Genomic DNA, 72089 nt, shown 5'->3' on the forward strand with positions numbered 1-72089 from the left:
GTGTTACATTATTTCCTGCGCCCATGTAAAAAGGTCAATATAGTTTTTCTGTAATCAACATTTTGAATGTTTTGGTACATCCTTTCTTTGTTCAAACATCTGAGGAGAGGCCGTTTTCACCGTTGGAGCCCTGTTTGCTTATTGCAAACGACGCGAAATTTTATTTGGGCCTCGGGATAGACTGAGGAAGTGCCCTTTGTGGGCAGCCCAACAACTATTAGACAAAAATGAAGGTAGAATATGCGTGGTTCTACAGTGTGTGTATCATTCGCTAGAGCTAGTCTCACCTACCTAGAGCTAGTGCACTGGCTGCCTTGCATGTGATTCTTGTGCAAGAGTTTTTGTGTGCGAAACATTCAAATGCATCACACATTCGTCAAAAGGGCAGCAAGATAAGGGGACAATATCCCTCATAATAATTCAGGACATAGCCTGAGGCGATGGTGGCCCATCTTGTGATTGCCATCTTGTCGGAAAGACACCTACCAGCCCCTGTGTGACACGATAGATTAGTATTGCAACTGCCTTGCGTTGAATCATGAATCACTGAGCTGCACTGAAGGCCAACTCTGAAGCAATGAAAAGTAGAGAACGCTGCATATTAAGCGCAATGCACAGTGATCAGCAAAATTTTCTTTTTTTCCACTTATCGATAAATATTAGTGAATGAACAAGTTCCTTCAGTATGAGGCCCTGGCCCCTGTCGGGCAAAAGGAGAAATTCAAGTCTATTTTTGAAAAATTTAATGTGAAGAATTTTATTGGCTCTACTTACACAGGAAAACGAAGCGGAATGGGAGCAGCACATACATATTACATTTAACTGCATAGCAATTCTTTTTCTTGACAGCCTCTAAACGTCTTCGCTAAGCTTCTCTAACAAACGTTTTTTATTGCATAGGCACCACAACTTTATTTTAGTGTGCAATAAAAGCGCTAAAGAGGTTACCTGTTAGCCTAAAGCTTCGGAGCGACCTGTGCCTTCTTGAAACAAAAAGCGCAAAGTATTCGGCGAATTTTGTCCGTCACTCACTCAGTGCTTGTAAACTACACATTTAATTTATGCAATAGAATCCGAATGTTGCCAGCTATAAATGAAATTCGATTATCTGGCATAGGCTACCCGGTTCAAAATTAAATCTGGGTAAGCGTGAGAAATGTAAAAAATGTTGCCGGCAAGCTGACCTTCCTACTGATGTATGAGCTGGCACTCTTTGTTGTCGCTCACATATGAAACGCAGCCGTCGAACGAGTGTCGAGCTAGGTTTGTGTCACTAAAACGGGCCTGAGGAATAAAGTGTCTAACTAGATTTTACAAGCGCTCCTTCACGTGAAGTTTGGCCTGGCCAGGAATGAAGGCGGCTACAAGGATTTTAAACTGGTCAAGAATTTTTTGTCCCGTTTCAGCTATAACATTTCGTATGGGCCTAGCAGTTCCACTTCAAGATCAGCTCATGATGCCTGAGATCTTTCTCTAGCCTACTTTGTTCTGTCTGTTGTGCTAGATTTTGGCAACTCTGGATACAATTCGCGCTAACAGACTCTTCACCTCTCACTAGGTGCGCTGAAATGCTCAGCACACTGGCATGCAACTGTTATCTTCGCTGTCACTTGATTCAGTACGCAAAGCACGGGCATGCAGCAGCCTCGGATACACCTGTGCGCAGAAATGCGGTGAGCCCCCCCCCCCCCCCCCCCCCCTCGAGAGGATGAGAGAAAGAGAAAACAAGCTAAAACACAGACAACGACATCGAAACTCCAGTACTTCATGTGTGCACACATGTCACACTTGTAGAAAGCCCAGTAAACGCGCTTACACGACAGGCATGCGGCTTTAGAGTTATCCGGTGGAAATGGAAAACGCAAGAATGCAAACTTAAATGTAGGCATGACAAAAACTTACCATATTTCTCACCAGCTATGCAAATCTGCTAAGCTGGCGCTGCCGAGTAGGAGCAGCAGCCAGAAACTTCATCCTCGAAGTGACTCGCATTTCGTAGTTCCTGTGCTGCCCTGCTCGTCCTTGCGTCATGAGCCTTCCCTGACTTCTTCCTACGCACTGCGCAGCGTGCACTTCTTGGAGTTATTCGCGGCTCGTACTGCACACCCCACGTATAGTCATAGAGATCCTGAATAATTTGCTCCTTTTCTGTGCACTGCTCTCTGGTTACATTGACTAAACGGTAATAATTCTAGAAGAGATGCATCTTTCCATTTTCTTAATAATAATAATTAGTTTTTTTAGGGAAGGAAATGGCGCAGTATCTGTCTCACATATCGTTGGACACCTGAACCGCGCCGTAAGGGAAGGGATAAAGGAGGAAGTGAAAGAAGAAAGGAAGAAAGAGGTGCCGTAGTGGGAGGCTCCGGAATAATTTCGACCACCTGGGGATCTTTAACGTGCACTGACATCGCACAGCATACGGGCGCCTTAGCGTTTCGCCTCCATGGAAACGCAGCCGCCGCGGTCGGGTTCCAACCCGGGAACTTCGGATCAGTAGCCGAGCGCCTAACCACTGAGCCACCTCAGCCGGGCGCCAGAAAATGCACGTCACGTAAACATGCGCCCCGCAGCGCAGTATGTGCAGAGACAACAAACAAAAACACACTCACTTTTTGAGATTCTTCGCATCTTGCCGCCTCCAGTAGCCGATGAGAAGATCTACGCGATCTTTTATCCCGCGAAGCGTTAGCTCTCGGCCTGCCGCCCGGTTGCGTATTTCCGTTTGCTAGCCGCTGCAGACAAGCCCAATGTTGCCCATGCCAACGCGCGCGCGGAGCAGCTGTTGCCATGACAACTTTGCACATGCCATGGTTGCCTACACCAACGCGCACGCGGAGCAGGTGTTCCCACGGCAAAATGTGGAAAATAGACGCGACGCCGGTAATTGCAAATGGCGGCGCCCTGCCGCCTCTGGGTGTTCGTGCTTTTCGATGACAGCAACGATGACTACCGCTTGCGGCGACTATCAGACTATGTGAGTGCCGTTTCGACAAGCTTAATTCAAGGTGGGTATTTTGTTCGCTTTCATTCTTTGCATCGACGTCGGTGAGGCGGTGAAGCAACGATGTCTGCCGTAGGGGTGGTATGGGATAAGTTTAATGAAGGTCAGTAATTTATCTGGGACAACTGTGCTGTCCCAGTTTTTTTTTTGGGGGGGGGGGGGGTGGGGGGTTGCGTAAGAGACTACATGAATACATGGCGTAAAAGAGTGCCGTGTGGCCAATTTATCTCGGACATTGGGCTGTCCCAGTTTCTTTTTTTTAGTGCGTAAGAGACTGCATGAATACATGGCGTAAAAGAGTGCCGTTTGGGCAAGCTTAATTCAATGTATGTGCAAATGGCTGCGTTCCACGACCACAGAACAGTTTACCCTGTGGACCTTCTTCTTAGAGCGGAACAGAAAGAAGTTGCGAAGAACAAGGTACCGTGAATGGTACAGGTAAATATTCTAGGTAATGCTTTCTTTATTAGAAATTTTCCACAACATGGGCTATTTTCACCTTGTTCAATCATGCGAATGTTTTAGAACCTCCTGGTATTTTCAGGCTTTAAAAGCCGTGAATGGTACAGGTAAATGTTCTAGGTAATGGTTTTCTTTTGTTAGAAATTTGCCACAACTTGGGCTATTTTCATCTTGTTCAATCATACAAATGTTTTAGAACCTCCCGGTATTTTCTGGCTTTTTTTGGATATGCCCAAAATTTGGTGCCTACGCACGCACGCAGTTTACTTGCAAAATCAGCTGGTGATGACAACACCTGCAGTTCACCTTTTGGTGTTTTCTGTCTTATTAAAGCTCAGTTTTCGGTGACAGCAGTTCCTTTGACATTAGAATATCATAGTCTGTCGAGTAGCAGGTCAACTTTAATTTATCCTCAATGTTCTTTTAAGTTTTGTTTGATTTGTTCCCAGTCATAACTGAAGCTTATATTGTGTGTAGTTATGCAGCATTCATTTGGGGGCTGAAATTTTTCAGAGCACTTTAAAATTACTCTCAAAAGTGCACTTCATCCTTAAATTATTTAGTTAACATGAGGTTCACGATTGCTATGCACTGAGAGAGCAATAAAACCTGCTCATAACTATGTTGTACAAAGATTGCTTTTAGATATCGAGTCTAAAACTGTGTAAGTGAGGTTGTAGGTTGTATAATGACTAATAATAAGCTAGTCCATCTACAAACAGATCTTTCATATGCGCAATTTCATATTCCAGAGAGCTGTGGCGTACAAACTTTCTGAACGGCAAACACTGAAATATACACCTCATTAGTGTTGCACCCAGCTTCAGTGTATGTTGACTCAAGATAGATTGCTCGAAATGTAGGTGCATGAAACTATATCTCAAGGAAATTTAGTGAGGAAATCACTTCCAGTTCTCAACATTTGAAAGGGTCATAATCATAGTGTCATTTAGTGAGGAAATCACTTCAGTTCTCAACATTTGAAAGGGTCATACACATAATGTAACACTGAACAAACTTGTTAAGGCTTAGTCCTGTTTTCGAGCTGTGCTAATTTCTCTTGCAATTCAACATGTATGACATTATATGCATTTAAAAAAAAGATGAGGTCAGGCATGGTGTCAGTGAGGTCATTAATTTTTAAATTCTTGCTGAGATGGCCGCTCGTGCTGCTAGGCTAAGCTTTCTCCAACCGTTACAAATTGCAAACATGCTCATCACAGAAGAAGAAAGTTGGCACATTTTGTAGGTGCCAGTCAGAGTTCTTTCATACATTGCACAAGTAGTGTGCTTTATTACATATATAAGCTGCATGCAATTACTATAATCTGAACTGCATGAAAAGGTTGATGTATTGTGAACATGGTTAAACAAGAACAAAGGGAGGCCACAGTAAATGTCATACTGTCACTCACTTTTGAAAATGACACCTAATTTTAGTTACATCTTGTCTTCTCTGTAGTGAAGCATATAAGATATTAGAATACATGGATCACCACAGGGTATTTAGCTAGGCTTGCTATGTGATTTAAAATTCAATTTATTTTCTCATGCTGTTTCGGTTTAGACAGCCGGACAATGGCTATGACATCAAAGGCCAGTATAGGTCACTGCTTCTTCATTTGTAGTCATTCTCACTCTTGAGACAGGCTGGTTTTAGCTTTGCAGTCAATGAAAACAAAGAAGGAGCAGTTATATTGAAGTTTATTTTATGCCGCATGTGGCGCACACCGACCTTTGATGTCACAACTATCTCCTAGCTGCTGGAATCAAAACAGCATCAAGAGGAAATTCGATTGTAAATTATTTAGCGACTGATGTGTATGGGGTGATCCATATATACTAATGTCTAACGAATCATTTTAAAAAAGAAAACACGCAAGCAAAGATTTGGCGGGTATAGTCCTGTACAAAAAACTGAAAAAGCAAGAAAGAAAGGAGGAGAAATGAGAACTACACACACACACACAGAATTTGAAGAGCAATGAAGAGAGGAAGCAAGTGTGTTCCTTGCCTTACCTGCATTATGTTTCTCACATCAAGAAAGCTGCTGGCAGGTAACGAGTAAGCCTATGTTTTTGGTGCCATTTATGCGAGGAGCTCCAAATTTTTGTGGACTTTGGCAATACATTTTGCTGCATGAATGTTCTGTCTTGTCAAGCTTAGAGTGGCGTTCCTATGTCGTTTTAGAGGCATAACTGCTTCATGGTGCTTTTCCAAATACACATACTGACTACAAATATGAGAAAAATGTGGAGATGGTGCAAGGAGAACGGCGACAATCTTGAAAGAACAAAAGTGAACAAGGATACTGCACCATTTTCACTATCAGCTCAGGCCCACTTTTGATTTGTTGAATTCCAACAGCATTTTGTGAATAAAGATTCATCTAGGGCCACTGTTTATTTCCAGAAATGAGACCACTGCCACTCGGAACAGTGAATTGCAAAAGCTACAAAGGAATAATTTCAAAGCATATTAGGAATAATAAATCTGTCACAAAAAGAAACACACTGATATCAATGGCAAATATGTTGAGAGATGTTTGAATAAATAGACTCTTTTGGTACAACCTTTGTCTTTTGTTCCATCAATTAACAGCCACAAATTTTAGACCTCCTCTCGTAAGCTTTCCAAGGTGTACCCAAGGTTGAGCAAAAGATTAAGAGCTGAAAGAGTTAACAAAAAAAGACATAACCAAACACAATGCGCCTCAAGGCCATCAACACGGCCCTTTATTCCAACTTGCGGCTCATTCAAAAACATCCCATTCGGTAATAATCTCTCGGGGGCTAAGTTGGTGCATTGTTTTGAAAACAGACACGCAACGCACACAATGCTGGGGGAAGACAGACGAAACAAGTGCAACTGTTTATTCACCTATTGAAGCAAGTGAATATATAGACAAAAAGGCAAGAGCAGAGAGGGACCTACACATGCGCACAAGCAGAAACAATAAGAAACAAATGGCTATACAAAAAAATGTGTCTCAGCACATATCTAAAAAGACACTTTCTTTTCTGTCAATTGTAAGCGAGGGTGTGCTTACATAATCTCTTCTGCCTTTTTTGATGTGGAACCCCTCTATAAGATCACGGGCTGTAGTATCTTTGCCCCTGCTTAGAATTTTTGTTTCCTTCAGCTTCGCCTGGCATTTTTTCTTCTTTTTCCCTGCAGGCTTTACAGTGATGTGGTAAGAAAGAACCCGTGCCGTTCTTTAATGCGTGATTATAATCAACAAGGCTATCATTAATACATCAGCCCGTTTGGTCAATGTAAGATTTCCCGCACGTCAGCGGTATCTGATAAACTACGCCCACTGCACATTTCACAAACAGCGTCACATGCTTTTTCTGGCATTCTGCTTTTTTCGGTTTGTTTGAATCCATTTTGCCACACAAGGAGAACAGCTTCTTAGTGGTGGAAAAACTACACGAACTTTAAACTTTGCCTTAACATATTTCAGATTGTGTGTCATCTTATGAATATAAGGAATTATCACAGGTTTATTTTTCTGTTTGGCAACATCGTTTTTTGCTCTTTTATTACACTTTTCTTTTTTTAACCTTTTTCAGTAACACTTTGGTAACTGAGCAGAGTAGGATAGCCAGCTTGTTGAAGCCTGGTCTAGCCTTTTTGCTGATCTATTCACTCGCTTTCCAAGTGCATACACAGTTGCAGAGTTGCACTCGTTTCGTCTGTCTTTCTCCTGTGTTGTTTCTTTTGCGCAGTCTTTTTTCAAAATTCCATTCGGTGACACCTGACTGCCCCAAATGGCGGAAGTGCTTCTGGCATTTTGGCCAATTAGGTGTCACTGAAAGGGATGTTTTCAACAGGGACACAAATTGGAACACAGGCCGAGATTCGCCTACCGTGTGGGAGTATGCCCATTTGGCAATGCACTGTAGTAAATGCAAGAAACATGGCTGCTGCCCTGCCCTTGAAAACACAGTGTTCTTTGCAAAGGCAAGAGGTAAAGCTGGAAGGAAGGTAACTGAGGCTTTCATATCGCTAAGAATGCCGACAAAAGTATATGAGCACGCCATCTATCTTCATCATTATCATCATCAGCATGACTGCGCCCACTGGAGGGCAAAAGCCTCTCCCATGTCCCTACCATTAACCCTGTCCTTTGCCAGCTGCAGCCACCGTATCCCCGTAAACTTCCTAATCTCATCCGCCCACTTAACTTTCTGCCGTCCCCTGCTACTGTTGCCTTCTCTTGGAATCCACTCCGTTACCCCTAAGGACCAATGGTTGTTTTGCCTTCGCATTACATGCCCTGCCCAAGCCCATTTCTTCCTCTTAATTTCGACTAGGATGCCATTAACCCGTGTTTGTTCCCTCACCCACTCTGCCCACTTCCGGTCTCATAACGTTAAACCTAACATTTTTCTTTCCATGGCTCGCTGTGTCGTCCTTAACTTAAGCTGAACCCTTTTCATTAGCCTCTACGTTTCTGCCCCTTGGCGAGTACCGGCAAGATGCAGCTGTTGTACACTTTTCTGTTGAGGGATATTGGTAAACTGCTATTCATGATCTGAGAGAACCTGCCATATGCGCTAGACCCTTCTTATCCTTCTAGTTATATCCCTCTCATGATCGGATCAACAGTCTCTGCGTGCCCTAAGTAGACATATTCCCTTACCACTTCCAGCATCTCGCTTCCAATTGTGAACTGCTTTTCCCTTGCTAGGCTATTGAACATTACTTTGGCTTTCTGCATGTTAATTTTTAGACCCACCGTTCTGCTCTGCCTGTCTAAATCATTGATCATTCTTTGCAATTCATCTCGTGAGTGACTCAGCAACGCAATGTCATCAGCAAATCACAAATTATTTAGGTATTCTCCATTAACTCTTATCCCCAGCTGTTCCCAATTCAGGCCACATGATGTTATATCCCTTTTTTGCTGTAGCATTCAGTCTCCCTTCATATTTTGTGCGTATACAAGCTGTCCGACTTAATTCAATACAAATGGTTTATTAAACATTGCATTTGCTGTACACCACAGCTTTGGAAGTTGAATAATCGGTGAGGCTGATGCCTCAGTCAAGTGCAATGCAAATAATAAATGCTTATACATCTAACACTTTCAGATTGGCTTTTTAAATCCTGCGTTTAGGTCATATCTATGGGGAATAACATGGCACATCCTGTATATCATGAGTATTCCGCCCAAACATATTCTTTAAGAATAAATGAAAACATTGAAATGGCTCCGTTGCGCCATCTTCTCACAATATGTCCAATGCTAATGGCAATTGCTAGAGTTTAGGAAGGCCGGAAATAAAAGCAGCGTTTTACCGGACGGACCATAACAGGTGCTGGCACCACATCGCTGGAACTCCTTTATAAAAATTTATTTCTCGCTAACAAAAAATATTTTTCTAGTTTTTTTTAATATGCGAAACTAAATGGGTTGACCATTTGGCTGATTTTTTTGTCTAGCACCGTTGCCCACAAAGCGTTTTCTGGTCCCCAATGTGGCCGTTTCCGCAGAAATCTATGTACTTTATTTAAATTACAGAACAACGCAAGGTTCAAGTTTAATTCAAACAGTGCTAGATCAAGGTTTCAGGCAAAACTCCAAAAAAGTTTGCTTAAATTTAGACTCCAAGTTTAGCTTAAAAAATGCGGAAATCTTCAAATTTTTCTCCTGTTAACCACTTAAATTTTAAACCAAAATGGCATCGTCCACAGTTTATTTTTTAAGGCATGACAGGGCATCTCAATACCTGAACACATGCGGAGATAAACATTGCCAACAAGGACCGGTTCCTGAACAATAATTCTTGCAAAATGCCCAGATGAAGGTGATGTCTTACACTTTGGAGCATGATATACGGAGAAAATTTTTTTTTCTTTGAAAGAAGGTCTCTACACTTCTGTTGGGACTGGTCTTCCATGAATTTTCTCAGCAAAATCTAAAATACCAAGAATTTGGTGCATCTCCTTTCGCGTGGACTGACTCTGCTGTCCCCAAATTTAATTCGTGAAATCGACTGGGAAGTGCTGTAAAAAAAATTGTTTCATGAACCTCGGCGGCTGTGAATAGCGACGAAACATTCAAGAAACGGGCAATTTTCTCTCTTAAGGTTTTCTGCCTAGATACATGCCTTACGCAGCATACTTGTCCCCAACAGTTTTATGTTTTCTGGACCACTTGTTTCGTTGCACTCCTAGGACCGCAGCCCAGGTCTAGACAACTGCTTTTTTTTCAAATTTATGAATTTTAAATTTCTTGTATGAAATTGTCTTCTCACTTTAATATGTCAACAAACACTGAATCTCAAAAATTCAAAACAAAAATTTGAGTTTTGCAAAACAAAAAGAATTACAAGAATGACTTCACACTGCAAGAACAATGAATGTTGAACTAGCCTTCTGCCATATTTTCTTAGCTTTGTATGTTTCAAGAAAAATATATATCGGTAAATAATGTTGTGCACATAAAACAGTGACATTTGGTGAGAGCAGTCTTAAATTATTTTTAAATTGCTCAAAAAATTTCATCTATATACAGCTAGAAATAAACTAAATGTTGTTGAAAGTTGCATCCCTTCTGAGATGGAGGTGTGGGACAGAATGCCGGACATATCATGCTTACTTGAAATCCTATTGTTTACATCGAGTGCCGTATTGCTTGCTGCATTGCCTTTCTGACTGGTTCTCGCATTTCCTTGTCAAGTGCGAGTGAACTTTGAAAATGGGCAAGGTGCCACCTCTTTTTGACACAGAGTGGCACATGACCACAAATGTTGTTTGAAGTAATGGCCATTTGGCAATCACTAAGTGCCAGCAGACTGGTTGGAAATATGCAGAAATCACTTGCTTGACACTTCAGCAGCCGACCATGATGCAGGAATACTTTACTGTGAGACTGTTTATTGCCATGGGTGCACTCCAGAAACTCCACATTGTAGCACTCTGTATGTAGCCACTGTCTGCAAGTTAGCCCATCTGTTCTTCCATGGCCAAGATAAGGGTGACCCCCTGCCATCATTTGTATCCAAAGAGTCTCCCTATGCATCACTCCCACTATAGTGGCAGTGTTTATCATGCTGTTCGTCCTTTGATACAGCCACATTAGAAGATGCATGCAAAGTTAATGGGCTTCCTCGTAACAGGAACATTGAAAGGACTCTCAAAATAAACACTGAAGCTTGTTTGGCTGGCTGCTGTTTACTTCAGAAAGTTTTGCATAATACCTTTTCTGTGTGCTGAACTTACTGCCCTACCATTTATGTATTTTTTTCTCATAGCAGGGATGAGGGGCGTTCTTTAGGAAGGCCATGCATATTATGCGAAACCAGGTGGTGTTTTTCGAATACTGCATGGTTATAGAGGCATGCCTCGTTAATATGGTACTTTCGTCCCCCGTCAAAACTGTCCATAACAAATTTGGAAGCAAAATAAAAAGAACACATTAATTCAGATATATACATTGGGATTACAGTATGCTTTTCTGCATAACAACAAGCAGTGAATTGCAAATTATAATCTTAGAAACTTGAACATTTTCCCGGTCGCAAAAGTTGTACTGCGGTGCGAAGTGCCTCACAGGCCATGAGAGACATGATGGCAAGATTCGCACTGGGTGTCCGATTCTGTGTTTGCTGTTGTATCCACAGTGGCCCTGTAGACGACTTGCTTGTTCACCAGTTGTTCCATCACATGTTGGTCTACTGCATCAGCTGCAGGCATTCCTGAAGACTAACGAGGAGGATGTCATTGATGCGCACATTCATTTGCCTGTGACCTCCCTGAGAGGAATGCGGCTTCTTGGCTGCTCTGTATCAATGATGGTGAGCCAATGCATATGTGGGCTTTGTTGGCTATGCAGAATCCTTCCAGGTTTCTGTCTGCGTTTGCACCTTTTGCACTGGAGTTATAGGTTCCCCGGTTCACCTATCTGTTTGCATATGTTTCTGTGTTCATGTTAGCATCATTTGCATGTTCCCTAACGAAATTCCAATTCTTGTGCAGGATGTCTGCACAATGACAGACTCTGCACTGCTGAGTTGAGCCATTCCCGAATCTGGCAGTATTAATGCTAGAGTCTGCGTCAAAGCTGAGGTCAAGTGTTGGACCAGTCTAACTCCGAAAGTTTAATTTCGGTTTCATTCCTCACTGGTCGGACTAAATTAAATTGTTCTTGCTGCTTATACTTGTAAATTTAGAACTTTGAACAGCTGTTAAGCTCAGTTCCTCTGCACTCAACCGCAGTCATATCTCAAGACCAAATACCTCTTAATTTTAACTGCAACTGTTTTTCTTGTGTGCTTTTTTTTCCCGAGTGGTCATCACAATGCAAGTGAACAGCTTTGTTTTCATTATTTTTTGAGTGGCTTTGTTCTCTTTGCAGGCGCAGGTTGGTGCAACAAAGGTTGACGAAGCTTCCATTATTTTCTTTACAATGTTGAAATGCTCATGGAGGTGGTCATTTGAAAATTTATTTTCACATCCTGCAGCCTCAGGTGAAACTGGCGTGAGGAGCGGAAAAAATATGTACCCTCGTGTGCCCTTCGGAACACCTGCCCGATGACAGCAGGGTCTAATACACTGAATATTGTGCAGTGGAATTTCTTCCTTAGATATTTATTTGTACACTTTTTTCCCAGAAGTGGTTGCCCTCATCCTACAAAGTAATGCAGCTAGTGCTGTGCAGAAAAAAAATACTGACATTAGTTTGCTGCCTGATTTTCAAGCTATGCAACAGCTGAAATGCGCTGGAGACTGTACCCCAACACCCGCCACGGTGGCTCAGTGGTTATGGCGCTCGGCTGCTGGCCCGAAAGACGCGGGTTCAATCCCGGCCGTGGCGGCCGAGTTTCTAGTGCACAGGATTCATTGTACATTGGATCCCGATGTGTTAGGTACGGTTTCTTTGACGGCAGACTGGGGTACATTTAAATGATTGTTTTCACGAGCATTGTAAAAATGTAGAAGTCAGAGAAAGGCGGTATCCTCAGCTTTTATTGCAGAGTATGCAGATGCCAACATATCTTTGACATATTGTAACGGGAAGAAGCATATCTGATAACCTGAGAAATTGTCTGAACAGAAATAATTCATAGTCTGAAAAGAGAAAACTGCACATCTACTCCGGCCGACATTTTACTGCAGAAACATGCCGTCATGATGATGATACTTATTCATTCACAGTGCCAGCACTCTTTACTGCATAAGTCTGTGCAAGAGTGCGAACAGTAAATGGCAAGCAGCAGCAGCAGTGCATCATCATTTCCTCTGTATTCATTGTCTGTGTACTTAACCAAAATTAAAGATTACGATTACTGACGCTGCAAGACCAGGCCCCTTCTCATCAAACAAGCCATTTCCTACAATGTACTTCGCACCAAGGCACTGCGAGTTTTCTGTTCGAAACATAAGTTAAGGAGCTGCACACCAGAGTTCACACAACTTTCTGCACAGTGCAGATGTCAGACGAGTGATGTATTCCTTCCAGTCCTCATAAATTGGCAGTCAAACCACACCTTCGGTCACATGCAGCGTCACACTGATGTGGATGTTAGTTTTCTGTACAGTATGGTACACTGGTAAAGTGAACATGCGGTCACGTGAAGTTGACTTTCCGCGAGGCGCTGCTGAGGAAAGCCGGAAAGAATGCCAACCTGATTATGGTCCGGAGTTTTTTTCGGCATTCTTTCCCCATGCATAGATCTCATTTTTCACACCCGCAACACATCGATTACCTCTTCTCGCTGCTGAATTGGCTTTTTCCATTCTGTGGTCGCGCTTCTTGCGAAATAAGCAACATTTTCTGCGGACTAGATTATCCATGTGTGAGTGACTTGGTTCATATGCCACTTAACGCGTACAGTACACGTTTCTAAACAGTAATAAACATGCTCTTCTTATTGACAGATTCATGCACTAACACTGCGCCTTGGTTAAAAGATTTTTGCTAGCCCCGGCATCTGCCATCGATACTGAAGCACCTGAACTGGGGCAGCGGAAATAAAGGATAGCAGACAGAAGGGAGAAATGAAACGAAAGAGGTGAGGGGACAGGAAGAGAGGATAGGGGGATAAGTAATATATACAAACTATTTACACAATAACAAATGTGCTATTTGGTTCTTGAAGATTGGTTTTTGAGGAAAGGAAATGACGCAGTAACTGTCTCGCCTATCTCGGTGGACACCCGAACCGCACAGTAAGGGAATAGATGAAGGGAGTGAAAGAAGAAAGGAACAAAGAGGCGGCGTTGTGGAGGGCTCTGGAATAATTTCGACCAACTGGGGATCTTCAAAGTGCACTGATATTGCACAGCACATGGGTGCCTTTTGCGTTTCACCTCCATAGAACCGCAGTGGCTGCGGTTCAGTGCCAACGCGGGTACTCCAGCTCAGTAGACAAGCACCTTAAACACTGGGCCATCGCACGGTGTGGTCAAATTTTGTCGAGCCACTGCGATGAGGGTAATCGCGTTTTCGAAATTCTAAAAGCTTATACGGATATTAGTAACCAAGAACTACACATCTCAAATTGCAACTAGGCGCCTAACTTAGAGGTCAAAAGTTAACTTCAGAATTAGTAAACCAGCTTACTATCGGTTACCTACCGGTTAACTACTGAGTAACTAACTGTTAACTACCGGAGCGATTTCGCCGTCGCTTCACGTTTGACCTTGAACGTCTTTGCAGCGCTGCTGCCACAGCAAGGCATCACGTGACTTCGCCGCGCCGCCAAGCCTAGTCTTTGCCGTCGTTGCACAGGGGCTCCGCAGCTGCGGAGCGGCTGCTTCCGGACCACGTGATCTAGCCGAGCTTCAGCTGGATAAACAAAAAATTAGTTGTGGTTCAACTACTGCTGAACATTGTTAGAGAGCGAGAGCTGTGACGTATTGTGCAAGTAAATGCTGCTTGGCGTCCGTAGCATTGATTGCGTTCCGCACACTGGATAGGCAGCGCGCCCACCCTGGCAGGTGGCAGGTAAATTAATGGTTGATCGCGAGAGGTTGGTCGCCCAATGAACGCTGTGGCCCATTGCTGCAGTGCCGCGTGTCTCCCGCAACGTTGTGAGCGCTAATGCATGCGGCCCACATCTCTCGCCACCACCACGTGGTGGTACCTCAAAGGGCGATTGAGGCGTCCACTGATCCAGGTGGCCAGTTATATGCGCCCTTCCTTTCCACAAAATCATCAGAGTCTAGAACGTTGTCAGCGCCAACGCTAATGAACACAATGAACGCCGACAGCTTTCGCTTTGTTAGTTTATAAGAGAGCCCAGTAAAATGCAAAACTTTTTGTTTTGCCTTTGTTTATTCATGTTTGAAATAATGTCGCTAGATAAAATATATATAAGCTGCGGGGAACACACATTTTAAAGTCGTCTTGATCAGGTTTTCTTTAGGTTTTTTTAGGTTTTCATTGACGAACATGTATCACAGAAATTAGTGGTTTGGTAAATTTGGACAGTAGGAGGTCCAAAACGCAGCAGTCAGGGACACTTCCTATAACAAAATGCCTCCGTAACTATTTGTATACCGCCAGTTTTGAGTACTCGATTTCCAAACTTAGCGATGATTCCAAAGACAACGCATTTTTCATAAATGTATTTTTTCACGCTGAGCGGGCAGTCTGAGTTAGGTAGATAGCGCGCGGTCAAGATTTTGAGCAAAGCCTCCCAGTAACTGAAGAAGGCACACATTTCGTCACAAATGGATATGTTACATTTGCATAAATTATCGTTCAATTTCATTGCCTCTCATTTCGTAGCGACATGTCTTTGTCTTTTCTTTGGTTCACTTGTGCTTCGCTTTTTCGTTCCTCTGAGTGTGCGAGTTTTCTTGCGCTAAGTGTTTCAACATGCCATATTTGGCTTCTTTTTTACAGAACAAGGGATACCTTCTTAAACGGAAAGAATATTCCTAGTGGCATTGCTCCGTTGAACCAAGAAAAAATCTGAACGGCGCCTGTCTCCGGGAATTTAAGCACCCAAGCAAGTCATCACCACAACGACTGGAAGCTGCTGCTGAGGAAGTCATTTACGCTGTGCAAAAGAAACTTTCCAACAGCCGTCGGTCCAGCGGGCTTGTCAAGGTGAACATATACCTGGACATCTTTAGATGGGTTTTCAGTAGGAAAGGAAGACGGCTAGAAAGGGTTTGGATTCTTTGCAGTGATCATGATCGAGGCAGACTTATCGAAGCTGAATTTTCCCTTTGGGTGGCATACTCGAGAAACGAAACTTGCAGTGCAGTGGCGATTGAGTTTCCAGTGCGGGTGAAGGCTACTGTGACACGACAGAAAGCTTGCAATCACTTTCCAAACGGCAATCCTGTAAAAAGTCTGCAAATGTTCCTTGTGTCGAAGGTTGCTGCAGGCAGAACCTAACCCACAGAAATGTGTCCTGATTTATGTTTTAGCGAGTCCTCCGCCTTTCAAATCTTTGTTTCCAGCGCATACGTTTTGCAACTTTGTTTTTGTTTTTTTATATAGTATTGATTCTTGCATTTCAATTTGTGTTGTTTAGAATTTCTTTAAAAAATGAGCTCGGGAGCTTTGCGCTTAGAAATTTCTGAATGTGGCATTTCATTTACATTGACAAATCAAACAGTTCTGAAAATCTCTAGCAACAAAACGCTTTTGGAGAAATCGTATTTTGAGACAATAAACTCTTTGATTGCACATGGCATGCCCAGCTCAGAGAGTTTTAAGGTTTGTTGAGACAAGATCTAGAAGCTTCTGCACCTCGGTAGACACTCAGCACCGAAATATTAAAGGCAGAGCAAAAGAGGGGCTCCTTAAAAAAAAGAGCCATTTAAACATTCCTTTTGATAAGGAAAGTTCTGTTCAGAATCCAAATAACAATATCAAGGACACCATTAGTCAAGCTTTGCAATAAGAAATGAAACTAATGGGGGGTGTATCAGAGCGGTCTCTTTCTGAGCTGTATAAGTCCATTCAAGATTTTGAAGAAAAATGCTTTCAGCTGCAAGAAGAAAATAAAAGCCTGTCATCACAGGCAAAAACTGCCGCTTGCTCAACAACCGCCGGAAAAGGGTCGGGGAAGGTTCGAAAAGCACCGATAAAAGAAAGCTGCATTCTGCAGGAAGTGTGATAGTTCAAGTGCTAGAAGAAATTTTAGAAAGCTATGGGTTGAACTTATGCCTGTTGGTTGTAGAAGACCTTCAAGGGCTACTGCACAAAATTAATTTTTCTGACATTGACAGCATCTGTGTAGCGCGAAATATCAAAAAGAATACCGCAGTAATGGTAAAACTGACCATCGGGACCTACCTTCCCCCGAGAAGAAAAGCGTCCGTGCAATCACCGCGCTCTGATACAACCACTTTGTAAGCAATGTTTTTTGGGAAAAAATGTCTTCAACTGTCCCTAATTTACCCTCGCTCCGTGTCATCAACTCGCACATGCAAAAACTAGACGAAAGCACTGCTGTGTAAATTTAAAACCCCAGGAGAGGTAACTGGCGCTCAGGTGTCTTCTGTGCACGAACTGGAAATCCGTTGGGGAGCACGCAGTCAAAAGAGGTACGACAGGAGAAGAGCTCAGGTCGCAGTCAATTTTGGTTAAAATAGAAGGAGATGGCTGTGTTGTCAGCAAACGAACAAGCTGGACAACTCTTTTCTCCTGATTGACAGCAGCAGGCTGCTGTCAATCATGCTCAATCATCAATCAATCATGCAGCCATACTTTTCAACGCCTGCTCGCAGTCATCGAAGTTTCTGACAACTATTTTCAGATTACAGAAAGTCTGAAGGATTTGAATGACGAAGTTAGCAGTGTTGTGAAAAGGGGCAGTGTCAGCTTGGAGGGACAGGAAGTTCCTGCCATAGTCTGTCTGGGCTCCAATCTAAAATTCTTTCTCGTAGTTCAAGGAATGCAGTCAGCGTCTTCTAGGCACCCATGTCCTTTCTATCGTGCAAATTTAAAGGAACGAAGCAGAGCTGGGGCGAACACAGAGCTTAATAAGCCGCCGAGAGAGGACGGCCTTGCTGAAGAACACGGAATGAAAGTAGTTCCCTTATTCAACATTGAACCTGCGTTTGTGGTTCCAGATATTTTACACATGCGCATTAGAGTCATTAATCGCCTGGTTGATGGATTGATTGTTGAAACAATGGACAAAGACAACCGCGATAAAGTTACGAACTTAAACACCAAGGGCACTCACGTAGAAGCGATTGTGCAGGCAATTAACAGCTGTGGTATAAAGTTTGAACTGTGGTAGGACGAAAGAAAAGGAAAAAAAAATTGCCTGTATTCAAGGAGACTCCTGCGAGCGCCTCCTCGAAATGCTGCCAGAGAGGCTCCTTGGAAAACTCAGCCCGGAAACAGAAAACAAAGTCATCTCACTTTGGAAAATGCTCAGTCGCATTTTTGATCATATTGAGCATAACACGAGCGGCGAAAGCATCGAGCAAGAAACGACAAAATTTCATAAAACGTACTTAGAACTTGGAGAACTAGGACATACGCGTTACGGGGCTGAGAGAATGACGCCATATATGCATATTCTTTCCTGTCATGCCTCAAAGAAGCATAAAGAATTCAAGTGTTTGGGGTGGCTTTCCAGCGAAGGCATTGAGAAAAAGAATGATATTCTGAAACAATTGCATCATGCAAAATCCAATAAATGGAATGCTGCTGCCGCCGATGCGCTGAAGCTGGCAAAATGCCTTGAGAATAGCGCACACGTAACAATAAGTCGCACGTACAAAAAAACACGATCGTTTATACTGGGTTGAAGGTATGATTTTAAGAGTCGCACAAATAGGGCTCGAAGCGCTCCCGAAACGGAGCACGAGGATACACCTCCCGCTTGCATCGAGGATATGGACGCGGTTGAACTGCGGACCTAACTGAAAGCCGCTGGCATTTCAACGAAACTAAAATCAGTTCCCAAACTGCGTGAGATGCTTCGCAAAGAAAGAGAAAAGCGATGTGTTCAGCAGCCGACTTGACTTCTAATGGAAAAAAGTTCTCTTGCCTGTTCGCGACGTTCCACAAGTCTGTATGCCTGTTTTCACTTTTTTAAGGAAATATTGACCAAAAATTTTTGTACTGCAGTATGTGCACACTTGCAGCTTGTTACGGTTTACTACGTCTCTTCACTCAGTGCTAAAACTCGCAGTATCGCTTGCACGACTAAGCGGATGTGAAATTCTTTGTTTATGCTTATATATAGTAACTTATATGTGCACTAAATGTTCTTCGTTCTTCGCCATATTTGTGATAATCTGTCTCGATGTGCAATATATACCCGCTGTATGTGTATTGATGTATGAGATGTTTATACTTTTTTCTATAGTGTCACGCTGTGCTGATTTGTATTCTTGGTGTTTCATGAAAATTAGGCCACGTGTGTTTTATAATTTTTGCAGTGCACGTTTGAAATGCCATCGCAGTGCACATATGGCTGCCCATGTTCCCTCCTAAACAGCGCGCTTCATGTGGCTGACCTGATTGTAGCGCGGCTATTGCACCTCTCCTTTCCTCACAACCAACTATAGTGATGTGTGGCAGTTGCAAGTGGTACACGTCTATGTAAAAAGTGTAAAGTTTTGTCATACTTAATATTTACTTCTGACACTTTCAGAAGCTGGTTCAGTGCATGAGTGATATTGTGTATTTCTAGGAAACTGTCGAAATGTATCATTTAGACTTTTTCTGCGCCATGATGTGATGCGATAATAAATGTATTCTGTTATGTCAAGTAAAGTTCCCTTTTGAAATTTTTGGACTAGTTTTTGTAGCGATAGCTACATTACGGTGGCATTTCGTCCCTTCAGCGTGGCGGCGCAGCCACAGGGTGTCGGCGCCGCCATGCTCTCACGTGGTTGGACACGTGGTGCGGACAGCTGCCGGCGGCGCGGCGCCGTGGCTTATCACGTGGTTCGTCACGTGGTTGGTCACGTGACCAAGTTTCACTCGGCCAGCTGTAGAGCTATAGCTAGAGCTGTAGCTATCGCGTCACTCCAGGTTTAAGCAAAGCTAAAGCACCGCCAATATTTTTCTTGCTACTAGCTGCCACAAAAGGACGGGAACAGAGAATTGAGCAAAACGCTAAACAGGTTAGGAAATTTCGTAGGCTGTAGAGCCACGTTTAGGGTGCTGTTGCTAGTGCAGGGAACATGAATAAGTGCCATACGCATTGGTACATTTAATTTTCGCTATTTTCAACTTCTCTCCGCAACTTAATGTGGCCCCCTTTTGGAGAATCTCATTTGCGACCATGTTCTATTTGAGAGCCTGTATCCGCAAATGGGTGCCGTCGATCGCACCGACGACGCAAGGAAAGCCGGCGAAAGCGTTGAAGCCGCCTTGGACTTCCCGCAGTTGGCTAGGCGACGGCCAGCTGGAAAGAAAACGGGGGTGGTCATCTTCCGTTTCACGCCGATGTCATGCGCGGGCTTGCACACACTCGATCGCACGCGCATATATTAAGGGAGTCACATTTATAATGATATTAATCTCGCCTGACTATCACACAGCCTCGCACGGTGTCGACTCGAAAGAACAGAATCAAGAAATATGCGCTTGAACACCAAAACATTCACGGCCAGCGATAACTATACACACTGCTTGCGATCCTTTCGCGTGAAAAAGAACGCATTTGAGACGTCGGACGTGCGGCAGCTGATGTTCAAGCCGCGCAACTGGTTAAAATGCATGCGAGAATACGCAGAGCCAAAGACAGCAAGCGGCAGTAACAACATAGAGGGAAAGGTAGAAGGCTGGAGACAGGCTTACCAGATCCAATCTTTGCTGCGGCGGACGAGGGCGACAGCAACTCGGCGTACTGTGCGGCTTGCTGTAGATCCGTGGGCGCCGATCACACCTCCGGCAGTAATCCGGGAAACAGCCGGAGGCAAAAAACTTCAGTGCCGGCATCAGCTAAAAAAAAAAACTTCAGTGCCGGCATCAGCTGTTTATGGAGGAAAAACGCTAAGGCGCCCGTGTGCTGTGCGATGTCAGTGGACGTTAAAGATCCCCAGGTTGTCGAAATTATTCCGGAGCCCTCCACTACGGACCTATTCGTTCCTATCTTCTTTCACTCCCTCCTTTATCCCTTCCCTTACGGCGCGGTTCAGGTGTCCAACGATATATGAGACAGATACTGCGCCATTTCCATTCCACCAAAAACCAATTGTTATTATTATCATCAGCTGCAGCTGGGTGCACAAAGCGCCGCTCCGAAGGCTCCGACGCGTCGAGGGCTCGATCTTGGAGCGAAGAAGCTTGGCTTGGCTCGGCGAGAAATGCCTTCACGCCAGAGCCGTATGCGGCGCTGCAGCTGGAGGGATAGATAGATTAGGCTTCAAGTATAGTAAGGGAAAATCTGCAGTCATGATATTTAATGAAGAGGGCGGCGAGCATAGAATACAGGAGTTTGTGCTAAATGTAGTGAATGAGTACAAGTATCTTGGGGTGTGGATAAATAACAGTGTTGAGTATCTGACAGAGCATGAAAAATATGTAATGAATAAAGCTAGTAGGAATGCAGCTGTCATGAAAAATAGTGCACTGTGGAATTACAATAGGTATGAGGTGGTAAGAGGGATCTGGAAAGGGGTGATGGTCCCTAGCCTGACCTTCGGGAATGCGGTCCTGTGTATGAGGCCAGATGTTCAAGCAAGGCTGGAAATTAGGCAACGGGGAGTAGGGAGGTTAGCTTTGGAAGCACATGGCAATACACCAAATCAGGGGATACCGGGTGATATGGGATGGGCGTCTTTCGAGAGCAGAGAGGCTAGCAGTAAGATAGCATTTGAGGAACGATTGTGAAGTATGGAGGAAAAGTGGTGGGCTAGGAAAGTTTTCAGATACCTGTATATAAAGATTGTTGACACGAAATGGAGAAAGCGAACTAGAAAATTGACAGGCAAATATCTGGACAGCAGTAAGGGGGCAAATCAGCAATTATCGGTTAAGAAAAAGGTTAAAGGAGCAGAGAGAGCTTTGTGGAAAACAGGGATGCTGATGAAATCCGCACTGGAAACATACCGGACCTTTAAACAGGAAATTGTCAAAGAAAATATGATAAATGTAGGGGAAGTTCTTTGTTGTTTGACGCCAGGACTGGAGTTTTGCGGACTAAGACGTATAGAGTCAGGTACCAGGAGATAGACACTTTGTGCATTGCGTGCGGAGAGGAGGAGGAAACAGCTGAACACTTCATACTTTTCTGTAAAGGGCTTCACCCTACAGTAGAAGGCAGCGGGGCTGACTTACCCAAGGCATTGGGGTTTAGGGATAGTGAAGGGAAAGTGGATTTTAAGAGGTTAGAAGTAACCAAGCGAAGGTTATCTGATTGGTGGCTAAAAGCAAGACAGGAGTAAGAAGAAGAAAGGGAATTTTAATGAAAGAAAGGCGGAGAGGTCGGCCGGTAACAGGGCCCTGGCCTGCTACTCCACACAGGGGAAAGGGAAGAGGAGGAAAAGGAAAGTGTGAATGAAGGCTGATGATGGCATAATACAATGAGTTTCACGGGTGATGTCTATGCACACGCACACACACACACACAACACTGGCTGGCGCTCGCATCGCGGTTACTGGACACACATAAAACTCAAAACTGGTGTCTGCAACACAACACCGACACATGTCATTAACCATGTAGGTTGTGCACAGGCGGTCACAAACGAGTATCCAGGCCTGTTTCAAAAAGTTGAGCAGGGCTTTTGTCACACGCCACCAATCAGAACGTCTCGTCCTTGCGCCCAGAAGAGTTTCCTCAGAGAGAGGGCGAGAGTCCAGGTTTTTCACGGTCGCCTCCAATGTTGTTCTTTCAGAAGTATACTTCGGGCACGTGCAAAGAAGGTGTCCAATAGTCTCTGGTGTGTTGAACTGTGCGCAATTTGGGCTACTTTCGATGCCGATCTTGTGAAGATAGTGTTTGGTGTAGGCAACGCCAAGCCGTAGCCGGTGGAGTAAAGTCCCATGACGTCGCACCACCACAGATGGGAAATGTAATCGTGAGCCAGCGTCAAGCTTACACACGCGGTCCTGTTGATGACTCGGATCATGCCAGTGCGACTGCATTGCCGCCTGCATTAAATGCGCCAACAAGGCTCCAATGTCTGATCTTGAAAAGGCTATCTCAATGAAAGCACCATCACTATGTGCCATCCGAGCCTCGGCGTCAGCACGCTCGTTTCCCGCTATGCCGCAATGGCTCGGTATCCATTGAAACTTTATGATATGGCCGCGGTGGAAAGCCTCGGCTAACAAAAGCACAATCTGTTGAACCAGCTGCTCGCATGCTCTTGGTTTTAGATAAGTTTGTACGACCTGTAATGCCGATCTCGAGTCGCAGAATATAGTCCATTGCTGCGCTGGCTGGTCACCAATATAAAGGACGGCTTCTCGTATGGCTGCCAATTCGGTTGCCGTAGAGGACGTTTTGCGCATGAGCCTGAAACGGTGACATGAGGCATTTCCTGGCACTATCACCGCTGCAGCTGAAGAAGTGGTCGTAACGAATCCGTCCACGAAAACATGCTGGGTGTTAGTATACATAGATGTAATGTATGACAGCGCCAGCTGTTTCAGTCCGACTGTTGGAATGTGCGTTTTCTTTAAGACAGGAGCCACCTAGCCATGTCTTGTGAAATTTTAAGACAGGAGTAAAATTTCACAAGACATGGCTAGGTGGCTTGAGCCACCGCCCGATGTAAAGGGTTCAGCCGTATCCATCCATCCATCCATCCATCCATCCATCCACCCATCCATCCATCCATCCATCCATCCATCCATCCATCCATCCATCCATCCATCCATCCATCCATCCATCCATCCATCCATCCATCCATCCATCCATCCATCCATCCATCCATCCATCCATCCATCCATCCATCCATCCATCCATCCATCCATCCATCCATCCATCCATCCATCCATCCATCCATCCATCCATCCATCCATCCATCCATCCATCCATCCATCCATCCATCCATCCATCCATCCATCCATCCATCCATCCATCCATCCATCCATCCATCCATCCATCCATCCATCCATCCATCCATCCATCCATCCATCCATCCATCCATCCATCCATCCATCCATCCATCCATCCATCCATCCATCCATCCATCCATCCATCCATCCATCCATCCATCCATCCATCCATCCATCCATCCATCCATCCATCCATCCATCCATCCATCCATCCATCCATCCATCCATCCATCCATCCATCCATCCATCCATCCATCCATCCATCCATCCATCCATCCATCCATCCATCCATCCATCCATCCATCCATCCATCCATCCATCCATCCATCCATCCTGAATGTGTCAAGCCGATCTGTCCCGTCACTAAATACGCGTTCGCGGTGTAACAGCCGATCGGCGAGCAACTCGAGGCGGATCAACCGCACGGCAGCCATGTTGGAGAAGACTGGCAATATTTTTCGTTGAGCCTGCCCGAAGCAGGCTAGGTTTCCTGCCTATTGAAAGCTTCACTTCCCGCCTTGTTGCAGGCTAGTTTCTTTCGTGCAAGAAAATTTTCGGCTAGGGAAGATAAAGACTCCAATGAGCGCGATTGAGTCTGAAGTTTAGAGTTAGACTCGACTAACGTGTTTTGTGCAAGCGGGCCCTGGTATTTGCGTTGTCGGCGTCGGCGCCATGAGAGAAAAAACTCACGGGCATGGCTCTGGCAGGTGGTCTCGAGGGAGCAACGTGTTGGAGGCTGGTGGGCCACCTAGTTGACGTTAAGGGGTACGCTATCGCGTCATACCTTTAAGGCGGATATTGTGTTCCTCCAATTTTTCTTAGCAGTGAATGCATAAAATCCGCGAGTATTAAAACATGTAACATCTTTCCTGGGCTCATTTGAACATGTACAGATCACGAGAATGTCTTTCGACGTAGTTGTGTGCAGCCTTCGTGTGCATGCCTTATGTTATTCGTATGTTCGCACTAATGTTTTGTGACCGCTTTAGTTGGCGATGCTCCCTGCGCGGGAAGCTGTGTTGTCAGCGTGCAAGCTGGCAATTTGAATCTGTGGCATAACTCTATGCTTGCATGTTTTTTTTTTCCGGTCTTCAGCAGCAGGGCTGACTGGCCGCACACTTTCTTTTTTTGTGTGTGTGTGCAGTGACATTCAAGAATACTTGATGCTCTTTGTTGTTTTTGTTTGAACTTTCAAATAATGTGACATCTGCTTGTTGCATCACTGCGTTGTTTTATTCTCAAATCAATGACAGTAAATGAAATGATTCCAGTTCGGGTGAGCGATAGGGACAGGGAGTAACAGTATGTAAATAATGGAGTAATCATTCAGCATCCTCTGTAGCCATATGGCTGCTCTTGTGTGGATGCTAATAGGCAAATTGCCTAGACAGCTGCTACGCCATTTCCTTTCCTCAAAACCAACCTTACTACACCGTTCCTACAAACTCCGTTCTCTTCCCCCCACCCTTCCCTGCTGTCCTGGTCTAGGTTAGCTCTGAACACCGGATGTTTCTTCATAAACAGCGGGGTTCCATGGTTTCATTACTTTTTAGCCGGAAGGATGCGCTTGGGTGGATACTAATGTGCGATTAAACCTTCAAAACCTTACTCCACCTTTGGGAATTGGGCCTGCAACTATGTACAACCTCTGTCAAGACTGTTGCTTTTCAGCAGTTTACAAAGGTCTGTTGTAGCACAAGTCCCCATACAAAACGTCCTATGGGCGCCTATGGAAAAAGCTATGTCCGTCTATGGCCTTTTATGAACGACTATAAGCACCTACAGAGGTGCTTATTGCTAGCTGTTGAAAAATCTATGCCACTAAAGCTATAGCTTTGGAACCATACAACTGTCTTCAGCTCTCTATAGAAAAATAAATCAGCCTGTATATACAGCTATAGATAGAAATAGAAAAGTTTTAGAGCTATTTGGGCCAAATGCCTATAGCCGGCCATAGGACATTTTTGTATGGGTCCACACGTTATGTCCTGCTCCCGCTTCCTCCAGGTAAGTGATCTACGTGCACAATATTGCTACGTGGCCCGAAGTCTAGGCAGGCAGACGGACGACCGGAGCACAGGGCACAGAGAACACTGAGCGGATAGCGCGCACACACCGGGCACTTCCTCCACGTCGTCTTTACGAAGATTATCCGTTGCGCGGCCTCCCGGTCGAAAAGGCACCGTCCCGGTGTACATCAGGGCAGTGAATGGGATTGCGAGACATATCGCAATATCAGGCTCATGCTGAGAGGACCTGGCACCGAGGAAGGCCGGAGCGATCTCATAAGTGTCTGCGGTGACTTGGCGCAGCACACGGTACGGTCTGATATAGCAGGACAGAAGTTTTTCAGAGAGCCCCACGCGGCGAGATGGCGAGGTAGCCAGGGGAGAAGGAGACCACACGGTGAGGGCGGTTTTAGACTTCCTGCTGAGAGCTCTGGGAAGCGAGTAGCCGGGAAGCAAGTAGCAGTAGAAGTGGGGAGCAGCGTCTCCAGAGGCAGTAGGGGCTCGCGGCCGTACAAAAGATAAAAAGGGGAGCAGCCGGCAGTGTCATATGGCGGGAGAATTGTAGGCGAAGGTAACATAGGGTAGAGCGATATCCAAGTCGCGGTAGTCCGGAGAAACGTACATAGCCAACGTTTTGGTGAGTGCGGTTGAGGCGTTCTGTGAGGCCGTTTGTCTGCGGGTGGTAGGCAGTGGTGAGCTTATGGTTTGTAGTGCACGGCCGAAGAATGTCCGCGACAACTCTGGACATGAAGCATCCGCCTCGGTCGGTAAGAAGTTGACGGGAAGCACCATAATTTAGGATGTGGTCAGTCAAAAGAAAATCGGCAACATCAATAGCAGTACTGGTAGGAAGTGCCTGCGTGATTGCGTAACGAGTAGCGTGTCTGTGGCAACAGCTACCCATCTGTTACCCGAGGTGGATTGCGGAAACGTTCCCAAAAGGTCTAAGCCGAGGCGTTGGAATGGTTCGGGTGGGACGTCAATCGGCAGAAGCAGACCGGCCGACAGAGTGGTGGGGCGTTTCCGGCGCTGGCACTCCTCGCAGGCAGCAACATAGGGGCGTACACAGAGGTAGAGGCGGGGCCAAAAGAATCGACGACGCACGCGGTCGTAAGTACGGGAGACACCCAAGTGGCCAGCAGTGGGGAGATCATGCAGCTCTCGGAGGACAGCAGTGCGGAGGTGTTTGGGCACAACGAGGAGGAGGTCAGGGCCAGCTTGGTTAATGCTCCTACGGTAAAAAACTCCATCACGGAGCAAAAAGCGGCGCTTCGGAGGGTCTAATAGGGTGGTATGGAGGTGGTCGATAATTGAGCGCAGCACAGCATCGTGGCGCTGTTCTTCGGCCATGATGGCGAGGGCAGAGGGAGAGCCCAGGGCGTCCTCGCTGTCAGTGCCAGGATTGTCACACGGGCGAACAGGGTAACGGGAAAGGCAGTCAGCATCGGCGTGCAAGCGACCAGACTTGTAGAATACACAGTAATCGTACTGCTGCAGGCTCAGTGCCCAAGGCGGAAAATCTTCAAGCGCCGACCAATCGTTAAAAAGGATGACGTTTCGGCCCCGGCTTACGGGGGCCATGTTCATAATGAAAGAAAGACAGGAGTGAAGGTAGGTTATATAGGTTTCATCGTATGACGCAAGCAGCGGGAGTATATCGGGGGTAGATTGCCTTCGTTGCAATTGAGCGTGTTTGCCGTCGTCTGAATATAAAAAGATTCTAGGTAAAGCCTTGTCGTCTTGCGCTTTTCTTTTCCGATCCGCCATGAACATATCCGACCAGACGGGTTTCCGTCGAACCCTGGATTTCAGCTCAGTGCCCAACGACGTAGCCGTCCTGTAGGGTCTTTCAAGGAAGAGACCCTGCACAACGCATGGTGGTCAGTGACAACTGTAAAGTAGCGGCCGTATAAATATGGGCGGAATTTCTCAACCGCCCAGACAAGGGCTAAGCACTCACGTTCCGTAATTGAGTAATTGCGCTCCAGGGCTGAGAGGAGGCGGCTGGCATAGGCGATGACACGGTGCTGTCTGGATTGCCTCTGAGAGAGGATAGAGCTGATGCCGTAGCCCCTAGCGTCAGTGCGGACTTCAGTGGGAGTGGTCACACCGAAGTGCGCCAGAACTTGCGTGGTAGTAAGCTTCAATATCAGGGTGGAAAACACTTGTACTTGGTGGGGACCCCAGATGAAGGTGGCGTCCTTTTTCAGGACGTCGGTGAGGCGGCTAGCGATGTCGGCGAAGCCTTCAACAATTTGACGAAAGTAGGAGCACAGCCCTAAGAGGCTTCGGACGTCGTTACAGGAACGTTGCTGGGGAAATTCTGACGGCTCGGTTCTTATCAGGGTCAGGGTGGACCCCCGTGTTGTCGACCACATAACCCAAGATGGCGAGCTGACGGCGCGCGAAACGGCACTTAGACGAGTTGAGGTGCAGGCCGGAACTTGACGAAAGAGGGAAATGATTTGGGAAAGGTCAGCGAGGTGAGAGGAAAACGTGGGCGAAAAGACAATGACTCATCGAGATAGCACAGGCAGGTGGACAACTAAAAGCCTTGCAAAAGGGCATCCATCATGCGTTCGAATGCTGCTGACCCGTTGCATAATCCGAAAGGCATAACTTTAAATTGATAAATGCCATCAGGGGTCACAAAGGCGGTCTTCTCACGGTCCTGGTCATCTACAACAATTTGCCAGTAGCCCGAGCGAAGATCTATGGATGAGAAGAATTTGGCACCATGGAGGCAATCAAGTGCATCATCGATGCGCGGCGGGGGGTACACGTCCTTTATAGTGATTTTATTCAAGTGGCGATAATCAATGAGAAACCTCCAGGAGCCGTCCTTCTTCTTGACAAGTACGGCGGGTGAGGCCCAGGGACAGTGGTAGGGTTCGATAATGTTTTTCCCTAGCATTTCAGTAACTCGCGCATTGATTAGCTAGAGACCCGGTAGAGACCCGGTAGGGGCGGCGGCGGATGGGAGGGGCATCGCCGGTTTCAATGCGGTGCCTGACGGCGAGAGTTTGACCCAGCATGGTGTTGTTCACATGAAAATCAAAAATATCCGAAAAATACACGAGAAGGGCACGAAGCTGGGCAATTTGGTCGGGACGGAGGTCGGTAGCCATCATGGACGTGAAGGCGTCTGTCGACAGAGGAGACTGCCGGCGCGTGGAGGCGGTGTCTTGAACAGGGGTGGCGGCCAACGTAGCGACCTGGCAAAGAGCGATAGGGGATAGCGTAGCCACGCAGATGCCGGACTGGAGCACTTAAGAAGAGACGCCGAAGTTGAGGGAATGCAGCGAGAGGGCGTTTGCTTAGACGATGGCGATGGTATGAGGTAGGGCGACGTTACGGGTCAGCAAGAGGTCAAGATTGGGAGTAACGAGATAGTCGCCATCAGTAACTGGGCGAGGAGGGGTCAGTGGAACGAAAGAGGCGGTTCGGGATGACAGGCGAGAGTATTTGGCACTGAACAGTCGCAGTGATACATCGACTGGTTCTGAATCCAGCAGTGGAAGTTCGAGGTGTAGGACACCCTCCGAGCAGTCAATAAAGGCGGAATGTTCAGTCAAAAAAATCCAAGCCGAGGATAAGGTCATGCGCACCAGTGGTCAGCACGGTGAACTGAACCGGTACACTCTGGCCGGAAATAGTAACCTGCACGGTACACATACCGTCCACAGCAGGTGTGACGCCATCTGCGATACGCACACGGGACATGCCAGGCGTGAGGACTTTGCGGAGGCGACGGCGGAGGGCAGCACTCATCACTGATACATGGGCACCGGTTTCAGTCAGGGCGCGCACAGTAACACGGTCGATAGTGACGTCCAGGAGATTAGGTCGAGTGGTCGAGAGACGATTTGTGTATTGTATGGTATTGTAGAGTATTGGGATTCTATATGGCGCATAAGCTACTCAGGCTATCATGCGCCAAACACATGGTATAATTTATTTCAAGAATTGGGTGTCCTCAGTGAAAGTCCTTGTCCGGACAAGGACTCCGAGGAGCCCAACTAATCAAATGTATACCTCAGCCGCCTTCTCAGGCCTGCGAAAATGAATGAGGTGTATCGTAAAATGCGTCAAAGCATAGGGTAAGAATTTTTAGAAATAACAGTTCTGTGATATTATATTATGTTTAATATCGCTGCGTCTTTCAGAAAACTCAGAACAGATGAAATTCTTACAGATGGATTATCTCCTAAAAGTAAATTGGGGTGGAAGGGAATGCGTTCATTGTAAAATACGGTAAACATTTTTTTTCCTTTGCCGCTCGAGTAGTGTGCACGACAATAGCACGTGATTTATTGTGAGCTCATCTCCACATTTCTCACATAAAGGTCTGTCTTGTTTTGTCATTAGAAAGTTATGTTAGGTGTGTGTGTCCATTATGGAGACGGCATAAAATAACTTCGATGAAACGTTTTGCTGTGAGCATGACTTCCATTATTCTATTAAGGGTTTTACTAAGTGTAGCTTATTATTTCTTTCAGTGTTCCATTGGGACTGTCATACCTGATTTTACACTGTACCAGCTTCATGCCATCTTTGTATGGAATGTTCACGTTCTTTATTTCTTTGTTCCGAGCTTTTGCAGCACATGCATCCGCCTTCTCATTGCCTGTGATTCCGATGTGGCTTGACACCCAGCAAAATTTTGTCTTTTACCTGTGTTTTAGCTCTTCTTATGTTATGAATGATATCACCGATTAGTGGTCTAACTGTATTTTTATGGTGAAGAGAGTTGAGTACGCTCAGAGAATCAGTGTAAATGATGCTATTCACAATGTGCTCATTTATAATTTTTTCTACAGCTCAGAGACTGCGTAACACTCTGCCTTGAAAATGGATGCGTACTTAGGCAGCCGTATTGTTTTTCTCAATTATTTTGAACCGCAGCACTTGCGACGTAGTGTGGAGATTTTGATCCATCAGTATAAAATGCCGTATATTCCCTGCATCATTCGTTTACGGTTAAGTATTATTGTAATATTGCCACAGTACCAAGCAATCCAGTGGCGCCATACCGCGGCCGAACTGTTTTAGATGGGATTTTTGTCATGCCTTGCGCACTCGAATGGCTAGGAGATTCGTATTCTTCGCGCACGCCGGAAACCCCGGAAACGAGGCCGCCAACGCACAAGCTCGAGTTAAAGCCGGCCGAGCAGTAGACGGTCCGAACCCGGAGGCAACCGGTGAAGCGCTAACCTCCTATCACGATCACACCACCCATTTTAGACTCGCACGTAGGCAGTTCCCGCCGCCGCCCCCCTCACTGTCAAGGGAGCAGCAGGTGGCGTGGAGAAGACTACAAACCGACTCTTTCCCCAACCCAAATGTGTACTGGCACATATTTATTACAACCTCCAGCCCTAACTGCCGCTTCTGCGGTGCAAAAGCTACTTTAGACCACATAATCTGGGACTGTAAAGCACATCCCCCACCCCCAGATCTCATGGCTGCTCCCTCACCTGACGCGTGGCTTTCAGTAAAGGTCAGCGACGACCGAGGCACTCAAGTCAAGGCTGTCGAATGGGCCTGTGCGGTACGAGACCTACATGGTCTGGACCTCACTTACTGACCACGAATCTACACTTTCTTTCAATAAAACTTTTACTCACTCATTCACTCCCAGCACGTCTAATTAAACCTGGCTTGAGTGTTTCGCCCGTTTGTCGGTGACATATTTGGTGGAACCGCTGGGTAACGGTCCATGTACGCTTACCTGGAGGACATTCTTGACGTTAGTTCTCAATGCGTGGCTACAACACCAGTCCACAAGGCCTGCCGCCGCCTGCGAGGCCTAAAGCCAGAGTTCGGACAACTCGCAAGACCAGCAAGGGCCATGACGTCCGCTACGGCTAGCCAGACAAGTCAGCCTTCCGGGAATGCCCCGCCATTCGTCCTTCACACGCCTCGGTCGCCCCCATCATTCCACGGTGAGAGGTTTGAGGACGTTGAAGACTGGTTGGTCAGCTTTGACCGAGTGGCGGGTTTCAATGGGTGGGACGGCGAGCGCAAGCTGTGCAACGTCTACTTTGCGCTGTAGGACTCGGCCAAAACATGGTTTGAGAACCACGAAGCTTCCTTTACCACCTGGGAGGCTTTTCGTCGAGAGCTGCTAGCGACATTTACCAGCAGCGAAAGAAAAGAGACGGCTGAAATCGCCCTGCGCTCAAGATAACAGCAGCCGAATGAGAGCGTCGCGATGTTCATAGAGGACATGACGCGACTGTTCAATCGGGCCGACCCGGCTATGCCCGAAGCCCAGAAGCTACGCCACTTAATGCGTGGCGTAAAAGAGCAGCTATTTGCCGGAATGGTCTGTGACCCACCACGAACAGTGTCCGACTTCACCAAGGAGGCAATGGGTATCGAGCGCTCTCTGCAGGAACGAGGCGCCCACTACGGACGTAAGGCTATACTGTAGCAGCCGCTTCCCAGTACACGCCTACGTCGCTGCCCGCCGAGGATCTTCGGGAGCTTGTAAGAAGCCTTGTGCGCGAGGAACTGGCGAAACTTCGCTTTGAAGCTCCACAGGTCAGCGTCGCTGCCGTAACGGACGTGGTCCGCGAATAAATCCGACGAGTTGTGCAGCCAACCCCCAGCTCAACACCCGGTGCCCTCCGTTATGACGTAGAGTCCCGGGCCAGCGATGCGAGCCTTTTCCCTCGTCTCTCCTGTGCCATACCTGCAGGAGCCAGTCGCAACTTTACCATCCCTGCAGCAGGAGTTCAGGCCACCCGTGAGCAAAGCGCACGTTTGGCGTACGCCAAACAATCGGCTGCTCTGTTACCTCTGCGGTTAGCCCGGCCACATCCTCCGTCACTGCCCTTACCGCAGAATGGGTTTAAAGGGTTTTTCACCTGACGCACCTCGACCACGCTACGGTGAAAGACCACGGGATAACGAACAGTACTTGGCTGATAACGTGCAATATTCGACCTCGAAGCGACGCCAGTCCCGTTCGCCATCCCCTAGGCGGTTCTCTTCACCCGGCCGCCCGTCATCCTCTGGCCAGCTCAGAGGCACGTCCCCACGTGGGGAAAACTGAAGACGGCGTCCTCCGGGGGTAGGGCTGCCGCTACAGGACCGAGTCAAGAGCCTCCACCCGATGATTCGCCGCGACGCTCCGACCGATGACGACCTGAACCGACGACCTCGACGACGCGCTCCGACCGACTGGTCTCCGCCGAAATGCCGGTATCCGCCGACAACCACGACGTTAGCGCACTCGTGGATACCGGCGCCGATTTTTCTGTAATGAGCAGACGGTTAGCCACGGCCTTGAGGAAGGTTCTGACCCCTTGGTCTGGGCCGCAGATCCGGACAGCTGGTGGCCACGTGGTAACTCCGATCGGTGTCTGCACTTCGCGAATCCAGATCCGCGGTGTTACTTCCCTGGCTGCTTTGCTGTGTTACCCGAGTGCTCCAAAGACCTCGTGCTCGGTTTGGATTTCCTTCAGGAGTACGGTGCCCTTATCAACCTCCAGGAGCTAATAGTGTCGTTTTCCACCCAAGGCCCTGTCGACGACGATTCCGAGCCACGCAGGGCTGAGTTATGCGTCTGTGACGACCACGCATTGATCCCGTCCAGAGCCAGCATGTTTGTTACCGTCGAGTGTGATAACAGCCCCAGCATTCGTGCCATCGCTGAAACCAACATCTCACTGCTTCTGGGTCGGCAAGTCTGTGTAGCTCGCGGAATTAGGGAATTGAACTGTGGGCGAACCGAACTTTTAGTGGCCAATTTTGGCTCTGAACCCCAGTGTTTGCCTGGCAAAACAGCTATAGCGTATTTCGAAGAACTTAGCGAATTCGCGGGACAGCACTCGCTGTCCCGCGAATTCTCAGAGAATACGGTCTTTGAGGCACTGTTCTACAGCCCCGCCGCTTAAACGTATGTACAGTTTATGTAATTAGTAACCAGAATACATGGTTTGCCTCTTAGTTGAACATTTGAGAACTTCTCTCATCCCGAAAGCTCTATATCGCTGTAAGGTAAGGACAGCCCTGGTCTTCACCTTTTAAGACTTGATCTTTACGGAAGCTGTAAGAGCTCTAATATATAGGAGCAAGAAAAAGACCATGCAGCCTAGTTATTTTGGCAGAGACAATACGTACTATCGCGCCCCTTGGAGAGGAAAGAGAATACCAAACGTACAAACTTCCAAGTTAAACTCGCTTGTTCCCCTTGGTTATAAGCTTCTAATCGCAGCTTATGAAGTCGTTTCCCTTCTCCACCCGCCGTGACGCCATAAGCGAAAGTGCGGAGCCACACGGGACCGCGCCGGCCGGCCACTACGTTTGCAAGACTGTTAACCGCGGTCCGAGCGCTAACCGCTGCAACCTCACTTCTTCTTGACCAAATTATACCTCCGAGACGAAGACGACGAAGCGCATACCGCGAGCTGGTGGCACGACCACGCGCGGTCGGCCCTGCACCGCTCCCTCCCTCGTCTGTGATGTCATCAGCACGGGTTCTACTCTGGCTCGCTCCCCCATTGGCCCGGCCCTGCGGCCGCGCCTATCCGGGCCGGAGGTTAGGCGCGAGGCACGTTCCCCCGAGCTCGGGCCCGAAAGAGCTGCTTCATCGGCCGGCCGGTCACTGCGACATCGCTGCTCGAGTGCCCTGTCCCCCCCCCCCCCCCCCCCCCGGCCAGCTGTCCAGGAGTCCGCCTTCACGTCGCAAACCGGGCCTCCCTCAAACGCTCCTTGAGGCCAATGGAGTCCACCCCGTGGTCGCAACGACGAAGCTGCGGAACAGGTGAGCGCTTTCCTTGGCCCGCCATTGCCTGTGATAGAGCGCAGCGCTCCGGCGGAGCCTATCGCGGAGGCGCTTTCCGTGGCTCGCCGTGCCCTCCGTGGTAGAGCACAGCGCCCCGCCGGGGCCTACCGCGGAGGTCACGGGTCAGCCATCCGAATCGCTGGCTGTAGGGCCACCGCTCTGGCTGGGTGGCTTAGGATGACGCCACGACCGCAGACTGTCACCACGCCGCCCGGTCCGTTTGGTACGGCGCGGCGGGCTCTGGGCGTGGCGAAGTCATGATGTCCCGCGCGCGATGCCGCTTTTAGCTTGAGTGGCGATTCGCTTTAGACCGAAGCTGATTAGGTCTTCGGTTTTCGCGATGCCGATGTTCTTCCGCGAGATTTCTTCAGCGGAAATGAAAATTGCAGATGGCGTTTTTTCTTTCGCCACTAATTCTAGGTCGGCTTGCGGGAACGCACTAGGCCTAACCCCTAGGTTTGTGCTACTGGCCTGTCACGCGACGCGTACGCGATTACATCTTGCCTAGAGGCGCGCGATCCTTGTTTGGTCGCGGTGAAGCGACGAGCTTTGCCGTGCACTTTTTCTTTTAAATTCGCGTCTTTGCCGCTGCTCCTGTGCGAGCCCGCTACAATGGGTGTAAAGGGAGTAGCAAGTCCTGTTATTTGCGCTCGAGTGTAGCCGAGGTAGCAGTTATTCCGACGCGTCGGATGGTGTTGACGCATATTGGTTTTTGGATACAGAGCGTCTCGAATCCCCGAGTGGGTTGGTTCACAATGGCTGTGTCGGCTAGTCTTGCCTCCTTGCCATACATTAACCACTGCGGGGCGTGTCGCCCGATACTTCCGATCAGGACCCTGCTACCTTGCTCTCAAAGCCATAATTCGTTCGATAGGCTTACCTCATGGATGATCTCAATCATTTTCAACAACCTTCTCTCGCCTTCCCCCGATTTTTATTTGGTTTTCAGAATATAATTCATCTGAAGCCAAAGTGCGCTTTGACCGAATGCAAGATCTAGTGTATTTCCGATCTGTCTCTTCAAGCCCACAGTGACAGGATTTGAGGGCGTAGGCTCCTTTGTCAAGCCATGCAACCTAGCAATCCGAGCACCCTGCCGGGCCATAGCTTCTAGTTATTTTGAGAAACGGCTGGGTAATCATCCTACAGCGGGAGTCGAACCCACCACCTCCAAATCCAAGGCGGGTGCTCTACAGAAGGCGGGATTATCATGGCTTCAGGGACGTAACATATACATAGCCCATTCTTGCAGGTGCGCAATAGTTGATCGCCTGTTAGTGCTCGGAGCTGTTCGGTCATGCCATGTTGGCAAAACTGGTCACGCATCGGTAAGCCTTGTCGATATCGTTGATGCTAACTTCTTCCCTTTGGTCTAGGGCGGCCTACTGGACGCTCGCCGGGCGCCCCATCGGCGCTTTCGTTCGCGCAAGCCCTGCAGCAGCGAGTGGTCAGAGCGGCCCCACCCCAGATTCTCTCCAGCACTGCCGTCGGAACAGCCGTCATCACCCGCGCAGAGGGAACCAACGGCAACGGGGCTCACACTGTGGCGCCCACCGAAGGCGTGCCCACCACCTCGACTTCGCCGACGGCCGCGCCCGTGCAGGCCCGCAATGGTGCCGGCAACACCAAGTCGCAGAATGACGAGCTCAGCTTTCAGGTGAGCGGCGGCTGCTGCTGGGTGCCCCCACGGACGTGTCTGAACCCTGTGGATGGGTGTGGGCGGCGATGCCGTCGTAGCATGCCAGCAGATAGTTTGCCAGACCGCGTACCGCTACCGCGCATGCGCAGTTCGCTCTGAGTTCGCCAGATGGCGCCACCTTCTCGTCAACAGCGCGCCTGCCTGGGCACGTTTGCGGCTCTTGATAGTTGCCAGACTGCAAACCATGGCTTGGTGAGCGGTGTTTTCAGTGACCGTGCATGCACCGTACTGCATCTATGTTCCATAGATTCCATCTCAGGTTGCATAGATTGCGCCGAAGGCGCGTCTCAAAAAAACTTCAAGCGCAGGCGTTACGCTGCGCAGCAAGCGAAAGTGAAACTTTGTTAGCAGCTACCCCTGCCTTTTCACGTGGGTGCATTTCCCATGAGGTTTTCCAATATACGTTTTATGACTAGGCTTCAGAAATGTCACGTGATGCTAACTCTACTAACGCCCCTCAGCGGACAAAGGTAGCGCACAATCCCCTCTCTTTTGATGCAGATTGCTGGTCACTGGCCAAAGTCAAAAGATGAAAAGACGTTTCGGGAGCACTACGGCTCCCTTGTTCACTATGAAGCAATCGGCGCACGGATACGTTCTTTTGTAGCACCCAGTAGCGTTTTTAAGGATTTAGCATAGATAGGATGTACAGTTACGTCGTTCCTGTTTAATGTGTTAGACGATGTCTGTATGTTAAGGGACTCAAGATTCTGCCGTGCTGATGTGTTCTTTTCTGTTGTCAATATCTTTACTTGATCCCAGTTAAGCTCGTGGCCGGATTCTTGCACGTGCTCGGCGATGGCGTTAGATGCTGCTTTCTTGTTTAGGACGTCGTTCTGGTGCTCTCTCAGGCGTCTCCTGAAGTCCTTTGTTTCACGGATATATATTGATGAGCAATCGGCGCAGTCAATCTCATACACCACACCTGGAAATCTTTCACGAGGGAGCTTGTCCTTCCCATTCACCAGTTCTATTCGCACCTTGCCAGCGGGGACGTGCGCGATGTTGACGCCATGCTTGCGGAAAATTCGAGCAAGCGCTTCGCTAATTCCCGCTACGTATGGGACAGCAGCTCGTTTTTCTTTCCAAGCTTCCAAGTTACTGTGGATTCTACCAGTTTTCCATATACGATACGAATTTACTCACAGCGCCATAACCTTCCCCTAACTTTGTTCGAAAGACGACGATTCGTAGCTGTTTGACTGCGCGCGAAATGGTGTTGTCCTGCCCATCCCTTGTGTCAAGCTCCAGAAGCAGTGTTTAATCCATTAGGCGACCAGTTCAGGGCTACAATTTGGCCGTGATCTTGTTTCCAGGTGAGCGCCATCCGACTGGCGTGCCAGGAGCTTTCCCCGAACAAGACGTACGAGCCGGCGCTGACATTCATCGTGGTCCAGAAGCGTCACCACACGCGTTTCATGCCCGCCAATGACCGGGACGGGGTTGGCAAGTGCCGCAACGTGCCGCCCGGCACCACCGTAGACTCTGTGGTCACGCACCCGCTCGACTTCGACTTCTACCTCTGCAGCCATTTCGGCATTCAGGTGCACAGTAATGGAATGCCGTCTGGGGCCCAGTAGTCGGTACTTTGGTCGCAGAAACTCCCTAATGACGCAGAAGCGAACTGAACGTGCTCCGAACTTTTCAGTGCAACATTAAGAAGGCCACTATAGAGGCAGTGACAGGGAATTTGGGCGCTTCTTACACATTATAAAGCACAGGATGACTGTTAGGTGTGGGTCCGAATAGCAACTGCGCATGGCCTACTTTGATATTTCATTGTGCAACAGCCAGTAAAGGGTTCCCGCAAAATGGGATCTGTTTGGTTTATGGAGGTTTAACGTCCCAAAGCAACTCAGACTATGAGAGACGCCGTAGTGAAGGGCTGCGAAAATTTCGACCACTTGGGCTCTTCAACGTGCACTGAGATTGCGCAGTACACGAGCTTCTCGAATTTCGCCTCCATCGACGAAATTCGTCCGCCACAGCCGCGACCAGGATGTGTTCCAAAACGGGGACCACAGGATAGTAACAAAATTTTAAGGCACCCAAATTCATCACCACGAATATTATCAGCCTAACTATGCCCAGTGCAGGGAAAAGGCCTCTCCTATGTCTCTACAGTTACCCTGTCCTTTGACAGCTGCGGCCACCGTATCCTGGCAAACTTGCCAATCTCATCCGCCCACCTAGCTTTCTGCCGCCCCTTGCTACGCCTCTCTTTTCTTGGAATCAACTCCGTAGCCCTTAAGGACCAGCGGTTGTCTTCCAATTCGCATTACATACCCCGCCCAAGCCCATCTCTTCCTCTTGATTCCTAAGTTAAGACTGCCTAAGTGTTGGCGGGGATGTGACGCGAGGTCTGTCGTCTACAACCAGGAGATCATGCTGCGATTCCGTGGGTTGAACCGGCCCCGTTGTGTCTGTGGTGCAGGGCACGAGCAGGCCGTCGCACTACTACATTTTGTGGGACGACTCGAGCTTTACGGCGGACGACGTGCAGAATCTGAGCTACTACCTCTGCCACACATCCGCCCGCTGCGCGCGCAGCGTTAGCATCCCGGCGCCCGTTTACTTTGCTCATCTGGCCGCGTACCGGGTCAAGAACCACGTGATGAGCAAGGTGGACGTGTCAAGCTCGAGCAGCGACTCGTCTGGGGGCAGCGCCGACTCCGTCTCAACCAGTCAGTATGTGGAGGCTGTCAAGGTGCTCGAGTCAATCAAGACCGCCATGTACTTCGTGTGAGGACCAACACTGCTGTGTGAGCGATGTTCAGTACACTGAGCTGTCATGACGTCATTGTACCATACTAAAGTATGGCATGGTGGGTGTGTAGCGTACCAAAGCGGCTCATGGGATATGGGGTATTGTTGTGAAGTTCTCCGCATTGGGCTTGAACACCTGCTGGTTCCATAGCGTGCACTGCGATCGCATGGCACACGGCGGTCTTCCCATAGCCACTTTGCCACCACGGCGGGTCAGTTATAGGAGCTATGTAGGCTATGTGCATAAGAGCAAACGTCTCGCCATGAGGGCTCATTGACAAAAAACTGCGCTATACAGTGCCGCTAAGGAACTTGTCTCTGGCAAAAAAAAAACGCGGAACCTAAGGCATGGACAGGCTGGTTGCCCAAAGTTAATGCCATCAAAGCTCCTCCATATCTCTAGCATTCTGGCCCATGCGCCTCAAAAAACCGGTCGCGCCATTTCGCGACAGCCGGCGGCGCGTAACTCAATGGCGATGAAAAAATAAAAATTAATACCTCGTCGCGCATAAAAGTTGGAGAATAGCTGTCTCGCCAAGATGTTAAATGCTTCTTAAAGTTTCTTTTAGTAGAGTTTCATCATTATAGCTTACATGCTGCGTTTACCATGCGCAATAAGCTACGATAGCATGGAGTCTATGACGAGGTCCTGAAAAGTACCCCACTTCACTTTATCGTTCACCACAGTTCTAATTTACAATATATCGACAAGCTCTTTGGAGCTTCAGGAAGCGTAATGTCCTACCTTGAAATAAGTATAAAGTATTTTACATTTGAATGAAGCAAAAGATTTCCTACGCTGTTTCTCTATTTGTCATGCAACCTTAGCATTGGCAAGAAACGTGTGGCGCCCTCTCTTGGTTTGTTGGCAATGCGCACGTCACCGCTGCAGTGTCCCTGCTTTGGTAGTTTGCTTTGGGAGGTTGAGCCGTGCTGTACGCATGCGCACTTTCAAAAGTGCCCCCATCGGAGTGAGGCTATGACCATGGGCTGCTACATAAAATGCTATAAGAAAGCGCGTGCCTTCTATGAGGTATACAGAGAAAATTATAAGGAGAATCTTTTGCTTGACAGGTACATTTTTTATTAAGCGCGTACAGTGACCACACGGGCATAGGTGATAGTGGAATTGCGTGCGGATTAACAGTGCAAAGCAATGAAACTTCAAGGTACTTTGTTCAAGCAGTGAAATGCGTAATTCCCAGACAATAATACTTAGAGCCCACTCACCGCTACTTGTATATGGGTCTTGCATTGTGCGTTGAAAATATTAAAATAGTGAAATAATGACTACATTTTAACAATTATATTATTAGGCTCAATAGCAGATAACTCTTCGAAAGTTTTGTCGATGTTCTGAAAGAGCAGCACGGATGCGTTGAAGTGAATGTCGTAAGTGAGAGGCGGCAAACCTGATGCTGCGTTTTATGGCAGTAGGTGATTTGTCCAATGTAACAATTAGTATTGTGGTAGTTCGCAACATTTTTTTCTAGGTTGGTAAAGTGCATCTCGTGATTCGATCGTTCGCCGTCGATAAGGGCTTTGCCACTGCTGTAATCGATGCTAGTTTCGGAAATTATGTAAACCGCTAACGAACACTTCATAGAATGGCATGCTGGGAACTATTATGAAGAGTGTGCCATCTGTTCGGGATGCAAGTAAATACACCGTTACCCAGAGGAGCCATCAAGAGTAAAACGTGAACTATATGTTCTTGATTATAATTTAAATGTGGTGAAGAATGAACGGAAGTTATTGTCGGATAACACGAGGTTTCAATGCTTATACTGCGTTTCTCCAGCGGGGCGGCTGGGCGCTCCATCCAGACTGCTTGTGCAATGTGGCGGTCACATCATTAATTTGCTGACAGGGCGTTACGTGCGTGCGGCCCTGAATATGCAGTGAATTTACCGTGTTGCGAATGTGTGTAACAGCACCTATAGGCACTCTCGGACGAGTGGCGCGACATATATTTTTTTGCGTATGAGGTGCAAACCAACCCCCGTCTTTTTTTTTTTTTTTGCTGTCGCTCTCCTGTGTACTCCTCGGTATCCTCTCTCTTTGCCTTTAATTCTGCGGGTTGCAGTTCCGGTACTTGAGAGATTACATAGCAATCGCCGGGCCAGCAACATTTTTAGCTTTCTTTTTGTATTTTCGTCGGTTGTTGCCTCTTAAGCGATTGGCAAACTACTAATTCTTCGACGTGTGGCTCCAGGGGAGTTGCACAGACCGCGGGTGTAAGAAGAGGGTGCCGTTTTCAGGGGACGATTAACATCTTCCCGCGACTTTTAAATTTGCCTTGATTAGTTTCCACAGCCTACGACAGCAAGCACTCGAACAGGGTATTTTCCATACCACGCCTTAGGTCTTTTTTGTAGGATGACTATCTTTGAAGGGGCAGAGGAGGCGTCCGATAATGGTGGCCGTCTTGTGTGTAGTTTGCATCCCTTCCTTTCTGAGCATACTGGCCAAGGTTTCACTGACACCGTTTGTGTACGAACTGCATGCGCGTTTTAGCCCCTGGCGTGTCCTTAGCGTAAGCATATAGAGTTGTTTGCGTTGCTTCCTTTTCGGTTTTGGATGATATATCGAGTAAAGAATCTTGGGTGTCGATATCTTAGAAATGTTTTCTTTTGTTAATAGTGCAGTGTTTTCTTCAACACTAGGTTAGGTGAAAGACCATTTTCCGAGCACTTCAACTAAAAAAAAACCAGGCGCCAGGCTTTGAGCAATCTTGTGCCCATTGGAAACCAGTGGGTACACGGCGGCACTGGGGAACAAATCACACACCCCCCTCGAGCAGCATGCTTAAAGCGATAAGTCATTGCTTTTGTCGCGGATTTTAAAACAAATAAGCAAGAATTGGGAATCGTCCCAACCAAAACTTGCTTGAATTTCACCCTACCCTTCAGACGCAACTTTTTGGCAGTGTTTCTCCCACAAAGGCTACGAGAACAAGACCCACTGCTCGCAGCATTAAAACGGATGAAGTGAAAGGGGGGGGGGGGGGGTAACATGAAGGGCCAAAGATGTGAGCAGATGCATAGGTAGGAAAAAAAATTTTTTTTCAGGAGCTACACTGGCAGCCGGTTGCAGGGTGGTAAGGGGGAGGAAGAAAAGGACAGTGGAGAAGGGTCTCCTGCTGTGCCTTTGCCTGACTTTCTTTTTTTTCCTCATTTTACTTTTCCGCGAATCGCGGAGCGCAGACTGTGGTTACTTGTTGAATGAAAACTAAACATTTCGGCAGATTTCCTGTTTGGTTGGGTTTAAATACTTATATAAACTGCTAGCCTCCAACGAAAAACTTTACATTTAACCCAGCGTTTCGAAGCCGACTCTGCTCCTTCATCAGGGGTGACTGAGGGCAGTAGCTAGCGTCTTTAAGTATGGAGGGGAGGAGGGGGTCAAAGGAATGAAAGCTGTGATGCGAAAGGCGTGGGGGAGTGGGGAAGGGGGTTCAGGCAACACCCTCTTGAGTTCTTTAGAGGGTGTTGCCAGTATCCCCCTCCACCCCCTCCCCTTCATAGCAACAACCACCACCGTCTCTCTTTCAAACCAGGGAGGAAGAATGTAAGAAAAGGAGGAGGAGGAGCTCAACCTATGCGGCACCGTGGTGGTGGCTTTGTGAACTAGCGGCGCATGAAGCAGAATCCTGGCCATATGATAATTATGCGATGTTTCGACGGAATTTTGAAAATTCCTGGAAGTAAGGTGACGCGTCTTTGGAGAGGCGTTGCAATCCCTGCGGCGGCCCTTTTCGAATAGTCTACGCTATTTTACCGCGGTAGCAATTACTTTAGCTTCGTACTTCTCCAAAACGACGGCCACGTAGCTGGTTTCCACTTAGTTTTCTCGCTGCGCAATAGCGCAGATGGTTCGAATTGAACGCCGTAGAGATTGTAGCGCCTCGCCAGCTGACGTTGCATTTGCACTGTACTTCCCAGGCACATCGTGTGCTCTTGCGGTTTAGCTGGAAGTATTCGTCACTCTGCAGGACATCCCCTCTTGCCCTTGGCTAGGAACTCGCCGTTGGCAGCAACCACCAGACTTTACTAAGAAATTTTTATTAGCTAGACAATTGATTTTGAGACTGATTCTCGCGGCTGAGTTCTCTCTGGTTAACATCTAGTATAACGACATCTTAAGGTATAAAAATTCCTGCATTTATTGCCCTCAGTTAAATGATGGTTGAGACATTCACTTAAACAATTCCGTAAACAACATCAAGTAATGGTCACGGAACGAAATTTTATTGGGTTTTATAGTCGCCTAGAATACTGTAAACAAATTTCCGCGAGTTTTTATATTTTTTAAAAATTAGGCCAAAATGTCGACTTGAAATTGTCTTCAAAAAAGCGCATTGTTCCTACCTTCGGTTCCTGCCTTCGTAGGAAACACATTGAACGCCCTTGCAGTTGAGCGTTACTCTGATTTTATTTCCGAAATACCTGGCCTGGGTTATGTAGGAAAGTCTTTCCACCCCTTCAATTCACGGTAAATTTCAGCGAGTCTTGCAACGTGTATGAGCTTCATCCATTTTGCTGTAAGGTCCAGCATTACGCTCACTAGAGTATGCCCTGCTACAATGCTTGTGTGGGCGCATAATACAAGCATATGAAACACTCTCGTGGAATAGGTGAGGGCCTGCCTCTTGCGCTTGGTGAAAGCTCGTGAATATTACCGCGATATAGTTAAAATCAGGCCCCTTTCTCCAGAAAATCTGCTATTTGCGTTGTCGGCGTCGGCGCCATGAGAGGAAAAACTCACGGGCATGGCTCTGGCAGGTGGTCTCGAGAGAGCAATGGGTTGGAGGCTGGTGGGCCACCTAGGTGACGGTAAGGGGTACGCTATCGCGTCATACCTTTAAGGCGGATATTGTGTCCCTCCAATTTTTCTTAGCGGTGAATGAATAAAATCCGCGAGTATTGAAACATGTAACATCTTTCCTGGGCTCATTTGATCATGTACAGATCACGAGAATGTCTTTCGACGTAGTTGTGTGCAGCATTCGTGTGCATGTCTTATGTTCGCACTAATGTTTTGTGACCGCTTTAGTTGGCGATGCTCCCTGCGCGGGAAGCTGTGTTGTCAGCGTGCAAGCTGGCAATTTGAATCAGTGGCATAACTCTATGCTTGCATGTTTTTTTTTTTTCAGGTCTTCAGCAGCAGGGCTGACTGGCCGCACCCTTTCTCTTTTTTGTGTGTGTGCAGTGACATTCAAGAATACTTTATGCTCTTTTAAGACCAAAATACCGCTACTGCATTCATCGCTCCTCAACCCGGTACGGAAAGCGCACACGCCATTACTATGTACCTGCCTGTTTCAATAGCTTGCAACCTACTGTACTCCGCATGAAAACTAAATACACCCTGAAAAAAACTTTGCGGTATGTCTCCGCGCTGCTTCCTGCCCCGTAGTTATTTCATCTATTTACTGTATTAATTTAAATTACTGTAATCTCTCTTGATGTTGTAATAGTTATATATTTGTTTCACTACGTTTGGTGACCTTTTTCTTTTTTGCAAAGTTCATTGCAACGTCTCTATTTTCCTTTGTTTTGCCAACGTTCGCTGTCTGCCAGGCGCTGCCACTCAAGCCCTTTGAGGCTTTGGTAGGCCTGATTTATGTTGTATGGCAATTGACATGAATAAAAGTTCTATCTATCTATCTATCTATCTATCTATCTATCTATCTATCTATCTATCTATCTATCTATCTATCTATCTATCTATCTATCTATCTATCTATCTATCTATCTATCTATCTATCTATCTATCTATCTATCTATCTATCTATCTATCTATCTATCTATCTATCTATCTATCTATCTATCTATCTATCTATCTATCTATCTATCTATCTATCTATCTATCTATCTATCTATCTATCTATCTATCTATCTATCTATCTATCTATCTATCTATCTATCTATCTATCTATCTATCTATCTATCTATCTATCTATCTATCTATAGATCTATAGATCTATCTATAGATCTATCTATCTATCTATAGATCTATCTATCTATCTATCTATCTATCTATCTATCTATCTATCTATCTATCTATCTATCTATCTATCTATCTATCTATCTATCTATCTATCTATCTATCTATCTATCTATCTATCTATCTTTCTATCTATCTCTATCTATCTATCTATCTATCTATCTCTATCTATCTATCTATCTATCTATCTCTATCTATCTATCTATCTATCTATCTATCTATCTATCTATCTATCTATCTATCTATCTATCTATCTATCTATCTATCTATCTATCTATCTATCTATTTATCTATCTATCTATCTATCTATCTATCTATCTTTGTTGTTTTTGTTTGAACTTTCAAATAAAGTGACATCTGCTTGTTGCATCACTGCGTTGTTTTATTCTCAAATTAATGACAGTAAATGAAATGACTCCAGTTCGGGTGAGCGATAGGGACAGGGAGTAACAGTATGTAAACAATGGAGTAATCATTCAGCGTCCTCTGTAGCCATATGGCTGCTCTTGTGTGGATGCTAATAGGCAAATTGCCTAGACAGCTGCTACGCCATTTCCTTTCCTCAAAACCAACCTTGCTACAGTGTTCCTACAAACTCCGTTCTCTTCCCCCCACCCTTCCCTGCTGTCCTGGTCTAGGTTAGCTCTGAACACCGGATGTTTCTTCATAAACAGCGGGGTTCCATGGTTTCTTTACTTTTTAGCCGGAAGGATGCGCTTGGGTGGATACTAATGTGCGATTAAACCTTCAAAACCTTACTCCACCTTTGGGAATTGGGCCTGCTACTATGTACAACTTCTGTCAAGACTGTTGCTTTTCAGCAGTTTACAAAGGTCTGTTGTAGCACAAGTCCCCATACAAAAACGTCCTATGGGCTGCAATATAGCATCACGCAGGAATGACACAACAAGAAGGGACGATTTATTCAGGCAGCCCCTTTTATAGCCCGCCGGTGAGGTGACGTTGTGATCACGTGGTCAAGCCAAGGTTTGCCGACGACGCATCTCTCCCCCCTTAAAGAGGAAAGCGTACAGGTGGCCGTCGCTGTCTGGTTGATCTTCGCAAACCAGGCGGGCCAGTTTGCGTCCCGGATGCTTCTGGGCTATCTTGCGACGTGGTCGGAGCGTCGTCCGCAGGTTCCCGCTTCCCAACTTCTCCAGGGGCTCTGTCTTCTGATTCAGTCCGACGTCTCAGTTGGTCCAAGTGGCGCCGCTGAAGACCTTGCTCCGAGTCAACGGAGACCATCCTGGAGCCCTGTTGACCATGCACTACTCCTGGAATCCACCTGCGACCTGCTCCGAAACTGCGCATCCAGACCGGTTCTCCCACATCCAATTTAGTCGCACCTACTCTTCGCTGGCTTTCTGCCGACTTCTCACCGGGCGTGATGCAATCCATCTTTGTTCCTATCTGGTAGCCGAATAAGTGTTCCGCGGGCGACTTGCCATGCTTAACAGGCGTTCGGCGATATCGGAACAAAAACCGAGCTATACGCATTTCCAGGTCTTTTCCAGGGTTTTTATTTAGCCCTTCCTTGAGCGTGCGCACAGCTCTTTCGGCTAAACCATTCGATTGTGGGTGATAAGGGGCTGTTGTGAGTTGCTTTACGTTGTTTCGTGCCAGAAACTCGCGAAAAACGGCGCCCACAAATTGTGGACCGTTATCTGAAACGAAGGTTTTTGGAAGGCCGAAGCGTGCAAATATTGACCGTAGTGCGTCCACCGTTGTTTGCGATGTGGCAATTTTCATTGGAATTGCTTCTATCCATTTTGTCAGAGTCTACGACGACCAATACCTTATGTCCGTCCATTGGGCCTGCGAAATCTGCGTGTAGTCTGCTCCATCTTTCCCCGGTTGCTGGCCACGCCAAAGGTATCTGTGCCGGTGGCATCGCAGCGGCCTGTGCACAAATAGAGCATGATTTCACCAGTCGCTCTATGTCAGAATCCAGACCCGGGTACCAAAACAGCGTTCTCGCCGTGCTTTTCATGGACGTCATACCAGGGTGCGTCTCATGGAGCAGCCCCAACAAACGCTTTGCCGCCGCCATAGGTAGATCAATGCGATGTCCCCAGTACACCAAATTGTGGCTCACGGTTAGCTCTGTTCTGTTGAAGTACGCCCGGAGATGCTCAAGATCCTGCGGTAGATACGGAGGCCATCCGTCGGCAATCCACCTTTTGACCTGTTGAAGAGTGGAGTCTCGGTTTGTCATTTGTTCAACCTCCCGGGCGCCGACCGCCGTTTCCTCAAGACACTGGGCATACAAAACGTACTCGTCGGGAGCGACATCCCGCGGCTCCGTAACCGGCAATGGCAAGCGACTGAGGGCGTCTGCATTGGAATTCTCGCTGCCCTTGCGGTACTGCAATGTGTAGCTGTAGTTGCCAAGGAACAAGGCCTAGCGCTGGATTCCATCGGTGGTATTGGTTTGCCTGGATTGAATAAACCAGTAAGAGGCTTGTGGTCGGTTACTAACACGAACCGATGTCCATACAAGTAGTCCTTGAACCGTGCGACGCCGAACACCAGTGCTAGTGCTTCTTTTTCTAACTGAGAGTAGTTACGCTCTGCCTTTGTGAGTGTCCTGGACCGGAATCCGATGGGGTAGTCAACACTGTTCACACGGTGGGACAAAACGGCCCCAATGCCTACTGATGACGCATCGCACTCAAGCCGCAGTGGCTTATCCGGGTCGTAATGAGCAAGGAACTTGGAAGCCACAATTGCCTGCTTAACTTTCTGAACAGCTTTTTCTTGTTCATTGTTCCACTCCCACTTGGCCCCTTTAGCTAGGAGGGCGTACAGCGGAGCCAGCACAGTGGCCAGATTGGGCAAGAACTTGCCGTAATAATTTACAAGTCCGAGAAAAGCTTTCAGCTCACTCACTGAAGTAGGTTCTGGGGCTTCGATAACAGCCTTGATGTTATCGTCCTTTGATCGCAGACCCTTAGCGTCGATCCGATGGCCGAGAAAAGTGACTTCGTCTTGCCGGAATTTGCACTTATCCTTGTGCAGTCGGAGACAGTACTCCCGCAGGCGTTGCAGCACCCTCTTCAGCCTTGATACATCGTCCTTTTTTTCAGCGATGATAATATCATCCAGGTACACCTTAACTCCTGGAATATCGCCCAGCAGCGCGTCCATCCGCCTCTGGAATATAGCTGGAGCAGAACTTATGCCAAAAGGTAATCGGTTGAAACAGAAGAGGCCTTTCTGAGTGTTCAGCACTGCTATCTTTTTGGCATCCGCGTCTACAGGTAGCTGGTTGTAGGCTTGGCGTAAGTCCAACGTCGTAAATACTTCTCCGCCATTCAGCTTAGCAAAAATGTCGTCCACTCGAGGCAACGGGTACTGTTCCATCACTGTGGCTGCATTCACTGTCATACGAAAGTCTCCGAACACTCGGAGAGACCCATCGCCCTTTAAAACGGGTGCCACTGGTGTTGCCCATTCGGCGGTTTTCACAGGCGCCAGGACATCTTGCGCAACCAGTTGGTCCAGCGCTTCAGACATCTTGTCCCTCAAAGCGTAGGGAACCGTACGAGCCTTAAAAAACTTTGGACACGCATTCTCTTTCAGCTGCAATATGACCGGTGGTCTCTTGCATACGCCGAGTCCTGGAGCAAACACGTCAGCATATTCGTTGAGCAGCTCTTGCAGTTCCGTGCTGTCAGCTTTTATCTCGACTGGTTGCACACTCGCGACCACACGCGACAGCATTGCCACCCCAGCCTCGTTGAATGCCTTGATTGTGTCTCTGCCGCACAAAGATGGTCCGACGCTGTCGACCACTACGACCGTACCCGGAATGCCTTTCCCGTCGCATGTAGCCGTCATACTGAGCTGTCCGACAACTGGAAGTTCGCCCAAGAGGCAGGATAGCTTAAGCTGTGATTTGCGCAACGGCGGCCACAGCGCCTCGTACTTCCGGAACGTCGCTACGGAGATGACACTCACGGGTGATCCTGTGTCCACCAGCATAGTAAGAGGGACGTTATTCCAATTAATGTCCTTGTAAATTGGCCGAACCTTGCGGATGCTGGCTTCTTGGTGGAGAACCGCTGCAATAGTGTACAGGGCTTCGCTGTCGTCCGAGCTCGTGTCCCCTGCTGCTGCCCTTGCGTAGGAGCCCTGGCGTCGTTGGCCCCCCGGGTGCGATGCGTGCCGAAGGAAACTTGTGCTGGACTGGCACATTCGGCGCAGATGTCCTCGTTTGCCGCACCGGTAGCACACCGCGTGAAGGTGTTTGCATTCCGCCTCGGTGTGCGACTCGCCACCACACCTGCCACATGTATCGCACTTCTCCAGCCTTGGGCGCGGCTTCGATGAACGACTCTTTTGACGGGCAAAATGTACCTCTCCTGGCTCTGAAGAGTGCATGCTTTTGGCGTTCTGAAAGGCTTTCTGTGCCGAGACAACAAAGACTCCCGCCTCTTTTAGTGTAAGTTTCCGTTGAGTCAGTAAGTGTCGCCGGACGTCTTCATCTTGCACACCGCACACAATTCTGTCCCGTAACATGCGCTCCAGTGACGTTCCGAAGTTGCACTTCTCCGCTAGCCGCCTAATTTCCGCAATGAAGTCCTGGGCAGACTCCCCGTCTTTTTGCGAGCGCCTGAAGAAAGCATAACTTGCAGCGATCTCGTTAACTTGCGGAGCATAGTGGTCTTCCAAATGCTGGACGACTTCTTGGTAACTCAGCTCATTCACTTGTTTTGGATGACACCGCCCCTGCACCACTCGCACCGCACTGTCTGTGAGCGAAGCTATGAGCAGCGCTCGCTTCTTCGTTGGTTCCGCGATGCTATGGGCTTCGAAGTAAGACTCCAGCCGAACACGATACGTAGGCCACGTACCTTCTGCATCCGTGAATTCCGGTGGCCGCCCGGCACTCATTCTTGCGCACGTAAGTTCGCCTAGCGCCGGCGCGCTATCTCGTCGCCACTGCAATATAGCATCACGCAGGAATGACACAACAAGAAGGGACGATTTATTCAGGCAGCCCCTTTTATAGCCCGCCGGTGAGGTGAAGTTGTGATCACGTGGTCAAGCCAAGGTTTGCCGACGACGCATCATGGGCGTCTATGGAAAAAGCTATGTCCGTCTATGGCCTTTTATGAACGACTATAAGCACCTACAGAGGTGCTTATTGCTATCTGTTGAAAAATCTATGCCACTAAAGCTATAGCTTTGGAGCCATACAACTGTCTTCAGCTCTCTATAGAAAAATATATCAGCCTGTATATACAGCTATGGATAGAAATAAAAAGGATTAGAGCTATTTGGGCCAAATGTCTATAGCCGGCTAAGGACATTTTTGTATGGGTCCACACGTTATGTGCTGCTCCCGCTTCCTCCAGGTAAGTGATCTACGTGCACAATATTGCTACGTGGCCCGAAGTCTAGGCAGGCAGACGGACGACCGGAGCACAGGGCACAGAGAACACTGAGCGGATAGCGCGCACACACCGGGCACTTCCTCCACGTCGTCTTTACGAAGATTATCCGTTGCGCGGCCTCCCGGTCGAAAAGGCACCGTCCCGGTGTACATCAGGGCAGTGAATGGGATTGCGAGACATATCGCAATATCAGGCTCATGCTGAGAGGACCTGGCACCGAGGAAGGCCGGAGCGATCTCATAAGTGTCTGCGGTGACTTGGCGCAGCACACGGTACGGTCTGATATAGCAGGACAGAAGTTTTTCAGAGAGCCCCACGCGGCGAGATGGCAAGGTAGCCAGGGGAGAAGGAGACCACACGGTGAGGGCGGTTTTAGACTTCCTGCTGAGAGCTCTGGGAAGCGAGTAGCCGGGAAGCAAGTAGCAGTAGAAGTGGGGAGCAGCGTCTCCAGAGGCAGTAGGGGCTCGCGGCCGTACAAAAGATAAAAAGGGGAGCAGCCGGCAGTGCCATATGGCGGGAGAATTGCAGGCGAAGGTCACATAGGGTAGAGCGATATCCAAGTCGCGGTAGTCCGGAGAAACGTACATAGCCAACGTTTTGGTGAGTGCGGTTGAGGCGTTCTGTGAGGCCGTTTGTCTGCGGGTGGTAGGCAGTGGTGAGCTTATGGTTTGTAGTGCACGGCCGAAGAATGTCCGCGACAACTCTGGACATGAAGCATCCGCCTCGGTCGGTAAGAAGTTGACGGGAAGCACCATAATGTAGGATGTGGTCAGTCAAAAGAAAATCGGCAACATCAATAGCAGTACTGGTAGGAAGTGCCTGCGTGATTGCGTAACGAGTAGTGTGTCTGTGGCAACAGTTACCCATCTGTTACCCGAGGTGGATTGCGGAAACGTTCCCAAAAGGTCTAAGCCGAGGCGTTGGAATGGTTCGGGTGGGACGTCAGTCGGCAGAAGCAGACCAGCCGACAGAGTGGTGGGGCGTTTCCGGCACTGGCACTCCTCGCAGGCAGCAACATAGGGGCGTACACAGAGGTAGAGGCGGGGCCAAAAGAATCGACGACGCACGCGGTCGTAAGTACGGGAGACACCCAAGTGGCCAGCAGTGGGGAGATCATGCAGCTCTCGGAGGACAGCAGTGCGGAGGTGTTTGGGCACAACGAGGAGGAGGTCGGGGCCAGCTTGGTTAAGGCTCCTACGGTATAAAACTCCATCACGGAGCACAAAGCGGCGCTTCGGAGGGCCTAATAGGGTGGTATGGAGGTGGTCGATAATTGAGCGCAGCACGGCATCGTGGCGCTGTTCTTCGGCCATGTTGGCGAGGGCAGAGGGAGAGCACAGGGCGTCCTCGCTGTCAGTGCCAGGATTGTCACACGGGCGAACAGGGTAACGGGAAAGGCAGTCAGCATCGGCGTGCAAGCGACCAGACTTGTAGAATACACAGTAATCGTACTGCTGCAGGCTCAGTGCCCAAGGCGGAAAATCTTCAAGCGCCGACCAATCGTTAAAAAGGATGACGTTTCGGCCCCGGCTTACGGGGGCCTTGTTCATAATGAAAGAAAGACAGGAGTGAAGGTAGGTTATATAGGTTTCATGGTATGACGCAAGCAGCGGGAGTATATCGTGGGTAGATTGCCTTCATTGCGATTGCGCGTGTTTGCCGTCGTCTGAATATAAAAAGATTCTAGGTAAAGCCTTGTCGTCTTGCGCTTTTCTTTTCCGATCCGCCATGAACATACCCGACCAGACGGGTTTCCGTCGAACCCTGGATTTCAGCTCAGTGCCCAACGACCTAGCCGTCCTGTAGGGTCTTTCAAGGAAGAGACCCTGCACAACGCATGGTGGTCAGTGACAACTGTAAAGTAGCGGCCGTATAAATATGGGCGGAATTTCCCAACCGCCCAGACAAGGGCTAAGCACTCACGTTCCGTAATTGAGTAATTGCGCTCCAGGGCTGAGAGGAGGCGGCTGGCGTAGGCGATGACACGGTGCTGTCTGGATTGCCTCTGAGAGAGGATTGAGCTGATGCCGTAGCCCCTAGCGTCAGTGCGGACTTCAGTGGGAGCGGTCACACCGAAGTGTGCCAGAACTTGCGTGGTAGCAAGCTTCAATATCAGGGTGGAAAACACTTGTACTTGGTCGGGACCCCAGATGAAGGTGGCGTCCTTTTTCAGGACGTCGGTGAGGCGGCTAGCGATGTCGGCGAAGCCTTCAACAATTTGACGAAAGTAGGAGCACAGCCCTAAGAGGCTTCGGACGTCGTTACAGGAACGTGGCTGGGGAAATTCTGACGGCTCGGTTCTTATCAGGGTCAGGGTGGACCCGCGTGTTGTCGACCACATAACCCAAGATGGCGAGCTGACGGCGCGCGAAACGGCACTTAGACGAGTTGAGGTGCAGGCCGGAACTTGACGAAAGAGGGAAATGATTTGGGAAAGGTCAGCGAGGTGAGAGGAAAACGTGGGCGAAAAGACAATGACTCATCGAGATAGCACAGGCAGGTGGACCACTTAAAGCCTTGCAAAAGGGCATCCATCATGCGTTCGAATGTTGCTGACCCGTTGCATAATCCGAAAGGCATAACTTTAAATTGATAAATGCCATCAGGGGTCACAAAGGCGGTCTTCTCACGGTCCTGGTCATCTACAACAATTTGCCAGTAGCCCGAGCGAAGATCTATGGATGAGAAGAATTTGGCACCATGGAGGCAATCAAGTGCGTCATCGATGCGCGGCGGGGGGTACACGTCCTATATAGTGATTTTATTCAAGTGGCGATAATCAATGAGAAAACTCCAGGAGCCGTCCTTCTTCGTGACAAGTACGACGGGTGAGGCCCAGGGACAGTGTTAGGGTTCGATAATGTTTTTCCCTAGCATTTCAGTAACTCCCGCATTGATTACCTAGAGACCCGGTAGAGACCCGGTAGGGGCGGCGGCGGATGGGAGGGGCATCACCGGTTTCAATGCGGTGCCTTACGGCGAGAGTTTGACCCAGCATGGTGTTGTTCACATGAAAATCAAAAATATCCGAAAAATACACGAGAAGGGCACGAAGCTGGGCAATTTGGTCGGGACGGAGGTCGGTAGCCATCATGGTCGTGAAGGCGTCTGTCGACAGAGGAGACTGCCGGCGCGTGGAAGCGGTGTCTTGAACAGGGGTGGCGGCCAACGTAGCGACCTGGCAAAGAGCGATAGGGGATAGCGTAGCCACGCAGATGCCGGACTGGAGCACTTAAGAAGAGACGCCGAAGTTGAGGGAATGCTGCGAGAGGGCATTGGCTTAGACGATGGCGATGGTATGAGGTAGGGCGACGTTACGGTTCAGCAAGAGGTCAAGATTGGGAGTAACGAGATAGTCGCCATCACTAACTGGGCGAGGTGGGGTCAGTGGAACGAAAGAGGCGGTTCGGGATGACAGGCGAGAGTATTTGGCACTGAACAGTCGCAGTGATACATCGACTGGTTCTGAATCCAGCAGTGGAAGTTCGAGGTGTAGGACACCCTCCGAGCAGTCAATAAAGGCGGAATGTTCAGTCAAAAAAATCCAAGCGTCATGCGCACCAGTGGTCAGCACGGTGAACTGAACCGGTACACTCTGGCCGGAAATAGTAACCTGCACGGTTAACATACCGTCGACAGCAGGTGTGACGCCATCTGCGATACGCACACGGGACATGCCAGGCGTGAGGACTTTGCGGAGGCGACGGCGGAGGGCAGCACTCATCACTGATACATGGGCACCGGTTTCAGTCAGGGCGCGCCCAGTAACACGGTCGATAGTGACGTCCAGGAGATTAGGTCGAGTGGTCGAGAGACGATTTGTGTATTGTATGGTATTGTAGTGTATTGGGATTCTATATGGCGCATAAGCTACTCAGGCTATCATGCGCCAAACACATGGTATAATTTATTTCAAGAATTGGGTGTCCTCAGTGAAAGTCCCTGTCCGGACAAGGACTCCGAGGAGCCCAACTAATCAAATGTATACCTCAGCCGCCTTCTCAGGCCTGATAAAATGAATGAGGTGTATCGTAAAATGCGTCAAAGCATAGGGTAAGAATTTTTAGAAATAATAGTTCTGTGTTATTATATTTTGTTTAAAATCGCTGCGTCTTTCAGAAAACTCAAAACAGATGAAATTCTTACAGATGGATTATCTCTTAAAAGTAAATTGGGGTGGAAGGAAATGCGTTCATTGTAAAATACGGTAAATATTTTTTTTTCCTTTGCCGCTCGAGTAGTGTGCACGAGAATAGCACGTGATTTACTGTGAGCTCATCTCCACATTTCTCACATAAAGGTCTGCCTTGTTTTGACATTAGAAAGTTATGTTAGGTGTGTGTGTCCATTATGGAGACGGCATAAAATAACTTCGATGAAACGTTTTTGCTGTGAGCATGACTTCCATTATTCTATTAGGGTTTTACTATGTGTAGCTTATTATTTCTTTCAGTGTTCCATTGGGACTGTCATACCTGATTTTACACTGTACCAGCTTCATGCCATCTTTGTATGGAATGTTCACGTTCTTATTTCTTTGTTCCGAGCTTTTGCAGCACATGCATCCGCCTTCTCATTGCCTGTGATTCCGATGTGGCTTGACACCCAGCAAAATTTTGTCTTTTACCTGTGTTTTAGCTCTTCTTATGTTATGAATGATGTCACCGATTAGTGGTCTAACTGTATTTTTATGGTGAAGAGAGGTGAGTACGCTCAGAGAATCAGTGTAAATGATGCTATTCACAATGTGCTCATTTATAATTTTTTCTACAGCTCAGAGACTGCGTAACACTCTGCCTTGAAAATGGATGCGTAATTAGGCAGCCGTATTGTTTTTCTCAATTATTTTGAACCGCAGCACTTGCGACGTAGTGTGGACATTTTGATCTATCAGTATAAAATGCCGTATATTCCCTGCATTATTCGTTTACGGTTAAGTATTCTTGTAATATTGCCACAGTACCAAGCAATCCAGTGGCGCCATACCGCGGCCGAACTGTTTTAGATGGGATTTTTGTCATGCCTTGCGCACTCGAATGGCTAGGAGATTCGTATTCTTCGCGCACGCCGGAAACCCCGGAAACGAGGCCGCCAACGCACAAGCTCGAGTTAAAGCCGGCCGAGCAGTAGACGGTCCGAACCCGGAGGCAACCGGTGAAGCGCTAACCTATCACGATCACACCACCCATTTTAGACTCGCACGTAGGCAGTTCCCGCCGCCGCCCCCCTCACTGTCAAGGGAGCAGCAGGTGGCGTGGAGAAGACTACAAACCGACTCTTTCCCCAACCCAAATGTGTACTCGCACATATTTATTACAACCTCCAGCCCTAACTGCCGCTTCTGCGGTGCAAAAGCTACTTTAGACCACATAATCTGGGACTGTAAAGCACATCCCCCACCCCCAGATCTCATGGCTGCTCCCTCACCTGACGCGTGGCTTTCAGTAAAGGTCAGCGACGACCGAGGCACTCAAGTCAAGGCTGTCGAATGGGCCTGTGCGGTACGAGACCTACATGGCCTGGACCTCACTTACTGACCACGAATCTACACTTTCTTTCAATAAAGTTTTTACTCACTCATTCACTCCCAGCACGTCTAATTAAACCTGGTTTGAGTGTTTCGCCCGTTTGTCGGTGACATATTTGGTGGAACCGCTGGGTAACGGTCCATGTACGCTTACCTGGAGGACACTCTTGACGTCAGTTCTCAACGCGTGGCTACAACACCAGTCCACAAGGCCTGCCGCCGCCTGCGAGGCCTACAGCCAGAGTTCGGACAACTCGCAAGACCAGCAAGGGCCATGACGTCCGCTACGGCTAGCCAGACAAGTCAGCCTTCCGGGAATGCCCCGCCATTCGTCCTTCACACGCCTCGGTCGCCCCCATCATTCCACGGTGGGAGGTTTGAGGACGTCGAAGACTGGTTGGCCAGCTTTGACCGAGTGGCGGGTTTCAATGGGTGAGACGGCGAGCGCAAGCTGCGCAACCTCTACTTTGCGCTGTAGGACTCGGCCAAAACGTAGTTTGAGAACCACGAAGCTTCCTTTACCACCTGGGAGGCTTTTCGTCGAGAGCTGCTAGCGACATTTACCAGCAGCGAAAGAAAAGAGACGGCTGAAATCGCCCTGCGCTCAAGATAACAGCAGCCGAATGAGAGCGTCGCGATGTTCATAGAGGACATGACGCGACTGTTCAATCGGGCCGACCCGGCTATGCCTGAAGCCCAGAAGCTACGCCACTTAATGCGTGGCGTAAAAGAGCAGCTATTTGCCGGAATGGTCCGTGACCCGCCACGAACAGTGTCCGACTTCACTAAGGAGGCAATGGGTATCGAGCGCTCTCTGCAGGAACGAGGCGCCCACTACGGACGTAAGGCTATACTGTAGCAGCCGCATCCCAGTACACGCCTACGGCGCTGCCCGCCGAGGATCTTCGGGAGCTTGTAAGAAGCCTTGTGCGCGAGGAACTGGCGAAACTTCGCTTTGAAGCTCCACAGGTCAGCGTCGCTGCCGTAACGGACGTGGTCCGCGAATAAATCCGACGAGTTGTGCAGCCAACCAACAGCTCCACACCCGTCGCCCTCCGTTATGACGTAGAGCGAGGTGCTACGAAGTCCCGGGCCAGCGATGCGAGCCTTTTCCCCCGTCTCTCCTGTGCCATACCTGCAGGAGCCAGTCGCAACTGTACCATCCGTGCAGCAGGAGTTCAGGCCACCGTGAGCAAAGCGCACGTTTGGCGTACGCCAAACCATCTTCCGCTCTGTTACCTCTGCGGGGAGCCCGGCCACATCCTCCGCCACTGCCCTTACAGCAGAATGGGTTTAAAGGGTTTTTCACCTGACGCACCTCGACCACGCTACGGTGAAAGACCACGGGATATCGAACAGTACTTGGCTGATAACGTGCAATATTCGACCTCGAAGCGACGCCAGTCCCGATCGCCATCCCCTAATCGGTTCTCTTCACCCGGCCGCCCGTCATCCTCTGGCCAGCTCAGAGGCCAGGACCGAGTGGACAGGACCGAGTCAAGAGCCTCCCCCCGATGATTCGCCGCGACGCTCCGACCGACGACGACCTGAACCGACGACCTCGACGACGCGCTCCGACCGACTGGTCTCCGCCGAAATGCCGGTATCCGCCGACAACCACGACGTTAGCGCACTCGTGGATACCGGCGCCGATTTTTCTGTAATGAGCAGACGGTTAGCCACGGCCTTGAGGAAGGTTCTGACCCCTTGGTATGGGCCGCAGATCCGGACAGCTGGTGGCCACGTGGTAACTCCGATCGGTGTCTGCACTTCGCGAATCCAGATCCGCGGTGTTACTTCCCTGGCTGCTTTGCTGTGTTACCCGAGTGCTCCAAAGACCTCGTGCTCGGTTTGGATTTCCTTCAGGAGTACGGTGCCCTTATCAACCTCCAGGAGCTAATATAGTGTCGTTTTCCACCCAAGGCCCTGTCGACGACGATACCGAGCCACGCAGGGCTAAGTTATGCGTCTGTGACGACCACGTATTGATCCCGTCCAGAGCAAGCATGTTTGTTACCGTCGAGTGTGATAACAGCCCCAGCATTCGTGGCATCGCTGAAACCAACATCTCACTGCTTCTGTGTCGGCAAGTCTGTGTAGCTCGCGGAATTATTGAATTGAACTGTGGGCGAACCGAACTTTTAGTCACCAATTTTGGTTCTGAACCCCAGTGTTTGCCTGGCAAAACAGCTATAGCGTATTTCGAAGAACTTAGCGAATTCGCGGGACAGCGAGTGCTGTCCCGCGAATTTTTAGAGAACACGGTCTTTGCGGCACTGTTCTACAGCCCCGCCGCTTACACGTATGTACAGTTTATGTAATTAGTAACCAGAATACATGGTTTGCCTCTTAGTTGAACATTTGAGAACTTCTCCCATCCCGAAAGCTCTAAATCGCTGTAAGGTAAGGACAGCCCTGGTCTTCACCTTTTAAGACTTGATCTTTACGGAAGCTGTAAGAGCTCTAATATATAGGAGCGAGAAGAAGACCATGCAGCCTAGTTATTTTGGCAGAGACTATACCTACTATCGCGCCCCTTGGAGAGGAAAGAGAATACCAAACGGACAAACTTCCAAGTTAAACTCGCTTGTTCCCCTTGGTTATAAGCTTCTAATCGCAGCTTATGAAGTCGTTTCCCTTCTCCACCCGCCGTGACGCCATAAGCGAAAGTGCGGAGCCACACGGGACCGAGCCGGCCGGCCACTACGTTTGCAAGACTGTTAACCGCGGTCCGAGCGCTAACCGTTGCAACCTCACTTCTTCTTGACCAAATTATACCTCCGAGACGAAGACGACGAAGCGCATACCGCGAGCTGGTGGCACGACCACGTGCGGTCGGCCCTGCACCGCTCCCTCCCTCGTCTGTGATGTCATCAGCACGGGTTCTACTCTGGCTCGCTCCCCCATTGGCCCGGCCCTGCGGCCGCGCCTATCCGGGCCGGAGGTTAGGCGCGAGGCACGTTCCGCCGAGCTCGGGCCCGAAAGAGCTGCTTCATCGGCCGGCCGGTCGCTGCGACATCGCTGCTCGAGTGCCCTGTCCCCCCCCCCCCCCCCCCCCCCCCCATCCAGCTGTCCAGGAGTCCGCCTTCACGTCGCAAACCGGGCCTCCCTCAAACGCTCCTTGAGGCCAACGACGAAGCTGCGGAACAGGTGAGCGCTTTCCTTGGCCCGCCATTGCCTGTGATAGAGCGCAGCGCTCCGGCGGAGCCTATCGCGGAGGCGCTTTCCATGGCTCGCCGTGCCCTCCGTGGTAGAGCACAGCGCCCCGCCGGGGCCTACCGTGGAGGTCACGGGTCAGCCATCCGAATCGCTGGCTGTAGGGCCACCGCTCTGACTGGGTGGCTTAGGATGAGGCCACGACCGCAGACTGTCGCCACGCCGCCCGGTCCGTTTGGTACGGCGCGGCGGGCTCTGGGCGTGGCGAAGTCATGATGTCCCGCGCGCGATGCCGCTTTTAGCTTGAGTGGCGATTCGCTTTAGACCGAAGCTGATTAGGTCTTCGGTTTTCGCGATGCCGATGTTCTTCCGCGAGATTTCTTCAGCGGAAATGAAAATTGCAGATGGCGTTTTTTCTTTCGCCACTAATTCTAGGTCGGCGTGCGGGAACGCACTAGGCCTAACCCCTAGGTTTGTGCTACTGGCCTGTCACGCGACGCGGACGCGATTACATCTTGCCTAGAGGCGCGCGATCCTTGTTTGGTCGCGGTGAAGCGACGAGCTTTGCCGTGCACTTTTTCGTTTAAATTCGCGTCTTTGCCGCTGCTCCTGTGCGAGCCCGCTACAATGGGTGTAAAGGGAGTAGCAAGTCCTGTTATTTGCGCTCGAGTGTAGCCGAGGTAGCAGTTATTCCGACGCGTCGGATGGTGTTAATTGACGCATATTGGTTTTTGGATACAGAGCGTCTCGAATCCCCGAGTGGGTTGGTTCACAATGGCTGTGTCGACTAGTCTTGCCTCCTTGCCATACATTAACCACTGCGGGGCGTGTCGCCCGATACTTCCGATCAGGACCCTGCTACCTTGCTCTCAAAGCCATAATTCGTTCGATAGGCTTACCTCAGGGATGTTCTCAATCATTTTCAACAACCTTCTCTCGCCTTTCCCCGATTTTTATTTGGTTTTCAGAATATAATTCATCTGAAGCCAAAGTGCGCTTTGACCGAATGCAAGATCTAGTGTATTTCTGATGTGTCTCTTCAAGCCCACAGTGACAGGATTTGAGGGCGTAGGCTCCTTTGTCAAGCCATGCAACCTAGCAATCCGAGCACCCTGCCAGAGCATAGCTTCTACTTATTTTGAGAAACGGCTGGGTAATCATCCTACAGCGGGAGTCGAACCCACCACCTCCAAATCCAAGGCGGGTGCTCTACAGAAGGCGGGATTATCATGGCTTCAGCGACGTAACATATACATAGCCCATTCTTGCAGTTGCGCAATAGTGGATCGCCTGTTAGTGCTCGGAGCTGTTCGGTCATGCCATGTTGGCAAAACTGGTCACGCATCGGTAAGCCTTGTCGATATCGTTGATGCTAACTTCTTCCCTTTGGTCTAGGGCGGCCTACTGGACGCTCGCCGGGCGCCCCATCGGCGCTTTCGTTCGCGCAAGCCCTGCAGCAGCGAGTGATCAGAGCGGCCCCACCCCAGATTCTCTCCAGCACTGCCGTCGGAACAGCCGTCATCACCCGCGCAGAGGGAACCAACGGCAACGGGGCTCACACTGTGGCGCCCACCGAAGGCGTGCCCACCACCTCGACTTCGCCGACGGCCGCGCCCGTGCAGGCCCGCAATGGTGCCGGCAACACCAAGTCGCAGAATGACGAGCTCAGCTTTCAGGTGAGCGGCGGCTGCTGCTGCGTGCCCCCACGGACGTGTCTGAACCCTGTGGATGGGTGTGGGCGGCAATGCCGTCGTAGCATGCCAGCAGATAGTTTGCCAGACCGCGTACCGCTACCGCGCATGCGCAGTTCGCCCTGAGTTCGCCAGATGGCGCCACATTCTCGTCAACAGCGCGCCTGCCTGGTCGCGTTTGCGGCTCTTGATAGTTGCCAGACTGCAAGCCATGGCTTGGTGAGCGGTGTTTTCAGTGACCGTGCATGCACCGTACTGCATCGAGGTTCCATAGATTCCATCTCAGGTTGCATAGATTGCGCCGAAGGCGCGTCTCAAAAAAATTTCAAGCGCAGGCGTTACGCTGCGCAGCAAGCGAAAGTGAAACTTTGTTAGCAGCTACCGCTGCCTTTTCACGTGGGTGCATTTCCCATGAGGTTTTCCATTATACGTTTTATGACTAGGCTTCAGAAATGTCACGTGATGCTAACTCTACTAACGCCCCTCAGCGGACAAAGGTAGCGCACAATCCCCTCTCTTCTGATGCAGATTGCTGGTCACTGGCCAAAGTCAAAAGATGAAAAGACGTTTCGGGAGCACTACGGCTCCCTTGTTCACTATGAAGCAATCGGCGCACGGATACGTTCTTTTGTAGCACCCAGTAGCGTTTTTAAGGATTTAGCATAGATAGGATGTACAGTTACGTCGTTCCTGTTTAATGTGTTAGACGATGTCTGTATGTTAAGGGACTCAAGATTCTGCCGTGCTGATGTGTTCTTTTCTGTTGTCAATATCTTTACTTGATCCCAGTTAAGCTCGTGGCCGGATTCTTGCACGTGCTCGGCGATGGCGTTAGATGCTGCTTTCTTGTTTAGGACGTCGTTCTGGTGCTCTCTCAGGCGTCTCCTGAAGTCCTTTGTTTCACGGATATATATTGATGAGCAATCGGCGCAGTCAATCTCATACACCACACCTGGAAATCTTTCACGAGGGAGCTTGTCCTTCCCATTCACCAGTTCTATTCGCACCTTGCCAGCGGGGACGTGCGCGATGTTGACGCCATGCTTGCGGAAAATACGAGCAAGCGCTTCGCTAATTCCCGCTACGTATGGGACAGCAGCTCGTTTTTCTTTTGGTTTTTCTGTGCTCTCGCGTCTGTGTCTACCTCCGAAGAACGCGATAGCAAAAAACCAAAAGAAAAACGAGCTGCTGTCCCATATGTAGCGTGAGCGAAGCGCTTGCTCGTATTTTCCGCAAGCATGGCGTCAACATCGCGCACGTCCCCGCTGGCAAGGTGCGAACAGAACTGGTGAATGTGAAGGACAAGCTCCCTCGTGAAAGATTTCCAGGTGTTGTACGTGTATGAGATTGACTGCGCCGATTGCTCATCAATATATATCGGTGAAACAAAGGACTTCAGGAGACGCCTGAGAGAGCACCAGAACGACGTCCGAAACGGAAAGTAGCATCTAACGCCATCGCAGAGCATGTGCAAGAATCCGGCCATGAGATTAGCTGGGATCAAGTAAAGATATTGACAACAGAAAAGAACACGTCAGCACGGCAGAATCTTGAGTCCCTTATCATATAGACATCGTCTAACACATTAAACAAGAACGACGGAACTCTGCATCCTATCTATGCTAAATCATTAAGAACGCTACTGGGTGCTACGAAAGAACGGATCCGTGCGCCGATTGTTTCATAGTGAACAAGGGAGCCGTAGTGCTCCCGAAACGTCTTTTGATCTTTTGACTTTGGCCAGTGACCAGCAATCTGCATCACCATGATTCCTGACCAGACGGTATGCCGTCAAACCCTCGACTACATCCCTCTCTTCTGCTTTGCGGCTCCTCTTCGCTTGTCGAATTTGGCTCCTTCTACGCGATGCTAAACCTGAGCACTCCCCGGAATGATCGCGCTACGTATGACATCGGTGCTTGCATGCACCGCTCGCGTTTTTTGGCACCGCGAGGGAAGAGAAAGGAAGAAATGGCGTGAAAGTACGTGACGGCGTCCCACCATTGGGAGGGCCTGATGTCGAGAGTATAGACAGTATTGGAGGTGAGCGGCGTGCTTCAGAAGTTAATGGTGGAAATTATTTCAGAGACCTCCACTACGGCACCTCTTTCTGTTTTTCACTCCCACCTTCCTCCCTTCTTTTACGGCGCAGTTCCGGTGTCCCCCGGCACATGCGATTCAGCAATGTGGCTCATCGTTGCGTAAAGACGGGTTGCGCAAAAGCTTCATTCACGTGAATAAAGAGGGGACAAGCGCAGTCCCGCCTTCTTTCATGTGAAGGTACCTTTTGGGAAACCCATATTTTCGGGACGTATGAGAGACAATTACTGCGCCATTACCTTTCATCAAAAAACCAATTTTCAATTTTTTCTTCCGAGGTTCGCTTTATTTTCAGCTCCTTGAGGTGATTCAGATACCACATTGAGAATGATTATACACGTGTTTGCATTCCTTGCTCGGCACTCGGCGTTGCCTATGCAGCTACTTGACGAACGTCACTTGATGGCTTCAACGAAGTACGGAAACTGGAATGTGGTTGTGTAAAAGCACTACGAGCTCGCTTAATGTGCTCGCCGAAATTTTTATTGTGTATTTTTGCTTGCGAATGATTGCGAACATTATGAAACAAGAAAACCCTCTTTGTGAATGTGGCGCCCGTATTTTTTCATGCAGGAAACTCGAAATTTCGCCACAAACGCGTCCCTTTCCACCCTTGCTTGCTCTTAGGAGAGAATACAGTAGGAGACCTGACACGAGTGGTTAGTTAGATTCCTAAAAGAAGGGAATGTGACAGGGAAATTGGTTTCTAAAAGAAGTAGTTGTCCGCCAGCGCACCAGTGAGATCTTACCAACCCTGTCCATGATAGCCTCAGCTGCTTATGCGCCATTAAGTGAAACACACAGACACGCACACAATTAGTTAAAATGAATCACCACGTGAAATTCGCCTACGCCCAGCGCCTAATTTAAAACTGAATATATTCTTCCATGCAGTTTCAGTTTCGCTTTCAGCAATCGAAAGACTGTTGCGATGGCACAAGTGAGCACCAGGTCTTGTGAAGCATACAAAAACTTATATATAGCTCTTTGTTCATTTGCTGAAATCTTGACTTCTGCAACAGTTCAGTGTAAGTTTCAGTTAATTAAAACGACAAAGCAGAGTTCATATTGCAGTTTTTGTGTGCAGATCAAAGGCACAGGGCCAAAAATTTGGCGCCTAAACTCCTTCAAAGAATGCTTGGTCCTCTCGCTGGCGTGTGTTAGAGTGCTTTGAGTGACGCTGCAAACTTGAGGTTGCCTACAGCTGTCACTTTTCCCCGCAGGAATCTCTGAAATATGAATATTTCGCATTTCTCTCGTAATTCGCGGCATTTTACTAGTTAAAGGTAAGAAGGCGTACTGCTATCGATTAAGAGCTCACTGGAGTGGGTTCCGTGCTAGTAGTCCACAGGCAAAAAAGTATCACCGAAACAAAATCGCGAGTTCTCATCCGCAGCGTAGAGACGTGAAAATCTGACCAATGCACTCCATTCGCTCTCCTTACATTACCGAGATCATTTTGAGCACTCCATATCGACAGCGTGACGCGCAACTCAGATCGTCAGTGTGGAGGAGTTGACTTTTGACTTTTATCGATTAACCGATGTATGGAGGAGTTTACTTTTAGACAGCTAACGCAGAGGTCAGGCGTAGTTTACGCGCGCAATTCGTGCGTAATTCAGCCGCCTAACCGACAATTCTGGACAAAGATCTGCAGATCTGCCGTCGGCAGGCTTGCATGTTTTCATTTATGTTATTGCTACCGTCAAAAGCGTTCCCCATTGTTTTTCTATGGCAGTCTGAACAGCTTGATGCCAGCTAGTAAAAAAAAATCGGACTATGACCATTACCTTCAATATTTCCATAAGAGTATTTAAAATTTTCAAATTTTGTCCAAGAATATTGGACACGAATTGTGCGCTGTGGGAATTTAAACCTTAGCCGCGGACTGCCCCGGCGCGCTCTGCAGGAAATCGAGCGTACCTTGCCGTCTCACTTCCCGCGCCGACCTGCTCAAGGCAAACTGGGCTGGCCGATCCAGTTGACCGCCAACCACTTCAGCGTTAAGATCCCTTCCGGTAACGTTTTCCACTACGACGTGGAGATCTGCTCAGAGTCGCGCAAGGAGACCAACAAAGTGCCCGAGAAGCGCAAGTACCGCTGCATCAGCACCAAGATCAACCGCCTGGTCATCGAGTTGCTCGTCAAGATGTACCGGGTCGACCTGAGTGGCTGCATGCCCGCCTTCGACGGACGCAAGAACTTGTACACGCGCCGTGGGCTCAATTTCCGCGAGCGCACCTTCACGGTCGACTTCGAGGAGGACAAGCGGATTCAGAAGTTCATCGTGAAGATCCAGTACGCGGCCACCGTGAATCTGGACGCGCTACACGCTGTCTTCGACACACGCGTCACCACGTTCCCCAGGAGGTCCTCCAAGCCGTGGACATCGTGCTGCGGCACGGACCGTCGATCAAACTCATGCCCGTCGGGTGGTCCTTCTTCAAGCCGCCGGCCCCAGGCGAATACAACACCCTTGGAGGTGGCCGCGAAGTCCTGTTCGGCTACTACACTAGCGTTCGGCCCGCTCAGTGGTAGCCCATGCTCAACGTCGACATTTCGGCCACCGCCTTCTACGAGCCTCTACCCGTGACCGACTTCATGTGCAAACTGTTCAGCGATTGCCGGCGCGAGATGTCGGCCGGAGACTTCAAGAACCTGCGCGACTTCCAGAACGTTCGTCTCAACAAGGAGCTCAAGGGTTTGCGCGTCAAGGTCACCCACCTTCCATACCCTCGCAAGTACAAGGTGGTTCGCGTCACCAAGGAAGCAGCCAAGAAGATCTACTTCAAAATAGAAGACGGCACCCGTTGCTCGGTGGCCGACTACTTCCAAAACCGTTACGACCGTCTCAAGTACCCGAACCTGCCCTGCATCGAGACCGGCAGCGCAAACCACCCGGCCTACCTCCCGCTGGAGGTCTGCGTGATCGTCGAAGGGCAGCACTGCAAGAAGAAACTGGACGAGAACCAGACATCCGAGATGATCAAGCGTACGGCCCAGCCACCGGCCAAGCGCTTCAACGAGATCCGCCAGTCGGTGCGGGATATGGTCAGCAGCAGCGACCAGTGCCTGCGCGAGTTCGGCATCAAAATCAGCACCGAGCCGACGCAGCTCAAGGGCAGGGTGCTCGATCCGCCGTCGCTGGTCTTCGAGAACAACTACATCGTCAAACCCCGCGAGGGCACCTGGGAACTGCGGGGCCGTCACTTCTACAAGTCGGCCACGCTGACCCGCTGGACGCTGCTCAACCTGAGCCAGTTCGCGCAGCGAGACAGCCTCGACAACTTCGTCAAGATGCTCATCCGGGTCGGCCAAGAACTGGGCATGAGCATCGAGAAGCCGCTGGACGTCACCACGACTGATGCGAACCGCAAGCCCGTGCGGAACATCGTGCTCGAGGAGCAGCGCAAGACCGCCAACCTCGAGATGGTCATCATCGTTCTCGCCAAGAACACGAGCTACGCTGATATCAAGCAGGTAGCCGAGACCGAGATCGGGCTGCGCACGCAGTGCGTAATGGACAACAACGTGATCAAGAAGTGCAACGCCGCGCTCCTCACCAACCTCTGCCAGAAGATCAACGCCAAGCTGGGCGGCATCAACAACAGCCTGCTGCCCAAGGAGAAGCCGAAAATCTTCCAGAAGCCGGTTATCATCATCGGAGCGGACGTGACTCACCCGGCGCCTGGGGACAAGCTGAGGCCGTCCATCGCGGCGTGCGTTGGTAGCTTGGACTCTATTCCGTACAAGTTCCACGCCTCCGTTCGCGTCCAGGTGGCAGACTCCGCTGCCACTTCGCGCCTGGAGATCATCAAGGACCTCAAGGACATGATGAAAGACACGCTGAAGGCATTTTATTATGCTACCAGGCACAAGCCGGAGCGCATTATCTTCTACCGGGATGGAGTGAGGGAGGGGCAGTTCATGGAGGTCCGCAACCGCGAGGTAAGTTTCGAATGCGAAATGATTTCCCCGCATCTTTTTGTGGGTTGGTTATGATTGAAACGGGTAGCATCATATTGTCTCGCGGATTCTACATCGAACATCATCGACCGCGGTAACTGGCGGGTCTCAATGTAGATAAAAATGCACCACACCACAGCGCTGGACATCACAGCGCTGGTGTTCATCGTACCCGTCTTGCACTGTTGCATTTTTAGCTGTCATGAATTACCTGCAAGCCCGATCAGAGAAGCTTCCAAGTTACTGTGGATTCTACCAGTTTTCCATATACGATACGATTTACTCACAGCGCCATAACCTTCTCCTAACTTTGTTCGAAAGACGACGATTCGTAGCTGTTTGACTGCGCACGAAATGGTGTTGTCCTGCCCATCCCTTGTGTCAAGCTCCAGAAGCAGTGTTTAATCCATTAGGCGACCAGTTCAGGGCTACAACTTGGCCGTGATCTTGTTTCCAGGTGAGCGCCATCCGACTGGCGTGCCAGGAGCTTTCCCCGAACGAGACGTACGAGCCGGCGCTGACATTCATCGTGGTCCAGAAGCGTCACCACACGCGTTTCACGCACCAGCGGTCACGCGGTCACGCACCCGCTCGACTTCGACTTCTACCTCTGCAGCCATTTCGGCATTCAGGTGCACAGTAATGGAATGCCGTCTGGGGCCCAGTAGTCGGTACTTTGGTCGCAGAAACTCCCTAATGACGCAGAAGCGAACTGAACGTGCTCCGAACTTTTCAGTGCAACATTAAGAAGGCCACTATAGAGGCAGTGACAGGGAGTTTAGGCGCTTCTTACACATTATAAAGCACAGGATGACTGTTAGGTGTGGGCCCGAATAGCAACTGCGCATGGCCTACTTTGATATTTCATTGTGCAACAGCCAGTAAAGGGTTCCCGCAAAATGGGATCTGTTTGGTTTATGGAGGTTTAACGTCCCAAAGCAACTCAGACTATGAGAGACGCCGTAGTGAAGGGCTCCGAAAATTTCGACCACTTGGGCTCTTTAACGTGCACTGAGATTGCGCAGTACACGAGCTTCTCGAATTTCACCTCCATCGACGAAATTCGTCCGCCACAGCCGGGACCAGGATGTGTTCCAAAACGGGGACCACAGGATAGTAACAAATATTTAAGGCACCCAAATTCATCATCATCATGAATTTTATCAGCCTAACTATGCCCAGTGCAGGGAAAAGGCCTCTCCTATGTCTCTACAGTTACCCTGTCCTTTGACAGCTGCGGCCACCGTATCCTGGCAAACTTGCCAATCTCATCCGCCCACCTAGCTTTCTGCCGCCCCTTGCTACGCCTCCCTTTTCTTGAAATCAACTCCGTAGCCCTTAAGGACCAGCGGTTGTCTTCCAATTCGCATTACATACCCAGCCCAAGCCGATCTCTTCCTCTTGATTCCTAAGTTAAGACTGCCTAAGTGTTGGCGGGGATGTGACGCGAGGTCTGCGTCTACAACCAGGAGATCATGCTGCGATTCCGTGGGTTGAACCGGCCCCGTTGTGTCTGTGGTGCAGGGCACGAGCAGGCCGTCGCACTACTACATGTTGTGGGACGACTCGAGCTTTACGGCGGACGACGTGCAGAATCTGAGCTACTACCTCTGCCATACATACGCCCGCTGCGCGCGCTGCGTTAGCATCCCGGCGCCCGTTTACTATGCTCATCTGGCCGCGTACCGGGCCAAGAACCACGTGATGAGCAAGGTGGACGTGTCAAGCTCGAGCAGCGACTCGTCTGGGGGCAGCGCCGACTCCGTCTCAACCAGTCAGTATGTGGAGGCTGTCAAGGTGCTCGAGTCCCTCAAACCCGCCATGTACTTCGTGTGAGGACCAACACTGCTGGGTGAGCGATGTTCAGTACACTGAGCTGTCATGACGTCATTGTACCATACTAAAGTATGGCATGGTGGGTGTGTAGCGTACCAAAGCGGCTCATGGGATATGGGGTATTGTTGTGAAGGGCTCCGCATTGGGCTTGAACACCTGCTGGTTCCATAGCGTGCACTGCGATCGCATGGCACACGGCGGTCTTCCCATAGCCACTGTGCCACCACGGCGGGTCAGTTATAGGAGCTATGTAGGCTATGTGCATAAGAGCAAACGTCTCGCCATGAGGGCTCATTGACAAAAAACTGCGCTATACAGTGCCGCTAAGGAACTTGTCTCTGGCAAAAAAAAAACGTGGAACCTAAGGCATGGACAGGCTGGTTGCCCAAAGTTAATGCCATCAAAGCTCCTCCATATCCCTAGCATTCTGGCCCATGCGCCTCAAAAAACCGGTCGCGCCATTTCGCGACAGCCCGCGGCGCGTAACTCAACGGCGATGAAAAAATAAAAATTAACCTCGTCGCGCATAAAAGTTGGAGAATAGCTGTCTCGCCAAGATGTTAAATGCTTCTTAAAGTTTCGTTTAGTAGAGTTTCATCACTATAGCTTACATGCTGCGTTTACCATGCGCAATAAGCTACGATAGCATGGAGTCTATGACGAAGTCCTGAAAAGTACCCCACTTCACTTTATCGTTCACCACAGTTCTAATTTACAATATATCGACGAGCTCTTTGGAGCTTCAGGAAGCGTAATGTCCTACCTTGAAATAAGTATAAAGTATTTTACATTTGAATGAAGCAAAAGATTTCCTACGCTGTTTCTCTATTTGCCATGCAACCTTAGCATTGGCAAGAAACGTGTGGCGCCCTCTCTTGGTGTGTTGGCAAGGCGCACGTCACCGCTGTAGTGTCCCTGCTTTGGTAGTTTGCTTTGGGAGGTTGAGCCGTGCTGTACGCATGCGCACTTTCAAAAGTACCCCCATCGGAGTGAGGCTATGACTATGGGCTGCAACATAAAATCCTACAAGAAAGCGCGTGCCCTCTATGAGGTATACAGAGAAAATTATAAGGAGAATCTTTTGCTTGACAGGTACATTTTTTATTAAGCGCGTACAGTGACCACACGGGCATAGGTGATAGTGGAATTGCGTGCGCATTAACAGTGCAAAGCAATGAAACTTCAAGGTACTTTGTTCAAGCAGTGAAATGCGTAATTCCCAGACGCTAATACTTAGAGCTCACTCACCGCTACTTGTATATGGGTCTTGCATTGTGCGTTGAAAATAATAAAATAGTGAATTAATGACTACATTTTAACAATTATATTATTAGGCTCAATAGCAGATAGCTCTTCGAAAGTTTTGTCGATGTTGTGAAAGAGCAGCACGGATGCGTTGAAGTGAATGTCGTGAGAGGCGGCAAACCTGATGCTGCGTTTTATGGCAGTAGGTGATTTGTCCAAAGTAACAATTAGTATTGTGGTAGTTCGCAACATTTTTTTCTAGGTTGGTAAAGTGCATCTCGTGATTCGATCGTTCGCCGTCGATAAGGGCTTTGCCACTGCTGTTATCGATGCTAGTTTCGGCAATTATGTAAACCGCTAACGAACACTTCACAGAATGGCATGCTGGGAACTATTCTGAAGAGTGTGCCATCTGTTCGGGATGCAAGTAAATACTCCGTTACCCAGAGGAGCCATCAAGAGTAAAACGTGAACTATATGTTCTTGATTATAATTTAAATTTGGTGAAGAATGAACGGAAGTTATTGTCGGATAACACGAGGTTTCAATGCTTAAACTGCGTTTCTCCAGCGGGGCGGCTGGGCGCTCCATCCAGACTGCTTGTGCAATGTGGCGGTCACATCATTAATTAGCTGACAGGGCGTTACGTGCGTGCGGCCCTGAATATGCAGTGAATTTACCGTGTTGCGAATGTGTGTAACAGCACCTATAGGCACTCTCGGACGAGTGGCGCGAACATATATTTTTTTGCGTATGAGGTGCAAACCAACCCCCGTCTTTTTTTTTTTTTTGCTGTCGCTCTCCTGTGTACTCCTCGGTATCCTATCTCTTTGCCTTTAATTCTGCGGGTTGCAGTTCCGGTACTTGAGAGATTAGATAGCAATCGCCGGGCCAGCAACATTTTTAGCTTTCCTTTTGTATTTTCGTCGGTTGTTGCCTCTTAAGCGATTGGCAAACTACTAATTCTTCGACGTGTGGCTCCAGGGGAGTTGCACAGACCGCGGGTGTAAGAAGAGGGTGCCGTTTTCAGGGGACTATTAACATCCTCCCGCGACTTTTAAATTTGCCTTGATTAGTTTCCACAGCCTACGACAGCAAGCACTCGAACAGGGTATTTTCCATACCACGCCTTAGGCCTTTTTTGTAGGATGACTATCTTTGAAGGGGCAGAGGAGGCGTCCGATAATGGTGGCCGTCTTGTGTGTAGTTTGCATCCCTTCCTTTCTGAGCATACTGGCCAAGGTTTCACTGACACCTTTTGCGTACGAACTGCATGCGCGTTTTTGCCACTGGCGTGTCCTTAGCGTAAGCATATAGAGTTGTTTGCGTTGCTTCCTTTTCGGTTTTGGATGATATAGCGAGTAAAGAATCTTGGGTGTCCATATCTTAGAAATGTTTTCTTTTGTTAATAGTGCAGTGTTTTCTTCAACACTAGGTTAGGTGAAAGACCATTTTCCGAGCACTTCACCTAAAAAAAACCAGGCGCCAGGCTTTGAGCAATCTTGTGCCCATTGGAAACCAGTGGGTACACGGCGGCACTGGGGAACGAATCACACACCCTCCTCGAGCAGCATGCTTAAAGCGATAAGTCATTGCTGTTGTCGCGGATTTTAAAACAAATAAGCAAGAATTGGGAATCGTCCCAACCAAAACTTGCTTGAATTTCACCCTACCCTTCAGACACAATTTTTTGGCAGTGTTTCTCCCACAAAGGCTACGAGAACAAGACCCACTGCTCGCAGCATTAAAACGGAAGAAGAGAAGGGGGGGGGGGGGGGGGACGGTAACATGAAGGGCCAAAGATGTGAGCAGATGCATAGGTAGGAAAAAAATTTTTTTCAGGAGCTACACTGGCAGCCGGTTGCAGGGTGGTAAGGGGGAGGAAGAAAAGGACAGTGGAGAGGGGTCTCCTGCTGTGCCTTTACTTGACTTTCTTTTTTTTCCTCCTTTTACTTTTCCGCGAATCGCGGAGCGCAGACTGTGGTTGCTTGTTGAATGAAAACTAAACATTTCGGCAGATTTCCTGTTTGGTTGGGTTTAAATACTTATATAAACTGTTAGCCTCCAACGAAAAACTTTACATTTAACCCAGCGTTTCGAAGCCGACTCTGCTCCTTCATCAGGGGTGACTGAGGGCAGTAGCTAGCGTCTTTAAGTATGGAAGGGAGGAGGGGGTCAAAGGAACGAAAGCTGTGATGCGAAAGGCGTGGGGGAGTGGGGAAGGGGGTTCAGGCAACACCCTCTTGAGTTCTTTAGAGGGTGTTGCCAGTATCCCCCTCCACCCCCTCCCCTTCATAGCAACAACCACCACCGCCTCTCTTTCAAACCAGGGAGGAAGAATGTAAGAAAAGGAGGAGGAGGAGCTCAACTTATGCGGCACCGTGGTGGTGGCTTTGTGAACTAGCGGCGCATGAACCAGAATCCTGGCCATATGATAACTATGCGATGTTTCGACGGAATTTCGAAAATTCC

The 72089-nt window shown here is 48.9% G+C and overlaps 1 protein-coding gene and 1 pseudogene across 1 annotated transcript; both read left to right on the top strand.

Annotated features, from left to right (window-relative positions):
• The first annotated feature begins 34159 nt into the window (after positions 1 to 34159).
• LOC144123995 (uncharacterized) lies at positions 34160 to 38668 on the top strand. The gene is made up of 3 exons (XM_077656683.1): positions 34160 to 34202; positions 35600 to 35880; positions 38357 to 38668. The coding sequence occupies exons 1-3, from the start codon at positions 34160 to 34162 to the stop codon at positions 38666 to 38668; spliced, it is 636 nt and encodes a 211-aa protein (XP_077512809.1).
• Positions 38669 to 58971: 20303 nt separating this feature from the next.
• LOC144123996 (protein argonaute-4-like) lies at positions 58972 to 68372 on the top strand (annotated as a pseudogene).
• Positions 68373 to 72089: the final 3717 nt, after the last annotated feature.

Source organism: Amblyomma americanum, chromosome 3 (genome assembly GCF_052857255.1).
Source record: "Amblyomma americanum isolate KBUSLIRL-KWMA chromosome 3, ASM5285725v1, whole genome shotgun sequence".
In the NCBI taxonomy this organism is placed as follows: Eukaryota; Metazoa; Arthropoda; class Arachnida; order Ixodida; family Ixodidae; genus Amblyomma; species Amblyomma americanum.

Excerpts from the sequence above, each read along its gene's own strand:
- LOC144123995 (XM_077656683.1), top strand. The coding sequence starts at position 34,160 with ATGGAGTCCACCCCGTGGTCGCAACGACGAAGCTGCGGAACAG. Across the intron at positions 34,203-35,599 it reads ACGACGAAGCTGCGGAACAG|GGCGGCCTACTGGACGCTCG; the intron begins GTGAGCGCTTTC and ends CCTTTGGTCTAG. Across the intron at positions 35,881-38,356 it reads ATGACGAGCTCAGCTTTCAG|GGCACGAGCAGGCCGTCGCA; the intron begins GTGAGCGGCGGC and ends TCTGTGGTGCAG.